Source organism: Perca fluviatilis, chromosome 6, assembly GCF_010015445.1.
Source record: "Perca fluviatilis chromosome 6, GENO_Pfluv_1.0, whole genome shotgun sequence".
In the NCBI taxonomy this organism is placed as follows: domain Eukaryota; kingdom Metazoa; phylum Chordata; class Actinopteri; order Perciformes; family Percidae; genus Perca; species Perca fluviatilis.
In genome coordinates this window covers 6,750,712-6,822,800 of record NC_053117.1, presented here as the reverse complement: position 1 = coordinate 6,822,800, position 72,089 = coordinate 6,750,712, and the positions used below count along the sequence as shown (strand labels likewise).

General features: G+C 42.6%; 1 protein-coding gene across 7 annotated transcripts; it reads right to left on the bottom strand.

Annotated features, from left to right (window-relative positions):
• Positions 1-26,103: 26,103 nt before the first annotated feature.
• tet3 (tet methylcytosine dioxygenase 3) lies at positions 26,104-70,513 on the bottom strand. 7 transcript variants are annotated; one of them, XM_039802403.1, is made up of 11 exons: positions 62,427-62,689; positions 61,688-61,747; positions 44,833-47,743; positions 40,665-40,755; positions 38,081-38,174; positions 36,703-36,911; positions 35,823-35,973; positions 35,534-35,623; positions 34,673-34,810; positions 34,209-34,563; positions 26,104-33,954 (listed from the first exon to the last, which is right to left on the bottom strand). In XM_039802403.1, the coding sequence occupies exons 3-11, from the start codon at positions 47,693-47,695 to the stop codon at positions 32,183-32,185; spliced, it is 5,763 nt and encodes a 1,920-aa protein (XP_039658337.1). In that variant the 5' UTR covers positions 47,696-47,743; positions 61,688-61,747; positions 62,427-62,689; the 3' UTR covers positions 26,104-32,182. The 7 variants fall into 7 exon arrangements, with proteins under 7 accessions (XP_039658337.1, XP_039658334.1, XP_039658340.1 ...); XM_039802400.1 differs by lacking the exons at positions 61,688-61,747; positions 62,427-62,689 and adding an exon at positions 70,131-70,513; XM_039802406.1 differs by lacking the exon at positions 61,688-61,747.
• Between the last annotated feature and the right edge of the window lie 1,576 nt (positions 70,514-72,089).

The window sequence follows — 72,089 nt, the reverse complement described above, 5'->3', positions numbered from 1 at the left end:
TCTCCTTATTTTGGTGTTTAACACTTGCACAGAAAGAAAGCAGATGATAGCATATATCTTTCCCAAGGACTTAAGTCAGAGCCTGCAGCACCTGGGGTTGTTGTGGGGATGAATCACCCCCAGTATTCTGTTTAACAGAATAATTAGGCAAACTAATGTTAACTACTGTTAAAATAAACCAAAAAGGATAGTTGAAACAGGGTTTTCTGCACATCTTCCAGCAGTATGCATCTGAATCAGGTGTTTCTCAGTTAGAAGGACAGTGAGCTTTCAAGGGACTAAAGGGATTGGAGCACAACGATTCAGTCCAGTAAATATGGAGCCAGCTATCCAATGACAGTTGTACACCTGATCTAGGTTGACTTCATTCATTTGCTTTTGTCTTTGTCCGTTTTGACTTAAGTCACAGTAGTGTTTAAACATTTGTTTGCACAATTCAAGGCAAACCTAAAAGTCCCTTTTTCCACCTCTAATGAAAAATGTATAATAGAACGCATAAAATAAACATTACATTAAATGTCAAAGTGTACATGAACAAATGTTAACTGTCTTTTTTTAGTCTTTTATCACAGAGCAATGAAAAAAAGTTTCAATGTAGCTGTAAGAAACTGAAATTACATTAGTTATGAGTCATTATGTGTCAAGCTGAGCTTACTGAACTCAGCGCCCGTTCAATGTCAAACATACTACTCGGATGAGAGGATGGTCAGATTTATTGGACTATAGCCTACTTTTTTTTTTGGGTGGAAACTACCCAAATGGTAGGCTACATAAAGTAGTGTGGTGGCAAAATTTTATTTTAACCATTATTGATTAATGATTTTAACCATTTGCTTAAAGATTGTTTTAAACCTCCACAAAATGCTGTTCCTTCCTCTTAGACTCTTAAAGACCAGAGAGGGACAGCTGCAGTCATGAACTCTAGCTTCTCATTTTGTTTAACTTTTTAGCAGACAAAGTCAAGAAGGCCACAAACCGTGTCTCCTTCTGCCTCCTGAGATAAACTATTGTTTAGGCTAATGTAGGGAACAGAGAGCAGAGAGGAAGGTGAGGATGGTTTGACTTTTTGTGATGTCCTTTTTTCAACTATGGCCAGGCTAAAAGATAAAGTTAGAGGGGTGGCTTAACAGAGGTTTTGACTATATGATGATGTGATGTTTAGATTTTTTTAGTAACGCTCATTCAGTTGTACTGCATGTACCTTTGAATCTGTATTCTCATATTTTGCAAAATATAATAAATGCTCAAAGACCAGACTTTGGTTTAATTCTCAAACAGTCTTTATTCATTTTCATTTTTATCAGTGATATTTACTAAACTCTGCTGCTGCAAGAAAAATTCCACCACAGATTGGCGTTGTCAGCAGGATTGTTGCGAACAGCGGCACGGAGAACTCCGTGGGCCTGGAGTCTTGCAAACCAGGAGATCAACAATCAGCCTGCCTCTAAACCTCGAAATAAAAACATTTTTCAGAGAGAAGGAGGCCAGGACCGCGGAGGACTCCAAGCTGTTTTTCCAGTCCGTTAAAACAAACAGGAAGAGATTTCTGGCAGCACGGGTAAGATCCAAATTAAACAATTCAATTGGATTGTAAAATCAATATCTGGTCAATTATATCAAAATGAATAATTGCAAAAATCATTAGTATTGTGTTAACAAACAAATTAAACTTATTCTGACTTTTGAGACTGAGTATTTTGATATGTGTTGTGGGTCATTTTGGGTAACAAAAACATAACTGAGGTTATGAATGACATCTTTTGGCAGACACAGACATATTTATGATTGAATTCTCATATGGTGATAAGACAATTGATTGACGGACAAGACCAGTAAGAGAACTGGCAGAACAGTAGGCAAGGCCTAAAGAATTAATCTACGAAACTGATAGCATGTTTCCTGATTTAAGAGGCAGACTGCAGAGTAAATAAAATAGTTAACTATTTAAGAGATTTTGACTGCAGGGTCGCACCGGGTTTCCCCGAGCAAAAACAAATAGTCTATACTCTAAATGAGTGCTGGACCCTTTAAGGACAACCTGCAGGACGGTCTGGGTTGTAACGAGACTCTAAACAAGTTCTGGACCCTTTAAGGACAACCTGCAGGACGGTCTGGGTTGTAACGTTACTCTAAAAAGAGCCTCTTGATTATTTAGAGACAGACTGCAACAAGGCAAAACATACTAAATAAGTGAGGTTATTTGACTATTAAGTTGATTTCGTCCGCAGGGCTGTACACGGGTTTACACGCAAGTTTCCCGAACAAATAACCTCGCAGTGTGGTGAAGATCACATCGAGCAAGACATAGTATACTATAGAGTCCAAGAATCAATTATGGGAAACAAAATTTCCCGTTCCAGTGATGTAACTGGACCCATAGTGGGTGAAATGACTCATAAATATGGACCGGATTGTTTGCGATTTCTGTCATACTGGTCAAAAAGATTTGGCTTTCCGCCAAATGGTTCCCTGAGTGTAGCGAAGCTCAGAATGTTAAAATTGGATCTAGAGCAGAAAGAGAAAAAATTGAAGGGGAAGAAAACAATTAAAACAGAGGTTTTAGAGCAAATTGAGGATAATAAGGAATGTTTTAATGTGTGGATGAAAGAAGCTGATAACAGAGAGAGAAAGCAGTTGCAGAAACAGATGACACTGCTGAGCATGACTGATACTAACAAAAAAGAGAAAAAAGAAAAAGATATGAACAATGTCACTGACACACTTTCTCCTCTCTATCCGAGTTTGAAAACCGTGGATTCAATTCTGGACATTCCACCCCCGTACCCTACCCCCGCCACACGGAAGAGGAAGAGAGCAGCCACGGTACCGACCACCCGACAGACGAGAGGCGATCGGGCACGGGAACAGCTCATCTCACTCCTCCGCCGCACTGATGCAGCCGCGACCGCTGGATTGCCAGTATTGCAAGGCCTCACAGAGGAAACTGAGGAGGACGAAGATGAAGCTGATGCATTCCCGATGATTCAAGTCCCTACACAAGCAGGGATGAATAGGCCTAGTATATAGGGCTTGGACTGAATTAGACATTAGGAAAGCCACAAGCCACCTTCCCCCGTGCAAAAACTCTGGTGCACAATTTACCATTTACCATTGGTGTTCGAACTATACCGTGGCCTTCGGGGGAGCCCCTTTTTTTCACGGGCGGGGGGGGTTGTGCGTTTGCGACTTACAATGATTATAAAGTTACATAACAGCTACAAGTGTATGCACTTTACAGGATTTACCCTATTATACTTTATCAACAGGAATAGATAGATCAAACAGCCACCCACAAATAGTCTATAAACAGGCTGTCTTTGAGATTTCACATGAACAACGGTTAAAGTTACTCAGGCTACCGAAGAATACCATAATTCCTCCGTTCAATGAAGCGACGCACCCCAAGCTTCCATCCTTAACAAACAGCCACGTATACGGGCTCTTCCAGTCTCTCCACTGCTGGCTGTTCCAATTTAATGGGAGAGAGGAGCAAGAGGGGTTAGGATGGTGACCGACCTCTGACGAGCTGTTATCACCACCATCTTCAGCCAGAGAGGACATTATTTCTTCAGCTTCTTCTTGCGTTGTCACCCCGGCGGTAGGTGTGTGTAGGTGTGCCCACTGTTCCAGAAATACGACGTCTTCTGATGATAAACCTGGGGCCTATGGAGTATGCAAAGATCCGACACCTTCTCCCCGAAGACCCGACCGATGATCCAGTCCTCCACCATCCAAATCTCGCAAACAGAGCAAATGACCACTACAATGACCTGCTGGAGGATCTCTTCACCGGCATAGAGACCGTGTTTCCAGACAGAATCGACATGTCACGTGTGGTAAACACCAAGCAGAATAAAGGCGAGACGGTGGAGGACTTCCAGCACCGGCTGTCTGAGACTTTTGATAGACACAGCGGCATATCTCGCACCACTGCCGCCGGAGCAGTGGTTGAACTTTGGGAAGCTCATTTCAAAAACGTGTTTTTGAGTGGGCTGCTCCCTGACATTTGAGCTGAAGTGGACAAGACCTGCATTGGACTGCCCGATTCAGCCCTGATGGAGATTGTTAGACATGCTAGACATGCTGAGAAAATCCTGACCAGCACAAGAGACAAGACGGAGAAGAAAAGACAACAGAGCAGTGATGCTGCACAGTTAACCCTCATAAAAACTGTGGCAGCAATGTCTCAAGAAAGAAAGGGTGCGGGCAGAGGAAAAGGCAGAGGCAGAGGAAAAGGCAGAGGAAACAAAGGCAGGGGCCGTGGCAACATTCCGGTAGTGGACAAAGACACTTGCTACAACTGTGGCGAGAAAGGGCATTGGGCCTATGAATGTCCCCACCCCAAGAAGGACTTGTCTAAGGGACAGCGCAACGACCCTCAGCAGTTTGCAGATTGACAGGCGGTGGGGGATGGAGCTGGGAGTGGAATGGACAGACAGGATGACACGAGTGCGCCTGTTAAGGAGGGTAACATGCACACACACACAGATACACATGCTTGCAATGAAGACATGCTTTCCTGCATACCACAAACACCTACACCTCCCCCAAACAATAGGCAAAACATATTAGATGCAATACAGCATATAGAACAGAAGGAATTAGCAGAGAAAATGCCTACTTATGCTATGTATTAATCAGATGTGTATAAAAACCTGCCTACAACAGTGTTGACAATACAGGGGAGGGGAATAGAATTCTTGGTTGATTCAGGGGCTACAAATTTGGTTTTGAAAAAATCATTGTTTCCTAAACAAAAACTTTCTGGTAGAGTAATTCTTTCTCGAAGTGCGAGTGGTATGGTATTGCCAGAAAAATGTACTGCTCCAATGACTTGTGTGTGGGTAGCGGTAGCTTTACATAAATATTTTTTCCTACTACTATGGGCATAGTATAGTAAACATAGAAACGATTAGAGATACATTTAAATGCCCTCTGTAAATGCTGCCCTGCTGGTAGGTTTTACAACTTGACCTACTTTCACTTAAGTACGGTGCAGTAAAGTCAATCAGATGTCCGTGATCTGCGTAACGACAGTACAGTGGGACGTTTGCCTTCAACAGAGCGACAGTAATTACCTAACATACCATCATTACTGAGTTTAAACTACATTCTCGGTTATGTTTGCACTGAATAACGCATTCAATAAACAGAAACATAACTCTTGCAGCGCACATGAACAGATGCGCAATATTAGCTCACACATAAAATAGCACCCTCGTGAATTAGCCTGTTGCTAACGTACATTCATAAATCCTGCATAACATCGTCCTGTACCTACAGGACCTCAGACTTACTTATTGATGCACGCACAGAGTAGTGTCGACAAACTTAGTCCAATGAGGGGAGAAAGGAAAGTGTGATAGCGCTCCACTTTTAATGCTTTTTTCTCTCTCACTCGAGACCGCTGTGTCCAACGTTACTAGAAGGTAGAGCGAGCTACAACTGACAGGGAGAGAGAGAGAGAATGTATCACTACAGCCAAGAGAGACACATCACGATGGTGGCTCTCCATCGTGATGTCGGGCAGCCATCACGATGGACGATGATATCGTCCATCGGCACAACCCTACAACTAGTATCTACGGTGGCCGGGAAGTGCAATGCAACATTACAAAGAATGAAACACTTTTACAAAGCTCGAGACAAATTTACATTTTGGAAAACAAATTTACATTTTGGAAAACAAATTTACATTTTGGAAAACAAATTTACATTTTGGAAAACAAAATAACATTTTAGAAAACAAATTTACATTTTGGAAAACAAAATAACATTTTAGAAAACAAATTTACATTTTGGAAAACAAAATAACATTTTCGAAAACAAATTTACGTTTTAGAAAACAAATTTACATTTTGGAAAACAAAATAACATTTTAGAAAACAAATTTACATTTTCGAAAACAAATTTACATTTTAGAAAACAAATTAACAAGATGCAAAACACTTTTACCAGTCCCGAAACAAATTTACAAATGACAGATTCTTCACGGAAGGGAATGTACCACATACCGGAAGTGATGAGGTGTTGTGGTGTAGCCCGGTCAATTTGTGTTGTTGTGAGTGAGTATATGGCGTGAATGAAGTTTATGGTGACTTTACGTGTGGTCGGTGTTTGGAGTTTTAATATGACGCACCTGCCAACGGAAACATTGGAAAAACAGGGACGTATCGACAGCGCGGGCCGGATCGAAGCTACAGCAGGGGGCAGCTGAGTCCGTCTGCAGCTGCAGGACCTGGAGCTCACTGCCCATTCCTGGGAGCCAAAACCGACACCACGCAGCTGGAGACCCAGGCCGTATTGCTGGGCACGCTGGAAGAAGGGAAGCCGGGAGAATCAGATCCAGGACTAAACGGAGCGGACTGTCACAGCCTGCTGAAGTTTAAATCACAGGTTTCCTAAAGGGAGTCTGGCGGGACTCGGACTGTGGACCGACGAAACAACGACTTAAAGTCTCGTTAAATAAATAAATACATGCAGAAATAAATGAATCATTAGTGGTGAGTGAGCCTGGACATTTCAGTCTGTTTAAACTTCACTTTGAAGCAGAACCTCTTAGTTCAGAAGGGTGAAGTTTCCGTTTGTACTCATATCTGTGAACTGATTATAATAAATATTCTTTGTATTAACACATTAATTAGTCTCTTTGTCTTTTTGTTTAAAAAAACTAGAACATCGCATGAGATTTTGACGATTTATAGTGATTTTATTTCCGTTAGACCTTTGCCTACATTGGCCGCTGATGCATTAAGGGACGGCCCATAGACAGTATATAAGGCAGTGCCTCCCCTGTTCCAAGATGGCGGCTCTATTGACGCATTCGATCCATAACTGCCGTAGTCAAGGCGACATGTATACAAAACCTCATCACTTCCGGTATGTGGTACATTCCCTTTCCGTGAAGAATCTTGATTTGTAAATTTGTTTCGGGACTGGTAAAAGTGTTTTGCATCTTGTTAATTTGTTTTCGAAAATGTAAATTTGTTTTCTAAAATGTTATTTTGTTTTCCAAAATGTAAATTTGTTTTCTAAAATGTAAATTTGTTTTCCAAAATGTTATTTTGTTTTCCAAAATGTAAATTTGTTTTCTAAAATGTTATTTTGTTTTCCAAAATGTAAATTTGTTTTCTAAAATGTTATTTTGTTTTCCAAAATGTAAATTTGTTTTCTAAAATGTAAATTTGTTTTCTAAAATGTTATTTTGTTTTCCAAAATGTAAAAGTGTTTCATTCTTTGTAATGTTGCATTGCACTTCCCGGCCACCGTAAGTATCACCTTTAGCAGTGCTAAGAACACCACAACAAATGCATTGTATCTCTCTTGTCTCCCCAACTCCAGACAAAGAATATGTTGACAAATTCCTTGACCAGTCCAAGGACGAGCTTGAGTTGTCTTACGTCTACTGGCACACGTGCGCAGTGACGGTAGCCTTGACTGATAAACAGAAAAAGTTTTTCAGAATTCCTAACTCTGTAGCTCATATTTTCCTATTTTGTCTCCCACAGACCAGGGGACAGACCCAGGACACTTTGTCATGACCTGTGAGAAACTGACTGACTGGACTGACACGGCAGATGACTGTATTTCATATTCTCCCTCAACAGGAAATTATAGAAAACTTTTATCATGGCGCGTGCCTTGTATCTTGTCCTACTACAAGCCTCTCAATATTTGGCCAATCTTTTCAAATATAACTAGTTAAGTTACTGGTTCAAGATGATATATGAAGTCAGTTACTATTTAGACAAATCTTTATGTGTTTATTGTTTGTATTTTTTAAAAGTTTAGTTAATTTATCCACAACTTTATCAAGCTAGCTTTTTTTTTAGCTAGGCTAGGCTATATCATTATAGTGCAAAGCCTTAGTGTTTTAAAAAGAAGTTTTAGCTTAGCCAAAAAATTTGAACATCAACAACTTCTCAATCCCTCCCGCCTTTCTGCTAAAGCCCGGAACAGTCTCCTAAGCCCCTCCCCCGACAACGGAGCGTGTGTGAAGAGGGGGGAAGGGGAGGAAACCTATCTGCAGCTCATGGATTTTTGCAAATCGCACTGGCACATCCATCGGTCTCCTGTAGAGGAGTGCTAGCTAGCGCTAGCTAGCACTCTCTACCTCTCTAGAAGGTAGCACGACATAATGATTACATCTCCTTGGTTGTCTAAATACATCCATTGTTTATTTTGATAAGCGTGAAGCGTATAGTGTGAAGTGTTATTATGAACATTGTCGCAAACAACAAACTCTCTCTTCTTCTCCTAATAGATGCCTCTTACAAGTAAAGTAAAAGTGGCTCGCCACAGAGCGCGGGTTAATGCGGATCCTGCTGCAAGGGCAAATTATCTTGCTAAAAGAAGGCAAAGGTAAACTACACCCCCCCCCTCCTCCACCACCCCACACACATAGACACACACACACTAGAGCTAGGCTCTGGACATAAAACTAACCGTTGTATTGATCTTCTTTACTCTTAGCTATCAAAGGACAAAGAGACAGGGAAATATCACAAACATCCCAGTCGCAGATCTGCCCAGGGAAAAACAAGTGCAGATGAGGGAAAAGTGAAAGCAGGAGGCAGTACAGAGAGAAGAAAAGGGTGCTTACTGAAGTTTTGAACCTTACTCCTCCCTCACTGAATTCAACAGCAGATTACCAGTTTAATGGCCCTCCAGAGCACATAGTGGATGTTGGTGATCATGACTATGTGCAGCAAAGGGGACCACAGGCATCCTCAACTCCTGTGAGGGCAGTGCAGAAAATTACCAGCAAACACAGAGCAGTGCTGAAGGAAAAGGAAAAGCTGAGGTTTGAGCTCATCAAAATAAGGAAGGAACTTAAGAGTGAAAGAATAAAGGCAAAAAAGCTACAAGGGAAAGTTGATAGGCTCAAAGCGAAGAAAGGAAAGGAAGTAAGTGTGAGAAACAAGAAGAGAGACAAAAAGAAAATTGCAGAGGAGAAAAAGGAGAGGGTTGTCCACTTTCTCTGTAGAGATGAAAGTAGCCGCATGCTGTCAGGTAAGAAAGACACAGTTACAAAAGATAAAATAAAACACCAAAGGAGAGTACTTCTTCATTTTCTGAAAGACCTCCACTCCAACTACAATACAACCGCCCTGAAACACCATGCAGTCTCCTATCGACAGTTCCTCAGATACTGCCCTTTTTATGTTACTCAAGCGAAAGAGTCCGACCGAAACACCTGTAGCTGCTTTGACCATGACAACTTTAAAATGATTGTTGACAGGCTCTGTCAGAAAGGTATCCTGTTGACTAACAGCATTTCGGAGCTCCTGGAAGCCATTGTTTGTGACCCGACAAACCAGAAGTGTATGTACCGCTTATGTACTAAGTGTTGCTACAATGAGGTGGAGTTTGAGGGCCCACTAGATAATAGTATCATCACATGGGAGCAGTGGGAGAGGATTGCTGTTACAGTGGAGGAGAAAACATTTGCAAACTATCACAAGATTGAAAAGAGTGGCAGGACGGCAGACCTTCTCAGTCTCCTGAAAAAGAAGCTAGACGCCTTCACACGCCATCAGTTTAACTGGCTGCACCAGACCCGGTCCCTAAGAGAATTAAAACATTCTTTGCTTAAAGATGAACTGTGTGTTCATATTGATTTCTCGGAAAATTATGGTTGCAAACTAAATCGCGAGATCCAGCCATTTCACTTTGGTCGCAGCCGGAAACAGGCCACCATCCACACCTGTGTGGTATACACAGGTAATGCCACTCACACCTATGCCACCATCTCTGGCTGTCTTCGCCATGACGAACGTACTGTGTGGGCACATTTAGAACCTGAGAGATGCCATGACAAAATGTGAAACGCCGCCTTCCTCCCTCCACATTATAAGTGATGGGCCTGTAACACAGTACAGGAACCGAAAGAACTTTTACCTCTTGAGTACTGTACCTTTTCTCTTGGGTTTCAAGAGTGTGACTTGGAACTTCAGTGAGAAAGCACACGGAAAAGGCGCACCTGATGGAGTTGGGGCAACTGTGAAGCGTCTTGCCGATACAGCAGTGCAGAGAGGAAAAGATTTGCAGACCCCTGAGGATGTTTATGACTTATGACCAAACAGAAGTCTACCGTAAACTTCTACTGGATATCTGAGGAGGATGTTGAAAAGTTTGATGAAAAAGTGCCAGAGCTTGTGCCAGCTGTAAAGGGCACCATGAAGCTGCATCAAGTCATCTCCACAGAGCCAGGCACAATTCGGTACAGAGACATCTCATGCTTCTGTTCGAGACCAGCAGCCATTTGTGAATGTTACAATCCATCGACAGTAGACTTCAGAAAAGTGTCAGAAGTCAAAGAACCACCCAGCCTGACTCAGAAAGGCAAATTCGTTGTGAGTTATGAGGGTAAGCCTTTTGTGGGGCAGATCGTTCAGGTTGTGGGCAATGAGATAGAGGTGAGCTGCATGAAACAGCTGAGTGCAAAGAATGTTTTCACCTGGCCTCACCCACCCGACTTCCTCTTCTACTATGAATCTGATGTGCTCTTCATGATCTCTGAGCCAGAGCCTATCAACTCCTGTCATTCCAAACTCACAACAGAAGACTGGAAAAAATTCCAGACTCAAAGCCAGGATGTGTAATCCTTGTGAACATTTCTCAGAGAGATGGATTGACATGTTCAAAACCTTAGAAGAAGTAATTAGAACGTAGTAATAAAAAAAAATCTCTCTCTCATGCACAATGTATACACAATTTGAATATAGAGGTAATTTTTTTCTCTCTACTAGATACTGTTGTCTTAAATTTGATTGTAAACATGGTTGTTATTAATGTAATATATTGAATAAAATGTATTGAAGAAGTGCCATTTTTTGGATTCTAAGCAGAAATTGTACTGAAATCAGAGGCCAATCCGTTTCTTCATTGTTGTATGTACAATTTGAATATAGTGGTAATTTTTCTCTCTGCTAGATATTGTTGTCTTAAATTTGATTGTAGACACGGTTGTTTTTAATGTAATAGAATGAATAAAATGTATTGTTCTTACAATTTTTTCCTTCAGAAGTGCCATTTTCTGGATTCTAAGAGGAAATTGTACTGAAATCAGAGGTCAATCCGTTTCTTCATTGTTGTTGTACACAATTTGAATATAGTGGTAATTTCTTTCTTTGCTAGATAGTGTTGTCTTAAATTTGAGTGTAGACATGGTTGTTTTTAATGTAATATGATGAATAACATGTATCAATTGGACTCTAAGCAGAAATTGTACTGAAATCAGAGGTCAATCTGGTTCTTCATTGTTAAGAGTATTGTTTTTATGTGTTTTGAAAAAATATCTATTAAAGTGTTTTCAGTTATTAAAATACCTAAATCATTTTACTCCATGACTTTTCATTCAATTTTATGTGTCAATTGCTTGTCTTTCTCTGTACAGATAGTATGGTCAGTTGGTGTAACCGATAAATGTCAATTGGCGTAACTGTTTCTCATAAAATTCTGATATTGTGCAAAAAAGTTACTATGAATATGATTTTAGCACTCTACTTCACTGTAAAAATGAAATTTAAAATGATTTTAAACCAACTGACTCAAGAATAGAGAGAAAACATGAATGTCTATGGCATACTAAGTTTAGAAATAAAATATTTGAAATATACTTTGAGATGGTAGTTCATAATAAATAACTTATTTTCATCAGTACACTTGCATAACTTCTAGGAGGGTGAATTATTTAATACTTGTCATGCTTTTATGGTTACACCATTTGACAATTTAACGGGACTGTGATTCTTTAATTGGTTAAAAATTGTAGAAATGTCATATAAAATACTATGATACCAACAGAAATGCAAACTATACATTTAAACAAACATCTAACATGTTCTTTTAACAAGTTTAAATCATATTTTTGATTTGGACATCATACCAACCCTTATTTGTCAATGACCCAAAAACAAATGATGTCATTTTTAGGAATGTGTTCCTACTGTCGTGTTTTCATCCCAAATTACGCGGAACTTGTTCAACCTTTAGGGGACGTGATACACAGTAAGGGACTGACTGCACACAATTTGGTAACCTGGACTGTTGAGGCTGAGCAGGACTTTGTAAATCTTAAAAAGGCCTTTCAAAGTCCCCCAACTTTAGGTTTGCCAAACCCAAATCTTCTTTTCACTCAGACAGTGGATGAACGCGTAGGATGCATGACATCTGTTCTCCTGCAGCCGCATGGAGACAGACTGAGGCCCGTGGCCTATTTCTCTGCAAAACTCGATCCAGTTGCAGCAGGCCTTCCGATTTGTCTCAGGGCTGTAGCAGCTGCTGAAAGGGCCCTGGCGGCATCACGTGACATAGTAGGATATGCTCCACTCACACTGTTAGTCCCACATGCTGTCTCTTTGATCCTACTTGAACAAAAGGCTTCACATTTGTCTGCAGCACGATACCTAAGTTATCATACAGTACTTCTTGACATGCCTAACGTAACAGTTAAACGTTGTACTGTACTTAACCCTGCTTCTCTTATGCCTACACCAGAGAACGGAGAACCACATGACTGTTTGGCAGAGCTGGCGCAAACATGCACACCTCGCCCCCAGATCTTTCGGATACTCCTTTGGAGAATCCAGACCTCATTTTGTATGTAGATGGGTCAGCCTCTCGCTGCCCACAAACAGGACAGGGACAGGTAGGTTTTTCTGTAATTTCTGACACTGAAACTATGATTGCTAAATCTCTCCCAAACCATTTGTCTGCACAGGCTGCTGAGCTCATTGCCCTCACGGAAGCATGTAAGTTGGCTGATGGCTCATCTGTTACCATCTTCACGGACTCAAGGTATGCTTTTGGGTGCAGCGCTGGGGGCAAAAAAAAAAAAAAGAAATCTGACGGTAAGCCCATTTTACATCATCATTTGATCAATGATCTTTTGACTGCTATTCTACTACCAACACGGGTGGCTGTATGTAAATGCGCTGCACACACAGGAGCGCAAGATGATGTCTCTAGGGGTAACAGTTGTGCTGATATAGCTGCTAAAGCAGCTGCACGCCTGCCCTTCACACTTGACACCTTAGCTCACACTGCAGAGGATCACTTCTCACTTCCAGAGTCTGCCATTGCTATGCAGACACATGCTACACCACAAGAAAGACTACAGTGGAAAACAGTAGGGTGCACCTTTAACACTGGCATCTGGATAGGGCCAGATTCTAAACCATGTCTCCCAAAACACTTTTTCCCACATTTTGCTAAGTTGACACATGGGTTAGACCATATCTCCAAAAGGGGAATGGTGGTTGCTATCACGCAGACATGGTTTACAAAGGGGTTCACTACATTTGCAGAAAAATTTTGTAAAGCTTGCATAATATGTGCACAGCACAACATTGGCAGAGTGAATGTAACACGACAGGCAGCACACCAACCACCAACACGACCATTTGAACATTTGATGATGGATTTTGTTGAGCTAACACCGTCAGAGGGGAAAAAACATTGCCTCGTTATGGTTGATATGTTCTCTAAATGGGTGGAGTTTTTTCCGGCCAAAAGACAGACAGCTTCAGTGGTGGCAAAAGCTCTAATGACAGAAATTATTCCCAGATGGGGAATACCGAGCCTTGTGTCTAGCGACAATGGAGCTCATTTTGTAAACTCAGCGATAACACAAATAAGCTTGTTTATCGGCATGAACATCACAACGCATTGCGTTTATCATCCCCAGTCCGCGGGATCAATAGAATGAGAAAATGGGACGTTAAAGACAAAACTAGCTAAATGCTGTGCAAACACAGGCCTCCCTTGGACAAAGGCGCTACCTTTGGTCCTAATGTACATGCGAATGCGTACACGATCTCGTTCCAATCTCAGTCCGTATGAGATTCTGTTTGCCAGGCCTCCTTATGTACTGTAAGGACAGAAATGCCAAAGGCGGCAATTCCCTCAACAGCTCTATGTGAACATGACATTTCTTCTGCTCTTTCTGACATAAGAAAACAGGTTTCAGCAGGTCTGCCTAAACCAGCTGAGGGACCACTGCATAAGCTCCAGCCTGGGGACTTTGTGGTGATCAAAAGCTTCAGGAGGAAGAACTGGCAGTCCAGACGGTGGGAAGGACCCTTCCAGATCCTCCTGGTCACTGACACAGCAGTCAAGGTCGCGGAACGATCCACGTGGGTGCACGCGACACACTGCAAACAGGTTCCGGACCCAGGAGAGGTGCCAGGTTCGCTAACACCTGCAACAAGTGACGAGCAGGTTCCCTGCTGAGTCACCTACGAGGGAAATCGATTCAGAGACCAGCCTGACAGATGGCGTTTCTATGCTATCTCTGAAATCAATCGGGGAAAAACTGGAGTTTTTCTCACTGATTTGCAAACAGAGGAGAGAAAGTGTGACCAACATACTGGTATTGTACCTTTTTGAACACAGCACATTCCTGAAAAAACAAAAACAAACACTCATTCTGTGGAGCTCTGATAGCTCTGACACTCACAGCACAATCCTTGTTTTTTTTACACTGAAGAACTGTTGACATTACTCTGTGACTCAGAGCAGTGTGCTCAGACACAGACAGACACACACAGGAGCGGAGTGCTGTGGTATGCGCACACATGGAGCAGCAGGACGACAAGTTGCTGAAATGGTACCCTCCGAGGAGATTCGGGGGGTCCAAATTTGTACTGAGTTTATTCTTCATTACTGCATTTGTGATTTTTGCATTCGTAATGTTAGAGAGATATGATAAACCGCTGACTGAAGTAACCATTTTTTCCAACACCACTTCTCCCAATGACACAGACACACCCAGACACACTAGGAACACTAGTGAGGAACATGGGAGGGGAAAGCGAGTGATGCGTTCCACAGTTTCTGCGTCTAGGAGTAGATGACGTTCAGAGTACAACAGGTATCACAGAGCTAATGTTACTATCATGGTCAACACTACATCCACTCTTATGCTTCAGCCCTGTGACTTTGTGTGGTGCGGGGAGCATGGAGCATCAATAGGAGAGAGAGAGGTATATGTTACATTGCAGAGGTGATGGACATTGGTTATTCCAGAGAAGGAGGACCCATATGTTCCTCATGGAAACAAGCTGTATGGTATACAGGTAATGCAGATTGGGGCTATGAGGTTCCTAACAACCACACAAACCTAACCAATAGATTATCAATAAAGAAAGTAAACTATTCCTCAACAGGCATCTTGTTAACATTGACCAATGCTCAGTATTCGGACCAAGGTTACTTTGTTGTGTGTATTATGACCTTAGGGAGGCTTCCCTGCGGATCTTTTTACCTTGAAGTAATCTCACCTCCCACATCCGACACAGAATCACCACATTTGATGCAGACTTTTGAAAGTTTATCTAACAGATGGGGATCTTCTGAGGAAAATGATGCATTCTCCACTAATGCATGGCTTGGCCTAGTTAAGAAGTTCACGTGTGATGTAGGGTATAATGACTCTTGTTATGTTTGTTCACTATTTCCCCACTCTCAGAAGCAGGCTACCCCAGTAAAACCACACACATTGAATCTCACAGAAGTTGTCTGTGCTCTGACAGCACTCAAGGATGTTAGAGAGGAGGGGGGTTAGTTCTATTCGGCTTTTATTCAACCTCCACCTTGTGGGGGTTTTGCGAATCACACTGTGCGTGCTCTGAATGGTACTATCTTTAAAACTAAAAATGGAAAAGCATCTGATAGTATAGGACAGTTTCACCATAGCCTTATGAAGAATTTGACGCATGCCCTATGCATTGAACGACCTCGTCGCATGGGTTCTCAGTATTTGGGGGTAACCACGGGTTGTCAGCGGACTTTGAATTGTACGTGCGCAACAGGGGATTTAAATATTAGTGCATGCTTACACTCCACACCGGGGTATCTTAGTGCTTCAGTACTGATACCATCTTTGAGTCACACCATGCGTTGGCCTGATGATTCTGGCGCAGGGTCTCTAGTGGATTATGTTTGGCTCTGTGGAGATCATTGGTATCAGATTTTGACTCCACGATGGGCAGGAAGATGTAGTATGATATATTTGACACCTGCCATTACAGTTATGACTTCCCTTGTGCATACAACTCACCACTATCCCATGTACGTGCCCACATCTGATGTTTCTACTAGAGAAAAGCAAGAGGTTACCAGCCCAGGAACTAAATTTGCAGCAGGCTTCTTTCCTTGGTATGGAACAGTAAACAATGCACATAATATTGATCGGGTTCAGGAAAGTCTTGAGAATTTGACTGCTATGATGATTTCAGGGTTTGGAGAATTTCCTCCTGTTATGCGAGCTATGAGAAACATGCTAATGCAACATCAGATGGGATTGGACCTATTGCTAGCAGCACAGGGGGGACTCTGTCACATCATAGGCACTCACTGCTGCACATTCATCCCAGACATTTCAGGAAACATCACTGACACCATTCACCACTTGAACCTACTTTTGACTAATCTCAAAGCACAGGACGTCCCAGAACACTATGCAGGATGGGACTGGTGGGCCTGGGTTTTTCAAGGGGGATGGAAGGCTTGGTTAGCTAGATTTGTTGCACCACTAATAACTTTGATGTTTGGTTTCCTGATCTGTGTATGCTGCATAATCCCACTAGTCAAGAAAATGGTCTCCTCCATCTTCATGCTAAATATGATACAGTATCAGGCACTTCAGAATACTGAGTCCTCTGACTTGTTTCGTCTGTCCAGGTATGATGATGAGGTCCTGGACACCGTTTCTGATACTGTGTGAGACTGATTAAAATTTTTGTTTTATTATTTTTACTTAGACGTGAACGCTTGCTATTATTAAAAAGGGTGCTAATGCTCATTCAGTTGTACTGCATGTACCTTTGAATTTGTATTCTCATATTTTGCAAAATATAATAAATGCTCAAAGACCAGACTTTGGTTTAATTCTCAAACAGTCTTCTTCTATTCGTTTTCATTTTTATCATTGATATTTACTAAACTCTGCTGCTGCAAGACAAAATTCCACCACAGTAGCCCAAATTATCACAATCTGCCCCATAACAAATTTGACCTGCCCAATCAAATAAAAAGTCGCCCAAACCGCACAATCTGGTAATAGTGTAAGGAGCCGCAGCAGTGGAAGATGGAGAGCTGATCATTTCTCACAGCTTTAAAAAGACAGAGGAAATGTCCCGTGTGAATGTAGTAGTGTAGCTCAACTTGACTGTCTGAACTGGCCCACAGGCTTTGCAACATTTGGCATTTTAGCATGCTACATAATGTGCTATCCAGTTAGTAAATAGCTAAAGGCGTTTTCAATAAAGCTGCAAAATTAGAAAAGATGGTAGTTTTTTTTTTATCCTTATCAATGTAAAGGTAAAGGTAACAACATGTGATTTGTCGTGCTAGTTTGTACTGTCCTATTCGTGATTTTATTCTGTGTTCAGTCACAATTTTTCGTATAAATGTTTGTCTGGATGCACCTGGTTTGAGTTATTTGTCTACCTTGTCAGCTGCTGTAATTTAGTCTATAAGGTATGTGAGGAGAGCTGAGTAAACAATGGCATTGGGTTTCTGTCTCTTTGTCAGCCTCTGTGCCTCTTTCCTGAAAGATGGAACTCCCACGGTGTAAATGTAAAGGTCAGCTGAAAGAAATGTAATGACATTTCTAACTAGAAAGGCATCGCAGACCTCTGCCAAAGCATGTCCTATCTCCCAATGTTGGAGATAGGACATGGAAGTGAAAACATAATTTGTGTATCTGCCCTGTGATTCAGATCCAAGGGTTCTTCCTTGCCCATGCTACACCCTTCTACCAAGTTTCATGAAAATAATAACCTCCTTGGCGGACATAATTATCTGCCTCAGGTTTGTTAAACATTCAATCAAGCTGCTGAGGAGTTTTACCGTACCAAGATTTCCCCGGAGATGGGTGTGTAAACCTGAGTCCACGTAGAGGATTAAGACCGACTGCCCCTGGGTCTCTGAAAAACTTTCTGCTTGCGGTAGTGATAGGAACAAAGCAACCGCTAATTCAAGAACTACTTTTCTTTCTCTCTCTTTTTCCTTTTTACTTGCTCTGTTAAAAACCACAACGGGAGAGTAAGGTATGACTTAGTCAATTATAATGCAATGACTGCTATGTTTAATGTCTCTCTCATAAGTCACTACAGTATGTTGAAAGCGTTTTGTTATTGGTCTTGTGAGGGATTGGACTCTAACGTTAACACATGTAGTTTATAGTACTAGTTAGCAGTAAACAAGCCGGCCGTTTTTCTTAGGAATGCCGGGCTCGTATTAGAATGAACGGTGAAGATCCTCAGAGAGTAACCGATCCGTCAAAGGACTGATAAGACGGCAGATCAGACTGTAAGATATTCAGCACTTTGTGTTGGTATTTTGTTTCAAAATTATTTGAGATTAGGTTGAGCATTCTAGCTCTGCAAGTCAAGGAGCGAAGTGTATACGTTCATAACCTGTGACTGCCTCCTACTGACTACAGTGGCCCCATAAGCCAAAAAGCGCACTGACGATTATCATAAGGTGTGGATCTGTAGAAACAATGTGCTTTTGTCATTATTTTTATTTTTTTTTCTTCTCTTTCCTATTCCGAATGCCATGTATTGTGGTGCGTTTGATTATCACAGCACTTTGCTGTTGGCATGTTGCTGTTCAGCGGTTATGTGCGATATAATAATATATATACATTTTCTTTCTTTTTGTTGAAAGGGAGCTAAGCTTTTTTTTTCACCTTAAAAAAAAGGAAAACAAATGGTTATTTGCATTGCATAGCTCTGTTAATCTTGTACTCTGAAAACCAATAAACACAGTATAAACATTTTTTTAAAAAACATTCAATCAAATATTTCTTCACAAATATAAACCAACCTACCCCGAGACCAGCAGTCATATGTTATCTTCAAGGTTGTTTCCATTGTTGGATAGAATCCAAATTGAATGAATACTGGATTATTCGGTTCACATGGCGGAAATTGAAGTTAGAATATGTTTCAATTTAGCCCATTAAGAACATTAGCTCTTTTGTAATGTGCTTGCCTCAGTGACCTATCAGTCAGCACTGTTCAATTCTTCAGTATTAAGCTTTTTATCTAACTATAAAGAAAGAAATCTCTCTGTGTGAGTGTAGTCACTTTATGTCTCACTAACCACATAGAATCAATAGGCATCCTAGGAAAACACGGTTTCAGGAAGGGGAGAGCAACAACAGACAACCTTCTCCAACTATCAGAAGAGATCTACAGAAACTTTAATAAAAATAAATAAATAACTAAAAACTACTGGACACCAACCTCAAACTCCCAAAACTCACCCAATCCATAATTTCAAGCTTTCTGGATAACAAATCAAAGTTAAAGTTGCTTCCAACATCTCAACACCTTTTTGCCCCCAAGCAGAAGTTCCACAGGGTGCATTTCTGAGCCCATTTCTCTTCCTTATATACATCTCTGACATCTACTACCCCCCAGCCATCATAGTCAAAGTTTCACAGTTCACAGACAACCTCTGCTACTGGTCCAGCTCCAAAAATCCAAACCTAGCAGCAAAGAAACTTCATACATGCATTAAAGGAAATAGAAACCTGGACAAACGTGGAGAATGAAACTGAACCCTGCCAAGACACAATGGGTCCTCTTCACTAAGAACCAACACCTGCAACCCAACAACATCAACCTATCACTAAACAATCAGAAAATGAATATTAGCAAAGAAGCAACATTTCTCGGTGTAACATTTCAGAACAACATCACCTGGACAAAAGACAATAATAACCTGGAACAAAGAGCAAACAACAGATTGAACTACCCGCGTGTATGTCTACGCCGAAGAACGGGACGTTGCATTTGGAGCTATCCGCGTGTATATCTACGGCAGAACGGGACGTTGCATTTGGAGCTATCCGCGTGTGCAGCGGACGGGTTGGGTTTAGGAAAAGAACAACAGGATGGTTGGATTTAGGAAAACAATAACGGGATGCAGGACAACAACGGCACGGTTGGGTTTAGGAAAAGAAGAAAGCAACGGTTGGGTTTAGGAAAAGTAACACGTGGGACATGATCCCCTGTCTCCTGGGTGAAAGTCCTGTGTTGTTCTATTTTTTGATAGTGGTCTTACTGACATAAAAATGCAAACAAGACAGTATGGGTAATACAAATACCCACCCATCCCTACTGAGAGGTTCCATTATCCATAGATGTTAGAGTTGGGTATTTATCTTCTCATCTAACGTGCAGGGAAGAAGCAAAAAAAGAGTATTTACCAAAGCCTCAAACTATTCCTTTAAGTCTACTGTCGAGACAGCTTTTCAACACCTATGAAATAATCAGAATCTGATTATTTCTCTCTATCAGATATTGACATTTTACAGTAATCCATGCACTTATTTCTTCAGGACTTTGTCGACCACATTGTTCAGAACACTCCTGCTAGGATCCAAACCAGAAAATGTGCTCACAACACAGCGATCGCTGTCAATACATGTGAGAGCAGGATGCCCCTACTGTGAATAAAAAATGACCTTTAGTGTATGGTGGCCCTGAGAGCTCGACACACTGAAAATTAAGAAAACATGCAAATACACGCAACACAAGAAAATGTAGGACGACACACAAAAAAATCAATTTCCACACACATGCAGCATTTACGAGACGTTGACAAAGCATCTTCACCAACTGGACGACACACGGAGAATTAATTCTATTACACAAAAAAGTGATGGACACAGATGAATGAAAACGTATCTCGGCCTCTCTGACTGACATTTCTTCTTGGATGTCCCAACACCATCTGAAACTCAACCTTGACAAGACTGATCTCCTTTTCCTTCCAGGGAAGGGCTCTCCTACCCAGGACCTGACTATAATAACTGACAACTCTGTGGTACTCCCCACCCAGACTGCTAGAAACCTGGGTGTGACACTTGACGACCAACTCTCCTTTACTGCCAACATTGCTGCAACTACCTGATCTGTAGATACATGCTGCATAACATCAGAAGGATACGTCCCCTTCTAACGCAGAAGGTGGCTCAGTTTCTGGTTCAGGCTCTAGTCATCTCACGTCTAGACTACTGTAGATTATATATCCTTGACGTTCCACTTCCGGGATTGCTCCGTTGCCGCCAGAAAATCCGCAGGATTTCGATTATTTAGGCCGGATATCCGTTGCCTTGGGCTTCCTTTGTGTTGGCATTTTAAACTCCGGTGGATTTCTGAGGACTATGGTTAACTGCTCCTCAGATCTCTGCAGGGTAAATCCAGACAGCTAGCTAGACTATCTGTCCAATCTGAGTTTTGTGTTTCCACCAAAACAAGTTCCTTCCGAGCCTATTTTGCAGCGGCACCTCAGCTTTGCTCCGGTGCTCAGCACCGCCAAAGACGATTCCGGATGCTATGTGGAGTAGCCAGACTCTCCTCCAGCGCGCTTTGGAGGAGGGTCTGGCAAAGCGAGACTAAGACTACTGCAACTCCCTCCTGGTTGGCCTGCCTGAATGTAATGTGCCAGCCGGCCCCTGCAGCTCATTCAGAACGCGGCAGCCCAACTGGTCTTCAACCTCCCCATGTTCTCTCACACTACACCGCTCCTCCGCTCTGTTCACTGGTTACAAATTGCTGCACGCATCCGGTTTAAGACTCTAGTACTTGCATACAGCTTACCAGGACATGGTTAAACCCTACACCCCAGCCTGCCCACTTTGCTATGCATCAGCCAACCTGCTTGCTGTCCCCTCACAGCGAGCGACATCTAATCACTCAATGAAATCGCGACTGTTTGCTGTCCTGGCTCCTAAATGGTGGAACAAGCTCCCTATTATCATCAAGGACGGCCAAAAGCCTACACATCTTCCCCTGCAGGCTAAAAACACATTTCTTCCGACTGCACCGCGGATAAAAAAAACCAAAAAACATTTAAATACATTTTTACAGCTGCACTTTCATATGGCTCTTTGTAGCTTTGCTTATTTAAAGCTAATGTACTTGCACTTACTACTTGTCTGGAGTTTGTACCTTCAGGGTTGAAAGCACTTAATTGGAAGTCGCTTTGGATAAAAGCGTCAGCTAAATGACATGTAATATAATGTAATGTAACATGCAGCCGTTTGTGGATTATGAAGTTATCAAAGTTGGCTATCCATCAGTGGTGTTGGAAAATGACCCAAAGTTTAAGTTTTTTTATTATTATTTTTTATTTCTTATTTTAACATTGTTGGCATGATTCCGATATCTGCTCTTAACCTCCTGTAGCCTTTTTATTATTATTATAATATCTGAATCATGAGATTACAATGACAGATAGCAGACTTCAGTAACTTAATAAGAAACAAACCATGGCAACAACTAGCATGTCCCAGCGGTGTGCATCACTTTTTAGTGTCCCCTGGAAACTGTTTCCATTGTGTTGGGAGATCTCTATATGCAACGCATATTCTAAATGCTGCGCGTGTGTCGTCAAATTGATGTTTTTGTGCGACGTGAAGTTGGTTAAAATGTTTTCTAAAGGCTACGTGTGTCGTCAAGTTGGTGAAGATGTTTCTTCATTTGCATGGGCTTTGTATTTCTGCATGTTTTCTTCATGTGCAGTGATTTGAGCTCTCAGGGCCACCATAAAGAAAGTAAAGAAAATGAGATGCAGTGCCACGTAGGCCAGTGTTTCTCAAACATTTTCAGACCAAGGACCCAATAAAAGAAAAAAACTCACGGACCACCTAAGTGACAAAATATCCCCCAAAACAATAGGCCTCCTACTTTAACAGTATGTTACAAATGGCAGGCAAATCAAATGCTATATATCACTCATTGTCTCTGTTGCCGTCTTAATGAGGAAGAATGGTGCTGCTTATGGTGAGACACCAGGGAAGCAATCGATCCATCTTGTCAGTTGGCAGTAAGCGTAAACTTCATTCCTCCATATATCCTTCACGTCACGCTGATCATTTGAGACGTAAACTGAAGGCATTGTCACAAAATGGTCGGCTTCATTGCTGTCTGACAACACAGAAAAACAGCCAATTCAAATAATAATGTTTAAATGTATACACACGTTTATTGAAAACAACAAATCTATGTTCCTCACTGTCTTATAGAGTCGCCTGCAGACACTGTTTGTATTTTACAGTACAGGCCAAAAGTTTGGACACACCTTCTCATTCAAAGCGTTTTCTTTATTTTCATGACTATTTACATTGTAGATTCTCACTGAAGGCATCAAAACTATGAATGAACACATATGGAATTATGTACTTAACAAAAAAGTGTGAAATAACTGAAAACATGTCTTATATTTTAGATTCCTCAAAGTAGCCACCCTTTGCTTTTTGATAGTGCTGCAAACCCTCTTGGTTCGCTCAATGAGCTTAGATGGTAGTCACCTGAAATGTGTTTTCACTTCACAGGTGTGCCTTGTCCGGCGGGTTAATTAGTGGAATTTTTCCCTGTGGTATTAATGGGGTTGGGATCATCAGTTGTGTTGTGCAGAAGTCAGGTTAATACACAGCCGATAGCTATCCTTGGACAACTGTTAGAATTCATATTATGGCAAGAACCAATCAGCTAAGAAAATAGAAACGAGTGGCCATCATTACTTTAACAAATGAAGGTCAGTCAGTCTGGAAAATGGCAAAAACTTTGAATGTGTCCCCAAGTCGCAGTGCGCAAAAACACAAGCCGCTACAACAAAACTGCGCTCACATGAGGGACCCCGGAAAGGAAGACCAAGGGTAACCTCTGCTGCTGAGGATAGGTTCATCCGAGTCACCAGCCTCAGAAATTGCAAGTTAACAGCAGCTCAGATTAGAGACCAGATGAATGCCACACAGAGTTCTAGCAGCAGACACATCTCTAGAACAACTGTTAAGAGGAGACTGCGCGAATCAGGCCTTCATGGTCAAGTAGCTGCTAAGAAACCACTGCTAAGGAGAGGCAACAAGCAGAAGAGATTTGTTTGGGCCAAGAAACACAAGGAATGGACATTAGACCAGTGGAAATCTGTGCTTTGGTCTGATGAGTCCAAATTTGAGATCTTTTGTTCCAACCGCCGTGTCTTTGTGCGATGCAGAAAAGGTGAACGGATGGATTCTACATGCCTGGTTCCCACCGTGAAGCATGGAGGAGGAGGTGTGATGGTGTGGGGGTGCTTTGCTGGTGACACTGTTGGGGATTTATTCAAAATTGAAGGCATACTGAACCAGCATGGCTACCACAGCATCCTGCACTTTGTTAAGTACATAATTCCATATGTGTTCATTCATAGTTTTGATGCCTTCAGTGAGAATCTACAATGTAAATAGTCATGAAAATAAAGGAAACGCATTGAATGAGAAGGTGTGTCCAAACTTTTGGCCTGTACTGTACATTAAAAACATATTTTACCAAATGACCACTCTTTGAGAAAAACTGATAGGCTACATACAATACATGCTAAAAAGCATGGTGCACTTTTTTATTTTTTTACTAGCAGGTGTGTGGTGTAACAAAAGAACAGAGGACAACAAAAAAGATAGATCCCTAGCTGAAGCTTTCTTTTAAGATTATTTATTTGGGCATTTTTAGGCCTTTAATTCCACAGGACAGATGAAGACACGAAAGGGGAGAGAAAAGGGGAATGACAAAGTAAACATCTGTATATGTGCGCCGCTTTTTTACAATCACTTTGGCACTAATTTCAGAACCTTGACGTCATTTTTCATAACTCTAGACACAAAACTCACAACCAATAATCAAAATGCAAATTTTTTCAAAACTAACACTTTTTTCAGTTGCTTGGATACAATACACATAAACATTTGTTTTGTTCATTTAACAAAGATCACCTGTTCAATATGACACAACTTAACATCACAGTACTACTATTTCAAAAAGCAATTCACACATTACATTTCAGATGATTGTCTATTCATTTCATTACAATCATCTAACTATCAACTGATACAACTACTCGAAATGATAAGTAACTGTTACATTACTCTTATTGAATAGTTGTATAGAAACAAACAATATTCCATGTTTATATCATGAAAGTTTCAAGATAACGAGATTCATTGTCACCAGTTAGCGTGGAGCCTGAACCAATTAGACTACATGATCTATGGATGTAATATTTCATCATCATTCTTTACTGTAATGTACTACTGTTTATCAGACACTGTTTCTATGGTCCCATGTACCATCTTTGAGACTATTTACAGTATTGACAGAACTGCACTGTCAATTGCTTGGAATTGCTTTTCCAATTCTGTCAACTTGTTACTGATGATATATATATACATATATATATATATATATATATATATATATATATATATATATATATATATATATATATATATATATATATATATATATATATATATATAGTATATACTGCTTAGTAGCCAGCAGATCAGACTGGGGTTGTACCGGGCAGCTTCCAGGTATGAATGTGACAGGTCATCATTGCAAATGAGAATTTGTTCTCAATCGACTTACCTGGATACTGTAAATAAAGGGTAAATACAGTAAATATATATATATATATATACTCGTACCACATTGGTCTGTAGTATTCTCTCTACTACTGCAGTACTTTTACAGGGATATATTTATATGTAGTACCATAATGAAACATGTATCACCTCTTTTGTACTACAATATTTAATGATTGTACGAACGATGACACAGTGAAACTATGGGTAGCTTGTGTGTGGGTGATCTAAAGTAACGTTTCAATGGTATTTCACAATCAATTTGTCTTTTGAACCAATGATTGTGCAAGTGCAATATTTCTTTAAAGATATGAATGCACAATGCAATGTTTTGAACACTGGACAGCCTGTGTTACAAGCAATGACTGTTTTGAGTTTTGTGTCTAGAGTTTTGAAAAATGACATCAAGGTTCTGAAATTAGTAGCAAAGTGATTGTAAAAAAACTGTAACTGAGCTAACCCGGCCACCCTAGCTGAAGCTTTCTATTCCTTGTTGTGAGACCACTCTGAGGCTACTCATCAAATTGGAGCCACAAATCTGTGAAATGGTGCCATTGACTTTGCTGTTTGAACACATTTTCACACCAAAGCTGTAGGTTGACCATCACTGCACCACAATAATAATGATCATAACTGGTTACATCTTGAGCAGAAAATAAAGTCACATAACCAAACAATTTGTTTTCACTTCAATGTTTTTATTTATCGCGCAACATAAAACAATATTGTGGGGTTTTTACCACATACACTATGTATTCACATGATACACCATACAGCTACAAAGAGAGAGAGACTGAACAAAAACACTTTTTTTTTTTTTTACATACTGCATCCTTGACATGAAAATAAAGAACCAAGAGCAATCCTAAAACTCAAATGTAGCTGCCAGTTGTGTAGGTTCATTTTTCTTTTTTGTACGAGCCAGGGTCCAAGTCTCTATCTCAAATTTGGAGAGTGTTCATTAAAGTAGGTGTTCAATCAACTTCTAAAAGTGGGCCACACACAGTGAGATGCATATCTATATCTGTATGTGTGTGTGTGTGTGTGTGTGTGTGTGTGTGAGAAAGACAGAATATACAAGAATAAGAGAGGGGTGGAGTAAAAGAAGTGCATGACCAGGGAGAAGGGAGGAAGTACACAATTACTCTTCTTGTATTGTTCAAATATCTTAGCATTCAGTTAACATGAACATGTACAACATACTCAAAAGATCATTTCAATAGCCTTCGGTACTTGCTGTACCAAATGTGAAACCCCAAAAACAGTCCTCATATATGATTCTATATCTCATCCTAGTTTTAATGAGTTCAAGTACAATATGGAATGAATATTAATAGAGAATGTGATCAACTCTTTGAGTGCCACCCCTGCCCTCAAAAAGAGATGGGAATTTGTAGCATCGTAACAAAAGACTTTTCAGTCAGCACCTGGGCAGCTTCCCATCCCGTTGAAACTGCTTGAATCAAAAGTATACTTCTCTTGACATTCGAAGAGCTCAGAAAAATATCTGTGGTAATCATTTATCCCTCGCACTTTTTTTTTTTTTTACACAGTGAATTTTAAGGTGCAGCATCATAGCACCAGCTGACTGACGCCCTCATCTCGGTTCGTGTTTGGGAAGAGGCCTCTCATGAGAACCATCCACCAAACTTGCGAGACATTTAGAAATTTACAGTCATTAAGATATCATGTACACTGTATCCTCAGCACCCATTGTTAGGCAAGTGTGTGTGTGTGTGTGTGTGTATATAATGTTATGGTTAAAGAGTAAAATGGGCTGTCACTGTACCAGTCCCAGCCCCTGCACCAGTCAAACTACTGTCGGCCGTGACGTGTGTATCATATGATGAATTATTACAAACGAGCATGGTATGTAATCTTCCACAGGGGCATCATGATTTTTACGCCAATTTCATACTTAATATAATGAGAACTAGAATAGATAATGATAGATACATCTAAACAAGCAGGGAGGCGGTCTCTTACCTGATAGTCTAACACAACTGACAAAGATTGCTGGGCTATTACTCGCTAAAACATCTCTCTCTGATTCACCTCAGACTGGCTCTGCAACTACCCCCCCCTTCCCCCCCCCTTTGGATGCGTCCCTGCACATGAATGGGTGGTACATTTATAGGGCAACTCTACTGATATTAAGGGAAAAAATTTCAACATTTTGGGAAATATTAGACTTTGATGAGAAGATCAATACCGCTCTCATTTCTGTACGCTAAATATAAAAGCTACAGCCAGCGGCCGTCAGTTAGCTTAGCATAAAGACTGGAAACAGGGGCAAACGCCTAGCTTGGCTCTGACCAAAGGTCACGAAATCTGCCTACTAGCACTTCTAAAGCCCTATTGCTTCATCCATACAAAAACAGTCAATCTTACAGGAGTTTATGTGCCAGACGATGTCTTGGCACGTAACCACCATAAACCACAACTTGAGCAACAGTATGTAACTTTTCCTCCCCCTGTAGGGGGACCGAAGAGGGAAAAGTTACATAGTGTTGCTTTAACTGGTTTAAACCAGTTAAATTTTAGATCATGTGTGCTGGGAGGTGGATTTTGTTACCTGTTCACAGAGCCAGGCTAGCTGTTTCCCCCTGTTTTCCATCTTGGTGCTAAGCTAACCAGCTGCTGGCTCCAAATACTTAGTAGTATCAATCGTCTCATCTAACTCTCGGCGAGGAAGTGAATAAGCACATTTCCACACATTGTCGGGTTCACGGCTACCTTTCTAGATTTGTCCTTAGCTTACTGCCAATAGATCATTGTCGTCGAGGTTTTTTTAAGCTTAAATTGAAATTTGATTGGGGATCCTCCAGTTATAGTGGCCGTCGTCAGTGAGTCAGTCAAGTGGGGTTACGCGTTACATAATTGGGCTGATGAATTTGTGACAAGTCTCTGTCAGTTACATGCTGACAAGGGGTACAGTACTTACGAAAGCAAAACCACAGTGTTACTAAGCACACATTTACACACAACACATTGGGACCAAGTGTTGTTTACTGTTGTGGAGGGCTGTCAGAGACTTCAAAATACCCCCTTGTCATTCATGGTTCAGGTACTATCCTCACCAGTTAAATAATCTTACCTAAATATTTTAATATTTACATTTGTATCTCTCTCTTGAGAAAAAACCAAAAAAAACAAAACTAAGCTTCAAGTTGTCAATAATCGGCTCTTTCTTTTTGTCATTAAAATCAAGATTAAAAGTGCTTTTATAAATCTTTTCTTCTCTATGTACAATTTGTATTAGCTATATAAAAAAAGATGGAAAAAAAACCAATAACATCAAAGACAATCATTATCATCATCATCATCACCATGTAGTAATAAATAAGAGTAAAAAAAGGAGGTTAAAATGAGTGTGGAGATCTAGAACACACAAAGGGACATATGCATGATTCTCTGCCCTCAGTAGCAAGTTGTGATTGTGACCAGTGTCTCTACAGCGTGAGGTAGAGAGCTGGAGACCCTCGGGAGAGGTAACAGGGTCTTTCACAGATGACCAGGGCCTTGACTCAAACAACCCCCCCAGCAGCCAGGAGTCAGCCTGTATCCAATTCTATTAGCCGCTCATTTTCATTTTCGACACATGTTGCAAGCAAACCATGTCACTGCTTGAATTCAATTAATCAAATAGTAACATGGTCGATGCCTGAAAACGAAAAAAAAGAGCCATCCAGGCTCTCAAATAGTCTCTCTCTTTGGCTTTTCTCTTTCACGCACCCATGCGTGCGAGTCATTTTAAGACCCACGCATGCAAAGTGAGAGATTCAATGCACTTGAATTTGGCGCCAACTCCCAGAAGCTCCAGTCATTTTCCAAGGTCTCCCTTAAGCTCTTAGTACTATTGTTTGCTCTGTGAATGGGTTACGAACAATGCACCGAATGACTGTGCTTTCTCTGCCCTGTACAGTGTACTTAGTTTGAGACCAAACCGCTTTGCACCAATAAACTGCAAAAAAGCACCTCAAAATGAACCAGTTGTCGAGCCCAATGACAGAGCTGCAACCACAGGGCGGCCACTTTGACTGGCTGGCTCTGTGGTGACAAGGTGCCTGCAGAAGGAAGCGCCTCCCTCTGCTCTATAGATGACAGCACCATGCAGAGGAAGGAGTGGGCCTTTCACAGTAAATCAAGTGTAATAATAGGAGAGCACCAGAGTGTGTGTGTAGGAGCACCAAAAGCACTGCTGTCCCAACACTGTTTCCTTCTGCTTAAACCTAGGATTGGGCTTCCCTAAAAGCTTGTCCAGACTTCATTCACATTTGCGCCACAAGGGGACAAAGATCAACTTTCCCTTGAGCTGCTTTGGTGAGTCCCATCCATGGTCAGCAAACAGGCTGTGAGATCCTCCTCTACTGGCCATGGATGGTTAAAGTAGCAAGGCAAGGCTCTACTGGCTTCTGAATGGATCTCAAGTGCTTGCAGGTTTGTTTGTACAAACCACTTTGAAACAGCAGTCACTGCTGCCCTCTAGAGTTTAAACTCAGAGGTGCTCACCCCTACTTGAATGTTATAGTAAGATAAAGTATGCCACCTGTGGCAGATCTGGGTCAAATGGCATTTGCAAATAGTAGCGCTTATTTTAGCCTCTGTGAAGTACAGTTAAACATTAACATCCACTGAAGCAATACATCCCATCATTCTGCTACTCCACCTCGGGCAAAACAAATTGACATTTGCAAATACTAGTTGAGCCAGATTAGAGTTAGAGCACCTAAGTACAGCATCAAGTGCCATGAAGAGTAGTGGAATGAAAATCTATCAGAGCTGGAAATTGAGCACCAGTCAAAAGCTGGAGGGGTGCAGAAGAGGAGGAGCACGCCATCTGACGACAAGAGAAGCAGCAACGTTTTCTCCAAATGTGATTTAAACGGCAATCGCAATTATTTTTAATCTGGGCATTCTTTTCCTACGTTTTGCATCACGACACTTTTGTTTATAACTTTAAAATTTCAGTGTTAGCCTTCTAGGGGCTCTGTCATAAAACAAACTGTTAAAACCAAGCACTGCTCTTCAGCTGTATTCATGTAATATCAAAGAAACAGCCTCCAATTGAAAGAGTCCTTTTATGTGTTCTACTTCTTGCAGTGGTCACATCAAAATAGGTACAGTACAATTGTTTGTATCAGTGCAAATACAACTGATGAGATTCTGATATACACTGCTTAGTGCGTTGACAGCTGACTTTGGTGGAGCCCTGTCTTTCCTTCCTTCTTTCTTCTGTTCTCACCAGTTGTGTAGATAATAATAGAATATATTGTATTTGTACATAATGCTGGGAGACTGAATTGCACAGATTTTCCCAACTAAAACCGAAATGACGCAAATACTAAGATCCAGGCAATAGAAAATAAAAAAAGGATTTTGGCAGTACAGTGTTACTGTCCTTTGTGTTTTGTGCTGCATTTCCACTGCATGGTACGGCACGGCTCTACTGTTTTTTGGGGTTTTCCATTAACAAAAGTTGTGGATAGTACTTGGTACCACCTTGGCCGAGGTTCAAAGCGAGTTTAAACACTGCAGACCACTGATTGGTCAGAGAGAATCGTCACTAGTGCGACAGGGGACATCCTGCACAAACCTGCCATTTAAAATAGACAAGTTACCGTGACTGCAATTTAGTTATTCACTCGCCCCAGATTTTAAAAGATGGCAGCCCGCGAAAACTACGACGTACACTACGCTGTCCACTACACCACGGTGCAGGAATGTTGCAGATGAAAAGATCCAGCGAGTATCGCTTGAAGATGCAGATCACAGCAGTTTCACGCAATGTCGTTATGGCGACCAGCTGAGAATCCAGCCTACACTAACAGGGTACTATCCGCAGTGAAAAGCGAAATAGCACCTGGTACCAAAAAGAAAAAATGTAGTTGAGTCAAGTCGAGCCGAACCATGCAGTGGAAATGAGGCATTAGACAGCTGCTGCTGCATAAGCAACGTACATCTGAACACAAAACTAGGAAATAGAGCCCAGGTTAATAATAATATTATTGATCTTTTATGGAGGGCTAAACTGCCTTAAAATCAAAGATACATATCTGTCTATGTCAAAATAGAGATAGATATCTAAGGCAAGCCTACTGGAAAGGCTTCTTTTCTTCTTTTTTATATACGTACATATGATTAGTGTAACATTGATTTGCTGTCTTGCCAGGCAGATAATGGCTCCTCCTCCAAGTACAGCTGGAAGATTGACAAGAACAAAGAAAATCCAAAACAGAAAAAGGGGTACACGTTTTCCAAACATGGAAAAAGCAATTGTCTGAGTCTGACCGACTCAGACTGATTGATTTAAAAAAATATATAACCAAAAACAATCACATCATTAATAATAACATTAATGAAAACAGCAATAATAAAAAACAAACAAGTCTTCATTATCATAATACCTGTAATAACAACATTGACAGTAACAATAGCAATCATAATAATATTGATAATAATAGCAATAATTAGAATCATTAAAATTCTATGAACAAGAAAAAGCAATGGAGTTCCTCTCCAGGGAAGAGAGAGGAAGAGCACCACAGGCAGTGGGTCTGAAGCCCAAACCACTGCCTGACATGAGGTAAAAAACAATAAAAATGTCCCCTCCTCCTCCAAGTGGACTGCGGAGGGGGCAGGATGGAGAGATGCCAGACTGCGGGACGGCTGAGAGACATTCATCCTGCTCATCGCTCTCTCCAGCCCTCCACTGCACCACTCTGTAGTTATCAGTCTGTTTGTGTCTGTCTGACCTCAGACAAAGTGGCTGTAGGGCCCAGTGAGGCGGGTGAAGGCATAGGGAGACACAGTAACAATAGAGGAGGTGTGGAACGTGGGGGCTAACCGCGTCACTGGCCCCTCCCTCTTGTCTTTACATTGTCCAGGTCCAGGACTGGCACCTGCCACCGTAGCCCCCCACTTGCGTTTCTTCCCAAGGGCCTTGATGTCATCCTGGGAGAGGCCAAGGAGAGCTGCTTCCTGCTGCCTCTGCAGCGCTCGCTCTGCCAGCAGCTTCATTTTGGCCTCCCATATAGCCAGGCCGTGCATGGGCTGGTTGAGGTTCTTGTGCTGGTAGAAGACCAGGGAGATGCGGGTAGGGTGAGAGCGATCGGGCTTTTTGAGAGGAGTGGTAGCATGTAGTTCCCGACGGGCACATTCAATCAGGATCGAGCCATGAGCGGGTGCTACCGCTACGCCACCAATGTTGGGATCCAAGAAGTTGTGCTCACTGTCAGACCACACCTCATCATCATCCTCCTCGCGGCCCTGGGTGCTCTCAACATCACTCTCAGCCCGGCCAGGATTCCAGCAGGCCTGATCTGACTGCTGCAGGGCATCAGGGAAGAGGCGACCCTCAGGGGCAGGGGACGGGGTACTGCCTGCCAATGAACCTCCACAAGACTTCCAGGCCTTCTCTTGGAGCCCAAGGGGAGTGGAACACCGACTCTCCCCAGTCTTGGACCAGATCTTGTCAGGGTAAGCTCCTGCAGGATTGCTGTGCTTCAAACCAGGGCTATGTGCCATAGGCCCCATGGCCCAAGCATTCGGCTGAGGACTAGGACAAGGGCTGGCCCAGTACCTGGGGGTTCCTGAGCCTGGGGTGCCTGGCTGTGGTGTAACTAAGCCTGAGTGAGAGCTGCCAGGCTGTGGTGTACCTGGGCGAGGGGTGCTCGGGTGTGGGGTGGCAGGGCGTGTGGACCCTTGGTGTATGTTACCTGGGAACGCTGTGAGTAGGTGAGGGGACGGAGATGGAGAGGGAGGTACCTTGAGTGACGGCGATGGGCCAGGGGAAACCATCAGGGCATTTGAGCCAGGGTATGTCCACTGCTGGGGGTAAGGAGAGGGCTGTCGCTGCTGGGGATGCTGGTGAAACTGCTGCTTGTCTGGGTTCAACAATGAGGCTTCAGGACTTAGTTTAGTTATGATACTTCCATTAAGCTTGTGCCCAGGCCAGGCTGCAGGCTTGGGGGTGGTGCTAGGTGTGTTGACACCAGCTTGGCTCTGCATTGTGCCTTCATAGACTGGCACATCCATAGGCTCCTGTTTGATGACTGGAGTGCCTCTGTTGGAGGATTCAGAGCAGACAGAGGAAGGACGGGACTGGTTGTAGTCTGCAGGCTGGGTGTAAGCGCTGTGGTTGGCTTGCTCTGGGTGGCTGGGGTACGACTGGGCCAGTCTGGCCTGAAGGCTCTGAATATCAGGCTTGGTGTCAACCTGGACAGCCTTGCTGCCTGCTTTGGGCAAAGAGCCATTTCGACCCTCGTAGGTCCTCAGCTTAGGGGGGAAAAGTGCATTGGGTGGATAGTTGTAGTAGCCATAGTGCATTGCGGGCAGATTGTGGTGGTAACCGTTTACTGCGTCTGGTGCAGAGGGCTGGCCAGTTGGGGGGAGGCCTCCCCTTGCATAGTAGGCAGGGTGTGGATAGATGTTGCTGAACGGGTCTGTTGCCTGCACAGGGTATCTCTCTATTGATCCGTTGAAGGGCTCCTTCTTGATGTTAGGCTTCACTTCCTGTTTTATAATTGCTGAATATTTAAAACAAAGGAAAGGTAAATTACATACTAAACTTTAAATGCATTTTAGTTTTTAATTGTTTATGTCTTCTGTTTTATTTGAGTTCTGTTACACTCTGCTTGCAGATTAGGGTTAGAGTAAATGCATTTTAAAATACCTAACAAGGCCCCAAGTCAAGCAATTTAAAATAATGTGCCTTACAGTCTGGACATCTGTTGAACACAATCAAAGTACATTATGAGTGACACAAAAACAAACAACTAACCTTTATTGCCTTGGGGTTGAGGGGAACCGGTGATGCAGACCTCTTCCTTGACCACTGTTTTCTCTGGTGTCTCCCCTGCCTGCTGCATGAGTTTATTTTTCTTCTTCTCCGAGTTGGCCTTTTTGGCCTCCAGTCGGCGCTGTCGGCAGGACTTGGCAGGTTCGGGCAACTTGCGTACCTCACGGCGGAAAGCCTGAAGCACATGGATGGCTCCCGTCTGCATCTTCAAACGTTGGCCCTCTTCACTGCCGAACTCATCAGTCTGGGAGATCCTGTAAAGAGGCAACACATGGAGCTGCTCATCCTCAGGGATCTCCTTCACTGAACGGTTGTCCTCCTTAGTTAAAGTACACACCTAACAGAGAGAGAGTGGAAGAGCAAGATTAAATGTAAACTGTGTCAAGGTACAAAAACATCAACACTTTTTATTTTACTTATTAAAAGAGTATGGTGAGTGAACTTACCACTGTGCAACCATTGTAGAGGTTGTGCTGGTCCTTGTGAGCGTGGGCACAGAAGTCCATGCAAGCAGTGACTCCAGAGAACGGGCGGCCTTCCTTCAAGCCCAGCCTGCAGTCTGGAGCCTTCGACTCTGTCTGGCACTGAGGAAGAGGACATTCAACGTTCAAGATAGACACACATACAGCAGTTACATTTCTCCAAGGCAGCACTTCACAGGTGTTATTTGTCATTTTGAAAAAAATAACTTTTATAAGTTAAGTCAATCCCTGTCAGTAGATTCTTTTCTGTTTCTCAGTCTTTGTGCAAAGAAGCAAGGAGTGAATGGTCTGGTGTACAGTACAGTACTGTGTTGTATGTGAGGAAGATGACAAATATAGTTCATACCTGCAAACTCAGAAGGGCTGAAAAAGGTGACACATCACCCATCACCCCCAAAAAAAAGCAAAAGGCTGGCGAGACGAATTTCAGCAACATAGACTGTTGTTGGAATCCTCTCCAGTGAAATACAGACACACTTTTACACTGTTTAGCTGTCAGCGTGTTTCAGTTCCCTCTAACGTCCATTTTCGGAGCATCAGAGAGAAGCGCAGGCATTTAAGTGGCAACTAAATAAGGCACCGAAATACGCATTGCTATTCGGTCCGGTAGATAACGGTCGTTAAGGCACTGGTGCCGTATTAGCACCGGGTCCCCCCCCCCCAAAATAAAAACTCTTCGGATCTACACGATTCACGTGGATGACATTTTCCCATTCAAAACGGCGATTTTCGACGAAAAGCGGGTTTGCAGGTATGATAGTTAGTGGCAGCATGAGGTTGTTATTGTGTAAAGACTGTGATGGGCATTTGCTTTTTACAACAAACCTGGTTACTGAAGGCCTGTGGGGCCAGCTGCTTGTACAAAGGAGCCACCTCAGTTGCCAGATGCTGGAATTTATCCCTGAGTTTGTCCTCCTGATGAGCACACACATAGATCACAGGTCAAAACAAAACAAAACACAAAGCCATAGAGCTATAAAACGGAGGCTTAAAATTACAAAAAAAAATTATTTTATTTTTAAAACCTCACTAATTCAATATTAGCATATTCTTATATTCTTATTATTCTCTTCGTATAGTTCTAAACAACAAGTGGTTTTTATGTGATGCGTACCTCTTCAGGGCGATCTCCTTGTAGCCTGAACTTGCGCGGTATTTTGCTTCGGGCGTACTTACAGCCATTAAAGTACATACTCCAGGAGCAGCCAAAGGAGAAGGAAGCACCACAAGTTTCACTGTCCTTGCCTTGACATGCACAGGTACGACTGCAGGGGGAGACATTGAGCACGTTCTCAGCTTCATGTGTAAATGATGTGTAAATGATGTGCATCATGTGTACACTATATTTTAACTGGGTTGAGTGGGATATAACAATGTGGCAGAGAGAAATCTCATTTGCGCAATATTTCACTTGAAGCTTGGTCTTAAAACAAATATCTTTTTACTTTATCTTACATTTATATATGTGTAGCACAGACAGATAAAATTTGACCTACTCACATGCGATTAGTTAATAGGCTAATACAGTTTAAAGTATCTAACTAGTGTAATAACTCAGAGGCTGCTAGGAGAGAAGACTTGTTTTCTAAATCCAGATAGTGAATGCTGGCTATGTCTAAACCAGGTTAAACAAGGGTGTGTCAACATCCATTCATAGCTAATTGTGGGAGTGGGATGTATGACATTGACAATGTGTACGCAATATTTGTTTTTCTGCATACAACAATATTTGCCTTAAATTTAGCTCTACGTCTGACTTTTCCATGTCACAGATGCCCATATGAGCATAGATTATTGGTGTCATAGGTCTGCCTGAAAGTTCTGATAAAGATGACTTCAGATACTGTAAAACAGTTTAGCACGTGACTAAAAAGATAACTCATACAGGTGCAGTGAAGGTATGGGAATGCAATATAATGCGGACAAACTGTCTCTGTACATCCACAAACTTGTATGTTAGAAAACCAGTGTCAAAGATCCCATCAGCTACTCACTCATCATTGAGGCCACAGCGTCGGCTGGTGGGGTTGCCATATTTGGTGAGGGTGACACTTAGATCGCTGTACAGCTTGTCAGCCAGGGCCCTTGGGACACCTTCCCAGGCCATAATGAGGATGATGATGACAGCGTTGGCACAGTGGTGGCCTGCACGCTGACGCACCAGACACAGCAGCTTTTCTGTCTCGCCGCTGCGACGGATCACCTGACAGGAAACAGAGCTTATCGTTATTTTATCCAGTGGAGGTGAACACCCTGGCTCGTTACCAGCAACGCCTTCATTTATGCTCACTAAGTTCCACTACTCTAATTTTGATTCACAATACTTACAACTAAAATGACATGCTGCCAAATCTTCTATTGTCTAATTCTGTAGTAACTGAATTTGTTAGTAATAAACATTTGCGCCTTCAAGCAGGCACCTTTAGATGTCCAATGCTTTTTTTTTTTTTTTTTTTACTGAACAAGACACAATGAGAAACAGCTGATGTTTCTGCATTTTGGAAGGATATTTGATACCTGTACTGAAATCTGACCTGCTGTGGTGACTGGATACCAATCCTAAATCTGCTTATGATGCTAAAGGTTAAATACCTATAGCTGGAGAGTCTCATACTATACAATATACTAGTGGACAAAGACTTTAAATATTCAACATTTTGCTTCTCATAACCTTAATAATTCGTTCCTTGCAACAGTTTTTTCTATCAGTAAAGATAAATGGCTATTGATATGTGCAAGCCTGCTCTCTTTCACTTTTATTATCTCTAAACTCTCCCTCTCTCTGTCTCCAACACACCCACACTCACTCTCCCTCAGTAGGATGGCTGTTTTGAATCCATAAAGTCATTAGCAGGATGTGTCAGGGGTGACACTGGAAGGAAGGCTGGGCAGTTGTCACAGAGGGAGACCTTATATTTATTTACTCACTGTGGGTGACAAACTTGGCTAGGTGTCTCTCCAGGACCTCTCATTATACACACACACACACACACACACACACACACACACACACACACACACACACACACACACACACACAGGCATAAATCTGTTTTTGATCGGCTGCCATTGTCAGGTGGGACGCAAGTCTAAAAACATGTTTTTTTTCTGCCACTGCCTTTCTCACTTAAACACAATCAGGCTTTGACTGAGTTATTGAAAGCCTGTCAAAATGTTATTTTTTTAGAGTTATGGGCTGTTATTTTAAAATGTAAACTCAATCAAAGAAAAAAAAGAAGAGACTGTGACAATACCAAGTCTCAAAAGACTATTGCTTCTTATCCCACAGCAGTCACCTACACTAAAAGTTGTCTAATGTAAGGCTCTTTCAAAACTTCAAACACATGGCAGATATGATGCGATGCTACTTACCCACTTAGCAATAGGACATCCTTGTGAGCTTTTCCCCTCTCTGCCTGTGTACACCACCTTCTCAACCCGGATGGCATCCCCCTTCTCTCCATACCTACACAGGAGGAGAAAGAATTTAGTTCTTTTAAAGTTCTTCCACTTGAACACTTGGTGTTTGGAGTCAGAATGGCTTCTCTTCAGATCAGATAGCCCTGATGCCTATCTGTAGGGCCCTGACACACCAAGCTGACACTCAAGTGGCCTACATCTAAAAACACCCTCCAGTCATTCCTGTGTAGGGCCCCAAGGGCCACCAAGCCGACCTCCAAGAATTTGGTGACTGACTGATTCCTTGTGTTGAAAGTTGCACTCGAACACACAACAAACACTACACCTGACAGCCAGTTGACCAGCAATATGGATGTGTGCCTTGTGCCTGTATTCACAATCCAAAAAACATTATAATACAGCCTACATTTCTGTGTAACGAATCTGTCTAATGCTTAACATGAAAAAACAATGTAAGGTGTTGAACTGAGTTGAACAATCTGACAGCTCAGATTAGATTTGCTCAGTTGGCCAAACGGTTGCTGATAAATGTCAACTAGTGCCACTCAACAACAGTAATAGCTGTAATAGGAGACATAATGCAGTTTTTTTTAGAGGTTAATCAATGAGTTAAACATTTACCTCATCGAGTGTGTTTGTTATGTTTTATGCCACTTATTGCTTTTGCTTATGTAGCTCTAAATCTGTTATTTTGTAGACCGTGGGAGTAGTAGTTTATGTCAAAACTGACATAGACGGGCCAACCTCAGCAGCACTAGCTGGTGAGGAGTGTTCACAAGGCTCTGCTGAGATTCACACAAGCATGGCAGAGCAAACCAGAACCCACTAGCCTCCACACAATGCCAGTCAGAGTGTCTTCTCTTGGAGATTTTCTGTGCAGGTGTTTGTGACCACATGTGCATAAATGAGCTTATTTTGTGTACTCAAAAAATCTGCTTCTATTTGTTTTGTGTGTTTGTTTGTGAACACCTGCTTGGGCAAATAATAGTGTTGAGAGATTACCTAATAGTAGTCCTAATCATGCATTTTTGTGGTTCCGCAGGTCTGTGTGTGTGTGTGTGTGTGTGTGTGTGTGTGTGTGTGTGTGTGTGTGTGTGTGTGTGTGTGTGTGTGTGTGTGTGTGTGTGTGTGTGTGTGTGTGTGTGTGTGTGTGTGTGTGTGTGTGTGTGCGTGCGTGCGTGGAGAATGTCAGAGGTTGCATTTGGGTGGGGATTGGTCATCCGAACTTGTCAGCTCAGATCAGGTCTCCTGCCTGCTTGATACCTGCCATTGTGAAAACTTCAGGCCGGAGTAGATTTGGTGTGGCAGTGAATACAAGGGGCTCCTCCTGAATAGGAACCAGCCCGAGGTGGCTCAGAGAGTGGGAGGGGAGTGGGCTCTGTCACCACAGGGGTGGCCTGCTGGAGTCAGGGGTGGGTCAAAGGTCAGCTATAGGGACATTGGGGCCTTAACGTCTTATGTCATCTCTCAAACAAAAAAAAGTGGTCTCTGGTCAAACAACCCCCCTCCATCACCCTGTGCTCTCCAGGGACTAATGACTCATAGGTCCTATTGAAATCCAGCCTCTCTGTGAATAACAGCCAAATGTGTGCCCCAGTACAATGTTCTGAACTGTTACCTTAAAAGCATAACACAATGTGTCATCCGGTTATAGAAGGTTACACCGAGTACACGTTTTTTTTTCTACATTCTGAGGTTACAAATAACAGACACCACAAGCCATTGTCAGAATGTGTTAACCAAGCTATGAAAAATATAGCAACTCTTCATTCCTTAAAAACAGTTGATTGATTATGATGATTTAAAGAGGCTGTAGCTGCACTTTGGTTATTAAAATTACCAGCTGAGGAGCTGTTCCTTGCTAAATTGAATAAATATTAATCCTATGAAGATCAAAAGACCAAACTCAATCTGTCTTTTTATTATCAAGTTTGCTGATGCATAGCAGACAAAGTAACAACAGCTTATTGGATTGGTTTGGTGAGGCTGTCTAGATAGTACTATGTACTGTATGTGACATGGGTTACATTAGAGTCCCGATGGTTAATGCTAAATGGCATCTGTTGCCTCATTTATAAAAACATAGCACATAGATTTTTACCTTCAATTTGACTGTGAGATTATTTGTTTACTGTAATTTCACCTTAATTAATACAGAAGACTGTTACTAGTAACAATAACTGAACTTGATATTAGTGCACAAAAAAGGCACTATTTCTGTGATACTTTCCACTAAACCTTATATCTCTCCTCTTTCCCCCCTTCCGTCTGTCTTCCTCTCTCTTACAGTAATTTTTCTCTGTCTCTGTCTGTGATTTGATTTATATCCTCCCTTATTCCGCTCATTCTAAGCTATCATCCGCTGCTACCCTTGTGCTTTTGCCTCTGATATGCTGACGATGCTGATATGTCCTGTTTCTCCTACTGGATTCTGGGTCACAGATTCCCTAAGGACAAAATGTGAGGAGGAGGGAAGGGGGAGAGAGGAGAGGAGAGGAGAGGAGAGGAGAGGAGAGGAGAGGAGAAAAAGACCCACCTGGTCTCCATCAGGGTTCGTATAGAGGCTACAGTAGGTCCAGATCCCAGGTGGTTGTAGTAGGGCCCTTCATCTTTCTCCACGATTTGCTCTAGAAAAAGAGACAGCAGGTGAGAAAACAGCACATAACTGGACCTGAAAAAGCACTATGGCAAGTTCCACACTCCACACTCCACAAATGTTCACAATTATTCACAATATACAATGGATCACAATTGGTGATGAAAATGCATCATTACTCTTACTTAAGTTGTATTGTGTATTAGAACCACCTGTTATGCACAATTATATCTAAATATAGAAGTTAGTCTGGTTGTTCTATAATGAGATAATATAAGCATTAGTACTACATTTATACTACTTTATGATTCATTTTCAATTTCCTTATAGTACACTCAGAGAAGTAAAAGCAAAATCTGACTCACTTTCAGTACAAATACTTTGTTATTGTACTTAAGTAGAATTTCCCCGTATCTGTACTTTACTTTGTTATTTATATTTCTGGAAACTTAAAATTTTACTCCACTGCATTTCCTAAAAAAAAATCTATACCCCCCCTAAGCATCTTCCTTACTCGTTACTACAAAATAAAATCAGAAAAAATGTAGACTTAAGTTAGACTTCAAAGATCAGGTTTGGCAAATCATTGCTCCTAGATTGCAAGTTAATGGTAAACGGTCTGCATTTATATAGTGCCTTTTTACCTTACCGGACAAAGCACTTTACAATTGGCCTCTCATTCATCCATTCACACACACATTCATACACCGATAGTTTTGGTGCATGCTCCATTCCAGTTGGTGACATAATGCCTGTTTCTTGCCCAGCGCCAAGCACCAAAATCATTAACCAAAACAAAAGAAGAAGACGAGGAAGCATAATAACTGATGGCGTCATGGAAGCACCGGCTGCAGGCTCTGCTGCCAACTTAACAGGCGATGACCACCCGGAGACAGTGGTGAATGGGGTTGGGAACGTTACACGCCTGTGGCAATAATTTTTTTCATACGTTGGAGTGGATTCACAAAAAAAATGAAAATTCTGTTTCTGTTTTTCTCTTTGTTGTCAGACTTTGAATTTGATGTTTAAGAAAGTGTGGAAGCCATGAATATTATGCTTTACGGGATTGCCCAGTTCACGCCCAAAATTCCACTGAATGTCCTGATTTCAGTTACCTAAAGCTTCCTTTGTGTTGGAATTCTTAACTCCGGTGGATTTCTGAGGACTACGGTTAACTGCTCCTCAGATCTCTGCAGGGTAAATCCAGACAGCTAGCTAGACTATCTGTTCAATCTGAGTTTTCGGGTTGCACGAGTAAAACAACTTTTGAACGTACGAATGTTCCACCAAAACAAGTTCCTTCCTGAGGCTATTTTGCAGAGGCACTGGGGTTCCGTGCAGCACTTATGACGATTGTGATTGGTCTGAAGAAATGCCAATAAACCAGAGCACGTTTTTCTCCCATCCTGGAATGCTGTGTGGACTAGCCAGACCCTCCTCCGCAGCGCTGTGTGCAGGAAGGTCTGGCAAAGCGAGATGACTATAAGATAGCCACAGCAAAGCATTTACAATATCTTTTACTTCTAATAATTAATCATATTTAATATCAGAAAATGACTTATCAGATATTTTAAGACTTTTACTCAAGTAATATTCTTAAAGGTGACTTTAACTTCTACCAAAGTGTTTTTCTGGTAATATACTTGTACTTTTACTCAAGTATTGCATTCAATTACTTTATACAAGACTGCTCACTACTAGCATGTGTTTAGTTACTTGATTTAAACAAAATAACGAGGGCAAAATCTCTTATTAATTTGTAGTACGACACCAAAGAGATGATTTGAAACTAGGCTTCTGCATTACATATTGTACTATTTACTAACATAGACATCCTTTTTACACCAATATTATCAGTAGCTTTACCTGATTCTTCTGCGGTGATACTACTCAGGCTTTTTGAATGTTTTTGCACATCACACTGATAAAAAAATAACATCTCTGCCTCAAATCCTAATTTCCTAATTAAACTAATGGGGTTTCGCCTCATCAACTAAGTAAATGTTTCACTCAAGTTAAAAATATTTCACAGTAAAAGTCCTTTAACTTCAGTAAAGAAAAATGAGTGGCTTTGTATATAAACACATCTCAGTTGTTGTAGAGTTTTGTAAAAAGAAAAATTGTGATGTATTTTTGAACAAACTCAAAGACATCCTCTTTGTAGCTGAGGTTAAATCATCTATGAGAAGCGTGAGAATGTGCAACTGATTGCAACATCCACTTCACACAAACACACATGAACACACAGACAGTGGACTGTGACTGCAGGGTGTGGTGTGTGCGTGGAGACACTTTGGAAAGCAGAAGCTTTTTGAGGTAGTGATGAATGACTCAGTTTGTGTGAGTGTTATGAGGGAGTAAGGGTGTGTCTATGTGAGCACTGTGCACATCTGTGTTTATGTTGTGTATGAGTGAGTGAGTGTGTGTGTGTGTGTGTGTGTGTGTGTGTGTGTGTGTGTGTGTGTGACTGCATTTGACCATTGTCCTCCTGTGGTTGTGAAGCACATCATATGACTTCAATGCTAATCTGTGTGATACTGTGCAGCTGAATGTATCCTACATTAAATGCCTCTAATGGACTTTGCATTACCGAGCTCTGTAACAGCTCACTTGTATGGCAACTAATACAGTTTTGCTCTTGCTTCTGTTCACAACACTTCTTTATCCTAGTGTAGCACACACTCTGGATAACAACATTAGCTAAATGCTCTAAATGCAAATGCCTTACAATATCAGCTGAATATGTAAAGTGTGGACATACAGTCAGTGTTGTGTGTGTCTCTGGTTCAGAGGCATATGAGGTCACATTCCCCTGTTGGTGCTGGGAGGCACCAGGGCGTGGCTCAGGGCAGGAAGTGGAGGAGTCGCACTAAATTCTTGCATGGAAATTGGTTGTGTGTTTACTGTCCACATCATGACTTTATACTGTATCTGTGTGCGTTGGAGGCAGTCTCATTCCAGTGCAGTGTTATGCTACAGGGAGTTGACAGGGCAGCGTGTAACCAGGGTTTACTATAAAGACTTATTGTCTGCTTAGTAACAACACAGCTAGCAAGTGTTTCACTGCAGCTGCTCTCCCCATGCTGTGCACCCTCTTCAATGTTTAGGGACAGCAATGGTCTATTTACCAGGCCTTAACCCTTCATAGCCCCTACAGTTACAACTCAGTAACTGAAAGAAAATGGTGGTGATTTCTTTATAGCTTCTCCGAGAACAATTTATTTTATTATTCAGTTATTACCCCATTAGCTATCGTAATAATATTCAGATTTTACACTATCATAATGTGGGTGTATTGAAGGGCGTATCTGCTCAATTTGTCTACCTATTATTGTCTTAATTATTTTAAGTATGTGGTATATAGTATGATCTATACATTACCATAGATTTCTAGTGTAGGACCACCTACTGTTGTAACCAAATAACATGAGCAGGGTAATACCCAAACTATGGGACTAAACCTCTTTCTGTCTAACAAAGGCTCTGTTCTGCTTGCCTACCAGACCCAAACCCACACAGAAGGCTCCTTCTGCCACCACTGCTATTGTTCCTGCCCGCTGCCTTTAGTGCCCCACAATGTCGCAGTCTGGATGGTTGCAGCCACACACCCTGGCAACACACACATTCTTAGATACACTCAACAAGCATCCAGACAGAGAAGCTGAAGCAGAGGGGGACTGAAAAGCATAGTAGTGAGCCTGGGTAGTTAAATGAGTAGAGTAAAGCACTAACAGAATTATAGGTTCATTAATGTTTAGCTCAAGTGGTAAAACAAAACTTGATAATTTTTAGATTTAGAAAATGTTTCCCAAAAGAGTCCTCCTTGCAGAATACGCATGCTCCCTTGTTGCTTTAAGGCACTTCAGAGAAAAGCCTTTACTATCTAACATTGGTCAAATTGACTTTACTTACAGACTTACTTTAATTTATCTCCACTAAGAGATGAATGTAAAATGTTTGGTGTGGTATGATATTTGTTTGATTATTAATACTATTATTTATACTTGTGTAAAGTGCTATACAGTATCCAAATACAGTAAGTTGATGGTCAGCAACCTCACCCCCTGGATACACACAACCATAGACAGACACCAACACACTGACTTACCCACACAGGTGCAGGTGGGGAACTCTGACTGTAGATCCTTGGAAGGAGTACTCAGTATGGTCTTGGTAGGGGTGTCCAGGTAGCGCAGAGGAGACTCTAGGAAGCCTCTGAGAGATGGAGAAGAAGGCAGACTGTCCTTAGTGGGCGTGTCCTCTTCAGAATAGCATGTAGTGGAAAGTACTGCTATATCACCCGAGGCTTCGATCTTCATGCGTTTGGGCAGCGGAGAACACGGCACGCTGAACGTATCCTCTAACACACTTGGCTGCTGCTGCTTGTCCAGAATGGCTTGATGATGCGGAGCGACATCCCCCATAGGGATTTCTGTGGATGCCTGGTTCAAGGATGCTTCACTTTGGGGCCCTAACTTATCCTTGCTGACTACCATCTCCTGATCATCTGGATGAGGTATGGAGCTGGCTTGAGTGGAGACAATTAAGGGAGCCGACTTGGAGGTGGAAGATGATGTGGGACTGAGGTCCTGAGGACCGTTCTGGGACTGATTCTTCAGCTGAGGGGCTGTAGCAGTCTCCTCCATGGGCTGACTGGCAGGTGCATCTGGGGCTGAGTCCCCAAATTCAGCCTCAAACTGACGGATAAGTTCTTCGTACTTCGGGTCTATGTTGATGACACTCTGTAATTGTGAGGTGCTGGATGAAGATGTGGAGGTCATAGGTGTGGTGGTGCTGGTGTTACTGGAGGCAAGGCTGCCAACTCCCTCTGACTTAGCATTGGCTACAGGGGCCACTGGTGGGGGCAGAGGGCCCATGAGGGCTGGAGTGTTTTCTGACAAAGCAGAAGCAGTGGAAGAGGAAGTAATTGAGTAATTGGAAATGGATACCTGAGATTGGACTGGGGCAGGGAGGCCTGCAGCAGCAGCCTGAGTGGGGTTACTGTGGAGGGGCAGAGAGGGGAGAGAACCTGGCTGCAGGCTGGTCAGGGCCAGGGCTCTGTCCATCATGAGGACTGATGGTTTTTGTACGGTGATCTGATTCTGAGGCAGGAAGGTTGGCATGGAGGCTTTCTGCTTGGTCTTCTTGATGATTATCTGTTTGGGTTTGGGCAGGGGAGGGACTCCAAGCATCCCACTCATAGCTTTTATGACAGGAGATCCTTGGCTGCTTTTTCTCTTTTTGGGTTCCTTGGGTTCCTGTTTGATGGCCAGATGTGGAAAACCTTCTGCCTCCATCTGTGGCCACCATTTTTTTAGAGGTGCATGAGGGCCTGGTGCTCCAAAGCCAGGGGAGTGGTTAGAGAAAAGGTTCCTCTTGTAGTGAAGGTGCTGTTGCAGAGCTGCCTGAGTGGAGTGGCTAATAGCTGCTTGGCCAGGAGACAGGGGAGTGCCCGCATAGTGCTGACCATGCTGCTGACCATTAGCCATGCCGTAATGTGCCATGGAGGCAGTGTGATGGAGGTGCTCACCAGCGTCTGGTTCTTGCTTTATTCTAACCAATGCAGGGTTGTCCTGGCCCTGGATACCTCCGTTCTGGTTCAAGCTAATCTGCTGTGTGACTGGAAGCTTGAAATGGGCATTGCTGAACTTACCACTGGTGTCACCAAGCAGCTGTTTGAGCTCTGACATGGGGTCCGAGCTACTGTGAGGTGCAGCAGCGTAGTGAGACTGGGGCTCAGACTTTATACACATCCATGGGTTCCTCTGTTCAGAGCCTCTGCCTGAGCCCTGCTGCCACTGCTGGGGATTAGGGCTGAAGCCTGGATGTATTCCCTGACTTGGGAAGGGAGAGGTAGAGGATTGGAGAGGGGAAGCATGGGGTGGCTGGCCCTGGGATTGGGGCCTATGGTGCTCACAGGACACTTGGGCCTGCTGAATGGTGTGCAGTCCCGGAGGGACGGATTGTGAGCGTGAGGAAGATGAGTGGTTGCTGGGAGAGGAAGGGATCAAGCTAGTGCCATTGGGGGGCTGAGATGGGAAATTCTGGGTATGTTGGTGGTGATGGAGGTTACTGTGGTAGGGAGCTTGACCTGGAGAACCGGCAGCTAGCGGACCAGTACCAGATAACTGTGTAAGAGCTTCTATGGCAATGGCTGTCTGAAGACTGACGTTCTTTTCCTTGGCTATGAAGAGCACCTGGGGAGAGCAGGGAATTGGGGGTTTGGAGCAGGGCACTTGGTCTAGGCGAGGGCCCTGAGTTCCCTGTTGCTGCTGGGGGTATGAAGCAGACAGATGGTGGCCACCATTCATCTGGGGGTAGGGCTGAGGGTGATGCTGCAAATGGGGTTGCTGTAGGTGAGGCTGTAAGTGTGGGGGAACATCAGTCATCTTGCAGGCACCTTGATCCTCATTGGTTGCCAACTTAATCTTCTTCTCCAGCCACTCAAGATAGTCTGGACAGTCAGGCCCATCACAGTTGCAGTTAGGGGGCTTGTGTCCATGTTTGGCTTGGCTCAGTGCTGTCTGTAGAGTGTTCAGGTCTTCTGGAGTTTGGCAGCTTCCCTCAGGAGCTCCTGCAGAGAGTTTGATCTGAGCCCCCTCAGTGCCCATCTCCTTGGTGAACTTCTCATACAGCTGGGCTGTGTTAGGCTGCACGAGGCAGGAAGAGGAGGAAGAACGAGGCAAGGAGCCAGCAATAGCAGAAAAAGCCACCAGATTGTGGGCATCCTCCATATCTGCGTGGTGGACAGGTTCACCAGGGGTACCGCTGCTGCTGTTCCAACATGGTTGCTGGGTGTCACTGACCTTGCCATGTCCTGACACCCAGCACTGCCTTGGCGGCACGCTTCCTGCCCTCTGCTGCTCTTTTTCCATAGATGTTGTATCATCATTAGGGTAGCGATTCACCCCATTGGCCAGTTCCAGGCTCAGCGCGCCTTCCTGGAGGCGGTCATGTGACCCAATTTCCATCTGGCCTCCACTTCTGGGGCCATCCACTAAAGTGACTTCGTGGACAGTCTGAAAAACATAGAGATGGACATGGAGCGAGGTCAGTAAAATTATAAGAATACAATAAATCCAGGACCAATATAATAATAATAATAATAATAATAATAAGCTTTATTTGTATAGCACCTTTCATACACAGAATGCAGCTCAAAGTGCTTTACATTTGGAATATTTAACACAATAATAGAGAATAAAATAATAATAATAATAATACAATTTGAGGCTAGCGCAGCAAGTTCTTGCAAGGAAAAAATAAATAAATAATACATATATATATATATAAAAACTTATCAAAATATGTAAAACAACATTATACACTGTACATTAGGCATGATTTTGAATAATCACCTTATGTGTGTGTTGACTAATCGCTTAATTGAATAAAATAAATTGATATTTTCTATCTGTATTCCAAGAATAACTTGACGGAATGATAAATAACAATCATCAAAGTAATATCAGTCTCCATTCCCTTCTCCCCAGCTCTTATCAAGGGTTTCCCTCCCACCTTTCACACATACAGAACATACAGTGCTGCAGGGTCAGGTCAGTAGGGCTATGGAAAACTGCATTACCTATTGCTTCAGTGGCGTGTTTCATAACAGGCAAGTGTTTTGTCAGGAAAGTCACAGGTCATGTGTGACATAGTTTCACTGTTGTTTATAAATGGACACTGTGCTCCAGATCAGTTGGGCTATGCAAAGCAGGCAGTTAGAGTTTAAACATATCACCCTTTTGTGGGTGGAATGTGGGTGGTTTCATAATTTATTAAAAACTACAAAGTAGAGAAGAATCAAGAGAGTAAAATGTACAATTGCACAGTTCATATTTTCTTTCAAGAACACAATTAGTAAGTGAAACAAATCAAGAAATGTTATCTGTTAATCTGATACAATTAGGTTATTTTGGTCTTTGTGGAGAATTGTTTCAATTGCTACTATTTTAACTTTGAAAGACAACTTCTATGTAGCAGTGTATGCAGACAGAATGGTCTGTCTAGTGTTAGACAAGTCATGGACCTATATGTTCGAATGGTTAAAGCAGGAGTGTGGAACTTCTGTCTCCCCCTCTGACAGTGAGAGTAATTACACAAACACTACCAACGTGATTATGAAAAGCAGTGGGATTCATACAAATAGATTTCCCCTTGCGATATTAATAAAGTATACCTACTTTAATAATGCTGCATCACTGTGGTCTTTCCCCCCTTCCTGCCTGTCAAGGTATTGGGTAATACAGGTAGACTTACATACCGTGTAACCAATCAGAGAGCCAGAACAAGAATAAGAACTAAAAGTGAGTGTGCAAGGTTGGTTGACAGCACTTTCTGTACTGCTCATGAAACAACGTTGTGGAGTTAAACTGCTTGTTCTGAGTACAAATCAGATGTATTGGCATCCATCCGATACTCCAGCGCGGGAATGTCACCACAGACACCAAACACCACAACGCTATACTGGGAAATACAGAGAGCCACCCCTGGTGGTGATAGGCTTAATCAGCATTGTGTGAACCTATTTGGCAAGGGCTTGAATGTAACGGACGTGTATTTATATGTAAAAGTTTCACACTCTAGCTTTAGTGGAACATGTGACTATAAAGTACTGTAAAGTTTCTGTTGAGAGATCGCCACATGAAAACTTGATGCAGTGAGGAAAGTGAAGAAAATATTCAGTGACTTGACTTGCACATCTTTCCTCACTAGTCAAAAGACCCAAACATTTTTCTGGGAATATTTGAGAAAGGAAACTCCCAAGACATCCTTTGGAATGTTCCTGGGAATAATGTAAACTCAACTTTTGCACTATTTTGTAGAACTGATTCCAGAAACCGTGCAAGCTAGGCAGAAGTACAGATAAACTACTGACAAGAATTTTAGCTTTAGCACCTTGCACAGGTGGGATGTAAAGAGTGTAAGGAGCTGCTTTGTAGGCTTGACTATAATTCCTTATTTTAATTTACTATAAAAAAGAAAAATGTGTAATCTTGAGAAATACAATTTGTCAAACAAACGGATGTATGTACATACATGTATTTTTGATAGTCAAACAGGAGGCACCTGGCTGGTGTAATTTACTGCAATGGTTTCAAGTCAAGACCCTAAACTGACAAACATTAGACCACGATTATGGACTGAATTATAGTGAATAGAGATAAACTATTCCCCTTTTGCTGGGGACCCCCTGGAAACCCCTCAAGACCCCCTGTGTGTCCCGGTCCCCACTTTGGGAACCACTGCTTTACTGCACTGTATAAAGGCTTCTTTCAAAGTGTTTTGGCCTGACAAACACTTACAAATCTGTTTTTCCTATAAGTGATTTACTGTATATAGCATAACATAAGCAACAACTGACTGCTCCTGATATTACCACCTGCCCTATAACTGAATCAACCTTTGGCTGGAAAAACTGTATCTGTATTTTAGATGGCACAAATGCTAATATTCTTTTGAACTGCTATTATTGCTATTCCTTGCAGTCACTGCAACCCAGTATACAGCGTAAGAAACTGTGATATGTAGAAATATTTAATAAACATGCTGGCTAAGAGTTACAAATAGTAAGTTTAAAGACCTTCTCAGACAGTTGGTAACACTTATCAGGAGCTGATCAGTGCAGTCACATATCTCACTTCCTCTCAGAGTCAGAATTGGGACAGGTACCACTAGTTACACTGAAAACTGCAAACCCATCACCTGGACTTGTGTCAAATTACATTTTTAAAGCATTCAGTTCATTTTAGTCAGCTTGAAGCACCAGAGGGTGAGTTTCACTACAGTAGTGGAAAAAAAAGAAAAAGGTGTAGACAATTAAAAAGTAATTGCCACAGTCTATTCTAATTCTAGTCTAAATGACTACTAATCTGAATTATTTATTTTGAATTATATGTTGAAGCCAATTTTCGTGCTCAAATTCACTTGAATCCTAAGATAGTACTTGCAAACAGTATTCAACCCAGGTTAGCCCCCCCGTAGATTATTATCAAATGAGTCTAGAGAGGAACAACAAACAAAGATAATCCAAGGGCAGGCTCAGAAATCATTGACAGAGTTCATGTTGTGGCTGAACAGTGTATTCCAACATATCTAATAGCACGTGAGAAGAAAACGAAGGCAGACTTACTATGTAAATAATTGTGTTTGCCCCATAGATAGAAGCCAACAACACTGTATTAACAACCTTTTTTTTGGGTCAAAGTCTTCAACCTATGTGTGTACTTTAGACTGCATGCTTCACATTGTACTGTAGCCTTAACTGTAACCGACACTTCCATGCATCAAAATCCTGTTTGCAAGTGCAATCCTTCCCTGACAGATGACATAACAAAAAGTGAACAAAGACAGAGTGAGATATAAATAATTCCTTACACATACACACAAACTAACCTCAGGCTAGCTGACGGTCTCACACCCCAACATAAATGTGAACTAGTTCCTGATTCACGAGATTCAAAAAAGAAAGAAAATGGCTTCTGTTTGTAGATCCATCATTGTATGACAGGAGAAGTGAGCCTGACGTCCAGCTTCCCCATCATTTGAGTATTATTAAAATGAGCCTTTGAAGTGGCTAATTACTGGACAGGCAGTATGCTCTGGTCTTTTGAATCCACCTTCTGCGCCGCATGTCTGTTGGGGGTCCCAGGGGGTGGCGGTGGTATTGGTGAGAGATGATGTGGGGTTGCAGGGGGAGGTGGGGGTGGCAGTGAACAGCCGGCATGTAATACGTGAGAGGCCCCATGTCTGCACTATCAGTGAATCAGACGGGAAAGAGGAAGGGGGGGGAGGCTGTGCACGGCAGTTATGAGAACTGCAGTGTGTTGAAACACAACAGTGACTGCAACACTGCACAACGTAACATATTACAATCACGCATATCACTCACACTGACACTCTCTTTTCCTCTTTTTCTCACAGTTAGATACACAAAACGCTGCCACACACACACACACACACACACACACACACACATGTCACATGGGTTTAAAGCACCTCAAGTTGCACACTTAGAACACATGGACTTTACTCTTTGCTTTGCCAGTTCTGATAACAAATACTGCACTGCACACAAATAACAGCTCTTTGAATCCTTGTACGATCGGGGGGTTTGATTAACCTTGATTGACTTTTTTTTGGGAGTCCACATGCCGGTCCAGGATGGAAATGCTACGCTACATCTAACAGTGTTTACACCTATGCACGCGCCTCCCACAATAAAAAAAACACCCTTTACCAAAAAATTAAAAAAAAAAAAACACAACTCTTTCCCAAAAATTTTTCTCTCTTTTATTACCTTTTTTTTTTTTACACACAAAAAAAACAAAAAAAAAAAAAAAAAAACATTAAACAAAAAAAAAAAAAAAAAAAAAAAAAATTTGTACACGCCAAGAAGTGTATACGAAAACACACCTAACCGGCTCAGACCTTGCAAAACCTGGTAGACCGGACCACTTGGGTCTAAGAACCCTTTAAACAAGATAAGCGTTTACATCTCCGTGCGAGAGCAAAGCAACGGCTGTTTAACACTGACACTGCAGTAACTGGAGGGAGGAAACAAAGCCTGTGAAGATACTAGTGGTGGTGAGGGGGTTAAGATCAGCTTGCGAGTAGACAGCTGAACCTAAGTCCCAGATACACAACATCCCCCCCCCCCCATGTCCTCGCTCTTGTCCTCCTCCTCCTTCCCCCACCCCTTCCTTTGCTGCCGTGCAGAGCAGGAACATGAAGCAGAGACCCTGACAATATGAAGCCGGCTGAGAGCCCGAGGACCAGCGACGCATACTTACGTGATCCTAGACGTCCAGACGGAGCTGCGGGTCGGAGAGCAGAAAGCCGAAGAGAAGACAGAGAGGAGCATGAGACTTGCTTGCCGGCAGAGCTGCCCACAAGCAATTCGTTCTTGTTGGGTTGTATTCCCTTTTTATTCCTTCAAGTCTGTGCAGCGCACAGACAGAGCGAGCGACGAAATACACATGCATGTATTCACACACACAGCCAACCACACACACGCAACACACCTCCCCCCAGCACAGCACACACGTTTCTCATTTCTCTCTTGCTTCTTCTTATGGTCGACGCTTTCTGTTCTCTTCTTTTTCCTTTCTCATTATCTCTGTCTGCTCCTCCCTTCCCTTTTTCAATATCCTCTTTCTTTCTCTCGGCTACACATGCAGTCGGCTTCTCTTCGCAGCCCCCACCTTCCCCTCTCTCTCCCTCCCTCCCTCCCTCCATTCCCCTCCCTCTCACGCAGCCTCTCCCTCCATCTCCACTCCTCTCTCTCTTCAGTGTGTGCAGAGCGAGAGGCCATTATCTGAGCCACAGCGGGCACGTACGATGGAATGGAGGAGTGTGCAGTGAGCAGAAACGGAGAGAGCTGTGGGGGAGAGTCGCTAGTAGCGGCAGCCTAGGAAACAGCACAGTGCAGCAGAGCTCTTACCAATGAGAAAACCTCTCTGTCTCTATCCACGCCCTTTAGCACTACTTGCCCTACTGCATTAGATGATGCTACATATAAGGCTATGTTGTGTTTTGTTTATCCTCAAAAGTCCAGTTTTGGCAATTTCGGCTATGACAGAGTTTCTCCGCTTTCGAGTGCAGAGGCGAACCAGCGGCTGCCAAGCGAATACACGATCTCAACTCACAACGGCATCATCAGGAAAAAGGAAGCAAAGGAAAGCAACGTTATGTTTATGCTTGTTTATGCCTTCTGCAAACGTTATCTGGTTTTCCTTACGGAGATTTCGTTCCATGTTTGAGCGTCTAGATTCGGCTCAGCCCTGGGCCAAAGGAGAAGCTACCGATAATGGTTCTTCGATCTCCATTTTCGTCCCCATCCACATTCACATTGGTGAAAAACAAACAAAAAGCTTCAATCTTACACCTGTGGCTGATAATAGATCCTCTAGCAAGGACGCATGTACAGGAAAGAGAAAGGTTGGTAGATGAAGAGGGAGACGGCTTGCTGGCGGTGTTGCTGGAACTTTCTCCAAGATCCGAAGGATACAGACGAGGTGGAAGGTTTCTGACTGATGGAAGCTGAAGTTCACCTGATATACAATTGTTCATCATTCACTCACCTACAAGGTGGAAAAAAAATGCAAGAACGACGGCGACATGATTACAACAGAGGTTAAAGAGCGAGACAACTGCGCCGGGCGATGGAGAGGGAACAGCGGATGACACTTCGACATCAGCAAGAAAGAGTAGCAGGATTAAGAGAACGAAACGGATGAAGACACGGAGGAGAGGAGACAGAGAAGACAAAAAGAGAACGAAACTCGAGTCGCTCAGTTATTATGCAACTGATTCTATAAAGAGAGCAAAACAGAAAAAGGGCACAAACAGGATCAGCAGGATGTTGCCAAAACGAAGACAGCAACCACGAGTAAGCAACCCATTACAGTTTGCTGAGGACGCGATACTTCTGTCCTCTCCTGTCCACCAGATAACGTCCTCTTGTTATTTTTCTCCTCACCATTGTTCTGCCTTGGCGTCATTGCCATTATCATTATCAACGTGGTCATGATCGCTGGATGTTTCCTCTCGCCCTGTTGCTGGCTGACCGGCCTTGTGGCGTCTCCTCTCTTCTCTCGAACATTGCTGGAGTTTTGGAGCAGATTTAACCAGGAGGACGAGAGGGGGGGAGGGGGGGAAGGGTAGAGAACCTGGCCGTCTTCCCCATGCAGATCGTTGTCAGCTCCTGCGTAATAATTTTCTCTTATATTGCCGAGTATGTGCCGGCTACCCTGTGCTATGGCTGGATCAACTTCAGTAGCCCTTTCCCTGTTTCTCTTACTTTGCCTTTCCCCGCTTCTCCTGATCCCTCATTTTCTCTGGCTTTCTCAAAGTGCCTCTGCCTCCCTCTCTCGATTTGCCTCTCTGTTTTGTTTCCTGAGCCTTTTCTCTATCTAGCATAGCTTATTGCATTACGTTCCAACACTTTCTGACGCACCCGCTCTCTGGCCCTGTAAATGTGTCTGTCTCTCTGTTGCCACACATATTCGTATATATGTATATATATATATATATGTATATATATATACACACACACACACACACACACACTCACACACACACAGATGAGCGTCAATCCCAAGGAGAAACGCAGCGCTGCTTAAGCTGTCTAAGGGAAGGAGAGGAGAAGTACAGCATTAGGTCACGTGACCAGGGAGTGCCAATGAGCGAGAGGGAGAGCAATGAGCAAGAGAGGTAGAAAACACATGTGGCGATGACGTAGCTGCATCGTCATCTTCCTCATCATTGTGTCTCCCACCACGACGCTTGCCTCCACCACTGGGTGGGCACATGTGTCATCTGACACATGCCCACTCTCTTCTATCACCAACAACACACACCAACGGGCGGACACTCGAAAACATGCTCTTTCATTCACCCGACTCACTTGTGCTCTACACTCACTCCCCCCCCCCGGCTGCAATGACACAGCATTTCGAGCACAAGATTAGACTCAACCCCCGAATCACATGCTCTCCGCGCACAGTTCCTCATTTTAAAGAACCACTAAACCCAACAGACTGTCCTTTAACGCTGCACTCTTATCAAAAAATGATACCGGCTATTCAACTACAATAAATCATTTTTCAAAGCTAACAGTCGTTAGGCTAAAAGAGACTTCGACAGACCAGCAGTCATCACAACTAGATCTAATATAAACTGTTCTATGAATGAATGATACCACAAGGTTATGACGCTGTCACCATTTTTAAATGAACATAAAAAAAACAGAAACAGAAACACAGGCTGAACTTGTGACCGAGAGAAGAAGTCCGTCTTCAAACACAAGACCTCACATTGTAAAAACACGAGCTCTGAGTGAGTTCGTCACCGTCCACAAACACAGATGAGTAAAACAAAGAAGTACGATTTGACCTACACATCCACATAGAAGGAACCTCCTCGAACGCAAATTTGGCTGTTCCAAAAATGTGATGCAGATGCAGATGCTAGGTAAAACTAAACTAAAGGAAGACTAGTCTTGATTTAAACACGTGCTTGTTTATAACAATGATAGACAAGGCCATAAAATATGCTATTGGCTTTAAGATGTTATTGTGGGATTAAAGCCATATACAGAAACAACACCAACATGCTGCCATTCAGGTTTGCCCAAGAGAGCTGTCCTGAAATCACTTCCGGAGCCCAATGGGTTACTTCTACTCTAGATAAGAGAACAACGTGACAGATTACATCATAACTAGAAGGCATACAGTCTGTAGCCATGTTCACTTTTAATGTAACTGTGTTCACTTCACATGACAATAAGAGCTCAAGAGAAATTGGAAAAAAAACAGTTGAAGTATCTCAACTTTTTTTGGGGGGTGAAAATGAAATGGAAAACATGAACAAGTATGTTACTCACGGTAAACCTGCTGTAACCTGGCATTATCTTCTTGAGAGAAGATAAAAGAGACACTCCAATTCTCACATCGATCACTTCATCTCACAATCTAGTCAAATTATCGTCCAAAAGAGTTGTTTCACGCCTTCGTCTCTCTCTCTCTCTCGCTCCCTCTCTCTCTCCATCGCTCTCACTTCTTTGTCTTACGCTCACTGTTTCTCAGCAGCACAGAGGAAAGGTCTTGGTTGTAGGAGGGATGACTGACAACAAAAGTCCATCCGCAGCAGTGTGTGTTGGGTTGGCTTGCATATGACTAAGCCTGAGTCATCTTTCTTTTTCTTTTCTCAACTAACTCCTGACATAAAACCCTCACACACCGAAACGATTCAACATTTAAATATTACCAGCGCATCGGTAGTGGGAGGTCTGTGTGTATGAAACACACAGAAGCCAATAGAGAACCGTTTGAAGGGTACCATGGGTGAATAATCTTTACGAGAACTGATTCCACTATTTCTGCACCTTCATCACCTCTCTACAGTGGGAGGAAGCTTTTATCTAAGAGCCATTAAGCAACTCACATGAGCATCACTGTCTTAACATGAGGGTCCTTTCCCCTCCTCCTATCTCTTCCTGTCAGCTGACTCCACCTCCTGCTCCCATCTACCTCCATACACCCCCACCCTCAACGCATACTGCCCCACAGTCCAATGGCATCAAGGTCATCTGATCTGACACACTCTGTAACTCTCAGTCTTTCTCCTTCCCCCTCTTTTTGCTCTCTGTCGGTTTATCTTTCACTTTCTTTTTTTCTCTTCCTGTCGTCCCCCCCCCCCCAACAACACACACTTCCCTGTTTCTCATCACATATGCACAGAGGCAAAGACACTGAACAAATGCACACACTGGCAACAAATGCAGAAGCACACTTTCATTGATTTTCCCTCTGCACACATACATGCTAGTATGCATACAGTATTGGATTGTTCACTGAGGGTCACTGGGTTTATTGGTGGGCAGGACAAGAGGCTGCAAAGCTGCACTGAGCAGCTCCCATTAAACAGAGCAGAAGCAACACAGAGGTTTTCAGCCTGGTTAAACAAATAAGACTAATGTATTACTGGAATCTCCTATTATGGTTAGTTTATTATTATTATTTTTGCCTAGTTTTGTGTTGTTTTTTTTATCAACAAACCAGGCACACAATTGTTTTGGATATCACTAATTTCATGAAATATGATATGATATATATATATATATATATATATATATATAGTAAAATAATTGACAGTGCCTTTTTTGTATTTGATATGATAAAAGAAAATGGTTGCACATCCTCTATAAGAGTGTGTAACTATATGTAGGATGTATATGTATCTATTAATGTACTTCATATTTCCATCTGTCTGTCTATAATGAGTAACAGACTGTTAACACATTGTTCATATTATAGGCATCACCTTGTTCTTTCAACCTTGCATCTGTCTGTTTGGCTGTTTCTTTCTCTTTGTCTTTGCTTCCACCCTCCACCCTCCATCCTCCACCCTCCGTCCTCCACCAACCAACACGCACCCAGGCAGGATGGTGTTAGGTTCAGGGTGTGTTTGGGTGTAGATCGTAGTGCTGAGTGTAGGGTATCCAGTCTGAGTCATACCTCCTGACTTTCGGCACGTGCAAGTTGGCACGAATAGCCCAGCTGGGGAAGGCCTACCTACCCCCCCCCCCCACACACTCCTCTTCAGCACTCCGCACAAAGAGAAAGGGAGGAGTGATTTTTAGAGGGAGGAGAGAAAAAATGGAAAGGTGGTGATGAGTGGGGGGCTGTTGGGCAGGGTGGAGTCGCTAAAAAATAACGAGGCGGAGGAGGAAGAGGAAGAGGAGGGGGCGCTGTTTTTAAGAGGCAGCTCTTTGTGCCTGAGGTTTGGGTCATGGAGAGAAGGAGAAGAATGTAATCAATATATAGAATATGGTCTGAGTCTGAGACAAAGACAACAGACAGTAGGGAAGTGGATGGAAAACAAGTGAGTAAAAAAGGGTTCAAAAACAATATAAGAACACTGTGTTCTACTACCTGCCAGGCTAATGTGTGCCAAGTCATGAAAAACCGCTGAGCAGTCAAATCTAAATGGACAATGATGTAATCATTAACAGAACACAGTTTCAAATGCTAGAGCAGTTTTCTTCAGGTGAAACACATCAAGGCCCGAATGATTATGTGATGACTTTTGGAGAAAATACTAGGGGTTTAAATCAGAAATTGCTCAGACTTGAGAGAGAAAAACATAGAGAAACCTTCCTCAGCTCCGCACAGTGGCTGGTTGCCAGCCTTGTCTCTCTCAGGACTTGGGCTAAGATTAGCTTCCCATATGTTCAAGTCAGGAGTAGCCGGGCTTAAAGGGCCAGTACTCAACTGTGCACTATGAAGCCATGTCGTGCTTTACATACACTAAATCATCCTGATTTACAACCAAGGTCAAAATGGATTTTTTGACCCCTCTAATATAGGGCTAGATGATTCTTTTGTCCTTTTAATGTGACATTTTTGAGAACTTATTACATGCCATGCATTTCTGAGCTACTACCAGTTGTATGCCCTGTCTTGCATTATAATCAGTCTAATCCACCTCTTTTGGATACCTCCACGAAATTCACGTGAATATACTTCCGTTGTTTCAGAAATCAATATTTTTATATGCGTGTTCCAATAGTGTGTGATGAAAACTCCAACAGCTGTGGCGCTGCATTACATAAAACCTGGCAGCGTCAGGCAGCAGTGGGATTCAGGATTGTATAAAGTGTGTGCCCAGTGGGAACAGCAGAGCAGCCACCAGAGAGGTGAGAGTTAAAGAGCTCGAGCAACAGCTGAGGGCTCCTCCCCCTTCTCTTTCCATTCATTTTTTATTAACTGCGGCACCAGGCGGCCGACAACCTCCCTCCGATATTAAACACCGATACTACCAACGATGCCAACGAGCCACCAACCACAACTCGTCGTGCCATGCAGGGTATTGATCCAGCCCAAGACTCAGCCATGTTCACTGCATTTAAGCAGGTATAAGAAGTGCAGCAGGACAGACAGTGCTGAGACAAACATCTGCTAATTACCATTAATTAAAGATGAAACCTGACAACAGGGCAGAGCTTAGCAAGCCTCTATAAATCAATGATTCCATGCAAGTGAGGCAATTGTTGGTGACTACAAACATAAAATAAAATAAAATGAAATCCCATGAGGGTTTACAGGATGTGATGTTTTCAAATCCTTGGAAGGTCTTTGATGAAATTGTTATTTTATGAGCATTAAGTGACAACCACTTGCACTTCTACACATTTCACTGTAGATACAAGAGTTGTTCAGTGCCTGGTAGCAGCCTACTCTTCCTGAGTTTGCATACAAGGTTGTAGTCGACAACATGACTTTTAGATCGAAAGGAATATCTGTGCATCTCGAGAATCGAAACCCTGACAACTGGTATAATTGTTGACTTTCACATTTTAATCAGCGATTAGATCACTAGTTGGGCATCAAGGCACACTGGAAAAAGAGCTGCAGTTCTTTACTGACTGAGTGGAAACCTTATAGAGCAGTAAATACATCGAAAGCCAGCGCTGAATGGAATCGGTGATGTCACTTCCTGAGTCTGTACTACATACCAAACCACTTTCTACACAAATACACACATGTGGTGCTGGCTAGTTGGTCATGTGACCAACCTTGGATGCCGGACTTGAGCTAAAATTAAAGCAATGATGTCATCAGACATTCAGTGTTGCCACGGAAACTAGGTCAGTGTTAACCCTTTGCGAACAAGGCTGGGGATTCCACACGAGGCTAAACATATGATTAACAAACGTTCCATCTGCTGTCACGCACTTGGTGGTTTGAGTGTTTCTACTCTGCTTTTGACTCTTTCCCACCAGACGACTGTGTGAAGTTCATCTCATGCAGAAAGAGGAAATCCTGTGTATGGGCGTGGAAGAAAAAAAAAAAAAAAAAAATCAAGCGAGTGCAGTCTGTCTGTCTTGTAACCTGTTGTGGTAAACTCTTCCGGAACAGCAAAACTGAAAATAAATCATTGAAAGTGCTGTCTGACTTGCTTTAACCATGTCTACTGTCACACTGTTTTTATGTTCCAACACGTTGGAGCTCTGGTGTGGGTCCTGAAAATACTGAAAAGTTATACTGTATAACTACATGATTTAAATTGTCAAAAATACCCTCAGCTTGTTGGGTGTAGACCGGGTTTGTTTTTGTGTAACCAGGGAAATGTGCGACAAAGATACAGATCCTCACGAGACACTCCACCATGGACACAATCCCTCTACAAACAGGAGCTCAGGAAAGCCATACAGAGGCAGAGAACACAAACTTCTTCCCTTCCTTTCCCCCCCCCGTGAGAACCAGATGGCCGTATATACCTTGTAGATGAAGAGACTATCTACACATAGACAGTGATTAGAGCAGCCTTAGAGGTAAATTACATTATGTCACTGAGCTAAACCCATTCATTATATTTGAAACGGATTGACTAACCTATATACCATCACTGTAATGAAGCTAGTGTATCAGCCAGCATAAATGTCCCTGAGTCATATGTTGTTCCATGCACGTGTCTAGGTTTACAACACTGAAATGTTTCACTATGCATGTGACGGCAAGTCAAATCAAAGCTTTCTTCCTTCTAATGGAGCGGAAAGCACAAAATTCAAACAGCTTGTTTGGTGCTTAATAAATGCTTTCTCTATGAAGCCTCGCCACTCAAACTTCCTTTCCACATAAACACACAAGCGTGGCCCGACTCGGCAAGCTGTAGAACAGCAGCTCTCAGCGGCCACACGCCACAGGTTACTACGCCCGACAATCAAACACGTACGCATGCGTGACCCACTAACTTTTACTCCCTTTACCTCATTTGACTCCAGAACCTAGGAGAAGAAGGACGGCCCCCCTGGCTCCTGAGCCAGCGCGTAGGGTTCCTCCTCCTCCTCCCTCCTCCTCTCCCTGGTCTCTTGTATCTACACATGCCTGGCTCTGGCACCAATCAGCGGGCAGCGTGGGATGCTTTAAACTGAGAACGCCGCCACTTCATCACTGAGGCGCTCAGCTCACCGCGGCTTGGAGATAAAGCTAAAGTTTAATATAGCCAGCTTCCGAGCAGGGCAATTTGGATGGGAAGGCAGCTGCCTAAAGATGTACGCTGCACATTTATTCCATCCCGTGATGTATCAGGGCTAATACAATGAGCACGTGTTCGCCGGAGAGAGCAGCAAATAGACAAATGACAACCCAGCGCTGCTTTTTCTGCGTAATAGGCATTGATGCTTAAACCCATACACACAAATACATACACGTATACATACATAACAAAACTAACAGAGCGTAGTCATACGTGTGGAAATGCACGTGCAAATACACACAGAAAGAGTAGAGGAACTGGTCGCTGCATTGACTAACCACCACATTTACACCTCACAAGAGTCTCACAGCACTGATGAACCAACAGCTGAGAATCAAAGCAACACGGACAGAGATTACCCACAGATGACAGAGATGACACACAGAACAGCACGGAGACACAAAACCAATGCCCTCTCCTACCTCAGCTGCCAGGTCAGGGTTTCCCAAGCAGCCTCGTCGGTCGTCTTCAAAATATTCCACCTGCACAGCCATTCAACAGAACAAGAGAGGGGGGAGTGAGAAGGAGACAGAGAGAGATGGGAGGGGGTGAGAATAACAATCAATAGAATAATGCGACAAGGGCCTGTTCAAAAAGACTCGTCATTATGGACAGTAGGACCACCAGGTACAACATGTATACCTTTTCACACACACACTCTCCTCATCGTTCCTGTCATCCTCAGCAACCATCAAAAAGCAGCCATGCACACAAATGTATTTTCTTTGATTTGGGTTCAAACAGTGAGCCAGCACTTCCCTCTACTGCTGGGATATAATATAAGAGACAGCAAAGCAAGACTCAATTTCAATTATAGAATTATGTAATGTCTGTATCCTGACCTGGCGCAGCCTTCCTAATTTATGCATTAGACGAGTCTGCATAACCCAGTTTTTTAAAGGGTAAATTGGCAAAACGTGCACAAGTGTCAGTAAATAGGTTAGCTGATAGTCAGAAGCAATAGATAGAAATGGTTCATCAAAGCAGGGCTAATTATTGTAAAACAATAGCATCTTCTTATTTGGCACAGCATGTCCCCCTTTTCTACATGGCCCTGACTGTCTCAATGTTAAATGATGTGTTGTGTCTTGAGCTGTCCCGCCAACCTCATCTCCCCCCTTCCACCCAATCCTAAAATAGTCTGGAGCAATGAATATTTACCCTCCAAGCCTCTGAGCTGCCTTGGTTTGTACTCCTCCGTCCGCTGGACGAATCCCCATCAGAAGACTCGGGCTCCCTCTTGTCTTCACCTCTATCCCTCTATCTCTTTCTTCTTTCTCTCTCTTTCTCTCTCTCTCTACCTCTCCACTCTTCTTTCTCGGTCTCTCTCTCTCGTCTGTGTTCCAGCAGCCCATTCAGGAAGCCATCTTGTGTTTTTAATCTGGCTTTACATGAGCCCTCGTACGCACGTTCTCTCTCTCTCTCTCTCTCTCTCTCTCTCTCTCTCTCTCTCTTTCTCTCTGTGTGTGTGTGTGTGTGTGTGTGTGTCGCTTGCTCTCCTGCTCTACCCCCTCCCTCGCCCTCTCTCTCTCCTGCTAGTATGCCAATAGGTCTACCGCACACAAGCTCATACACACACACACACACAAGGGATTTTTTTCTGTGATCGCTATCACTCTTTCCTCCCACTTGTTCAGTTCTTTTTCTCTTTTCCTTCTACATACATGATGTAAATGCCCCTTCTACCACCCCCTCCCCCTATGTCTCTCTTCAAACATATACACTCATGAACAAATGTACACACACACACACACACACACAGAGCTCGCCGGAGAGACGTCACGCTAGAGATAGCACACAAAGGCAGTCCGTCCACCAATCAGAGGCCGGGCTGGGCTCTGCTGCTAGGGTGAAATAGAAGGAGAGCAAGTGAGGGCGGCGAGAGAGAGAGAGAGAGAGAGAGAGAGAGAGAGAGAGAGAGAGAGAGAGTGTGTGTGCGTGTGTACAGCACCATAAAAGAGAGACTGACATAAAGAGACAGAGTAAAGGTGGACGGGAGGTGTGTGTATGTGTATGTGTGTGTGTGTGTGTGTGTGTGTGTATGTGTATGTGTGTGTGTGTGTGTGTGTGCGTGTGTACAGCACCATAAAAGAGAGGCTGACATAAAGAGTCAGAGTAAAGGTGGACGGGACTGTGTGTGTGTGTGTGTGTGTGTGTGTGTGTGTGTGTGTGTGTGTGTGTGTGTTGGGGCGGTGGGGGGAGGGGATGGGTCCTCTCTATGCCTGTCAATTATCTCCTCAAACTCGCCTTCCCTAAACAATGCCTCTGGTATGTGGTATCGCTGAGCACCATCTGGGTGTCAGGGCTGCCTGCAATAACTGGACTGGACTGCACAGCACGCGTGCGCGCGCACACACACACAAACAAACACACACACACACACACACACACACATTTATTTCCACAAAGACCCTCTGAAACAGCCTCACAACCCCCCTCTGACAGGCAAAATGCTCAATTACACAGCAAAGCCCAACATGCTGACTCAAAGAAAGTGAAGACACAGAAAATAAGCACATTGCCACTGTTACTCTGCAATATTATAAGAGAAGTACACATTAAAGCTACATAAGTGCCATAAGCAAAAAGCCATGGTGTCACAAAATATCACAAATCAGTGCTCTCCAAGGATACACGTGCAAACACTATGTAAGCTGCCAGGGGCTCGCATTTCCTTTACACACAGTCTGTGCGAGAATGACATACCAGGCATATTTTGAAAGCCTGCGTTCATAATGTTTACATTCTGAGTGTGAAAGATCATCTTCAGCTTGTACCGTTTTAAACCAGACATCAGCGCACGTTCTTGCCAGCGTGCTGAACACAACCACAAAAGCCGAGGGGAAATGGTTTTGTCCAAATCAGTAAACGGGTATTGCTGCCTAGATGCATTTCTCTTTTTTTTTTTTTTAACAAAGCCCTTTTAAAAACTGTAAATGATCAGCTTTTGTGAAACGGGAAGTTTAACAAAAACAAATTGTGTGCCAAAGTGGTGCCAGAGAGAAAAGGGCTGCTGGATTAGTAACCGCCGCATGACAAGACAAAGTCAGCGAAAGTTCATGCAGGCTGGCGAAGACACGGCGGATCAAGGCGAAAAGGACAGAAAGCGAGAGGCAGACAGAGACACAGAAACAGAGAGAGAATCGGAAAGAGAGAGGGAGCTGAAGTGTGGCGTCGTGATGCAAGGCAGCCACACAGTGACACAGCATTCTGTCTGACGCTCTCATATGGCATGGGAAACCCCCTCTGCTGACGTCAGACCGGGCCACGTGTGGGTATGAATGTGTGTAAGCGTGTGTGTTTATGTGTAAGCAGAGGGCGTGTTTGTGGAAAGCTGGACAGCGAGAGCGGCTGCTTTCGTTACAGGTGGCCGGGGTAGTTGTAGCACACAACGGTGTAGCCGCAGTGCAAGCGTTTTAGTAAAGGCAGCAGTAACAGGAAGAGTGACTGTAGTTGTGAATTAATAATAATAGTTTACGTGATGAATCGAAGCACCACCTGTCAAGCGAGGCTTGTTAGAAATATTTGTCTTTGCAGGAATAACGACTGCAGAATCAAGAGGAAGAAACATAATCTAGCACATCTCTCCTCGATCAAACTGTCCCTCCTCCTTCAGGCTTTCGCAGCCTTTGATGGACACCTCGCAATCACTGACGGAGCACACAGCACTCACTCACAGACGCATATCCTATCTACTCCTAGACAGCGCCATAATCCTGACATACACATGCCTTCGTTTAACCTAATTTCACTCATAAATGCCCTGTAGGTTGCTGTTGTCTACTCACGTTTTAGACCTGCAAACTAACTCACCCCACACACAAACACACTCACTAGGTACGGACACGGTGGAGGGAGGCTCATTATAGCCGTTCTGATTGCGTATTGTATTTTATTATTTACTAAGTAGGCTATTAAGTAAGAAAAGCTTATGTGAATGTAAAGAGCCGTGAGTAAAACACATTTTGTCACATTCAGTCTGTTGAACTGTACAGGTTGTATGAAGTTAGATCTGCTGCCCATATTCACATGGTACAACAGTGAGAAGCTGTCATGGTAGAAGATGGAGGCTGTTGTTGCCAGGCAATAAGGGACTCAGCTGCTAACATCCATTGAGAGGTCAGAGGGCAGGGATGGAGGGATTGTGGGGGAGGAGGGATATTGTTATATAAAGTAGATCTTTGCCACCAGATCTCACTAGTAAAACAGGGTAAATCACATTTGGTTGGGGTTAGATCAAACCCTAGGTATGACTGATGGGGACCTACAGTATATCTCTGTGCAACTTATATACAGCCCAGTAGATTCTCCTTAATTTGAAGAACACTAATCATGCAGAAATCACTAAATAATACCCATAATATAATAATATCTTAAATCAATTCAGATCAATATATTATAAAAGAAAAACTCCAAACATTAGAAGAAACAATTCAAGATTACAGCTGCAAGCAGCGATGAACGGGCCCCTGGTTGACATTTCCGCGACCATTGGACAGTTGCAGTAGGGCTGTCTATATTATATATGAATATTCTGAAAATTCTAAATTATAATATATATTCAAATTGTAAAATTTGAATATGAATATGCCCCCAAATTTTTAAATGAATATTCAAACTGCATTTTTTTTTTTTTTATAGATTATTTTTTGGGGGCATTTTTAGGCCTTTATTGACAGGACAGCTAAAGAAGTGAAAGGGGAGAGAGAGAGCGGAATAACATGCAGCAAAGGGCTGCAGGTCGGAGTCGAACCAGGGCCCGCTGCGTCGAGGAGTAAACCTCCTCTATGTGTGGGTGCCCGCTCTACCGACTGAGAATTGCATTTTTGGCCAATTTTGACAGTCCTATCACCAACCAACCAAAACCCCCTTGATTTCCCGATTACTTGGGAATTATTGACCGCATAGACAAAATCTCTCCAGCTGAGTAAAGCTTGTGGTCAAGACAGAATGAAAAACAAAATGCTCAAATGTAGCACCCCAGAGATAAAGGATGCAGTGTTAACGTTGTTCAATATTGTATTACAGTCGGGATGTTTTCCCAAAATCTGGTGGAAAGGGCTCATTTCCCCATCATAAGAGTGGGAACAAATCAGACCCTAATAACTACCAAGGTATTTATGTCAGCAGCTGTCTGGGTAAATTATTCTGTAGTATTGTAAATAAAAGAATACTAGATTTCCTTGAGGAACACTCCATCTTGAGTTAAAGTCAAATTGGCTTTTCTCCCGAACCACTGCACCACCGAACATGTATACTCTTCACACTTTAATTAAAAAACAGGTACACCTAACAACAAATGGTAAGATATTCACTTTTTGATTTCAAGAAGGCTCCATCACAGACTTCTACACTGTGGTATACGGGGCAAAATGTATCATCTGGTTAAATCAATGTAGTTGAAAAATATGTGTGCTGTTAAAATTGGAAACAAACAAACTGAATTCTTCACCCAGAGAAGTGGTGTTCGGCAGGGTTACAATTTAAGTCTGCCTTTTTTAATGTGTATATAAATGAGCTTGCTGTTGAGTTGGATCAATGTGCTGCTCCTGCTGCCTCTCCCTCAATCAGCCCATTGCGCTGTAGGGTAATGTATGGGGTCTACTCAGTCATCAGAGCCATACCCACTGGGACAAACATCCAACAGAATCTGTACATGCAGAATTCTGCAGATACATTCTACACGTACACAGAAACACACCAACAAATGCATGTAGAGCTGAATTAGGCAGAGAATCCAGCCCCCGAGACACCTTACATTCCAAACTCAAGAGCTGAGCTGAGAAGTTGGGCTGGGATCAGCCTCACAACAACAGTGCTCTCCAAACAGCAATCAGAGTAAAGAAAGTTAAAACACAATGTAAAGAAACCTATCCGGAACATTGAAAAGAAGAAACGAAAAGCCAAAGTAGATTGTTACTCTTATTTTATTACATCCTGTGTGTGTATATATACACACATATATTTATATATTTATACTTATATTGTCTGTTCTGTTAACCTGTTTGTTTAACTTATTTTAGATAATGTGTGACATGCACCTATGACACCAAAACAAATTCCTTGTATGTGTAAAAAATTTACTTGGCAATAAAGCTTTTCTGATTCTGATTCTGATTTGCATTGGCAAGTCAGGCAGTCACTATCCTTTTAATATAAACATGAATATCACCCAGGAGATGCAACAGTCCAAACACTAATGGACAAGATGCAGTTCAATATTCTGACCCTTGCATTTACTTAATCAATACTATTTTTATATGAGAGGCCCTTAATCTAAATTGATTCTCGTAAAATACATTTTGAATGTATTCCCACAAATATGCAAACTTTTTCATCATAAAGCAACATTTAAGTGTGCTGTTGTGAAGCCCTATATGCTATTTCCAAAGCTTTAAAAATGTCTAAATTATTTGAGAGACGGTGCATAATAATGAAATCTGAATATTTTTTGGAAATGGTTATAAATGTTCTGACATATACTGTATATTTCATTTCAGAAATACTGGTAATAGTATTTGCCCTCAAAAAACCTGGTACAACCTTATTATTATATTATATACCAGCTCCTGCCCTTTTTGGTTCTTACCATTACAAAAAAACCAGCTAACACTGTTTAGTCATCATGTTGTGTATGAAAGTTGGTATGGGAATGTTGGTAACAGAATCAGTGGCCACATGCTTGCTTTGCTGGCTACCAGCCCTAGGAAAAGCCGTAAATAAGTGTCCATGCTTTCATGCTTGGTCATGCTCTCAAGCCCAGTCTGGTTTTTCCTGCTTCTCCTCCTCCAATACTGCTGACCATTTACTGCATCTTCCCGTCCTCCTCCTTAACTTTACAGACCATCCCCCCAGTTTAAGCGCGGGGGCACATACAAACACACAAAGCCACACACAAAGCCCCCTACACACACACACACACACACACACACACACGTGCACTTCCATTAACACATATAAGTGCACACTTTAAAAACATGCAGTCTTTCTCTTTCTTCGCACACCCACGCACACAAACAGAAACTGGCCTAAGGTTAACCCCCCACTCTCTTTCAAAGCCTCAGAGGTCAAAGGACAAAGCCCAGGCAACTGCAGGAATTCTCCACTGCTGCCGTTTGGAAGCCCTCACAGTCTCTCAGCCATGCAAACACACACACACACACACACACACACACACACGCACACACACACACTGTCCACTCACAGTCTGTTCAAATAGAATGCTTAATCTTAAGGACAATATTTAAGTAGGATCTATAACAACAAAGGTAACCCATCTGTATCCTCAGCACTCAGCACACCATGCAAATACCTGTACTCTCTATATTTATTAACTAGATTCACTTCCAATTTCCACTTTAAATACATTAGTGTGTGTGGGCACAACCTCACTGGGTGCTGTATGATCACAGCTACAGCTCTGTTTGGGACATCCTCATAGCCTAGAGCATGTGCAGACTCCGACATCTTCTGAAAATGCGTATAGATCAGTGGCAGCACTCAAACATGGACAAGATAAACCTAGATAAAGATGAGGTAACTGACTATTTACTTGATTCACCTATTTATCGTGATCTATTACATTTCAGAAAATAGAGAAAAATAGCCATTATTTGTACTATTACAATGTGCAATGTCTTGTTTTGTCCAACCAACAGTCCTAAACCCAAAGGTACTCAGTTTACTATGTATTTAAAACAGGTCAAAGTGGTAAATCATCACATTGGGCAAGCTGTAATGAGAACATTCTTTGCTTGAAAAAGTATTCAGGGATTGTCAAAGTAGTTGGTGACTCAATTTCTGACATTTAACTAATTGTTTCAGCTCATAAAGAAACCGTAAAGATGCTTGTTTTAGTAGTTGTAGTATAACCAGTAATTGTTTAATCACGTTTTTAAAGCACACAGAGTTGTGTCACTGTATGAAGTGTGCTCTATAAATATATTTGAGTTGGCAGAACAATCTCTTCCATCCGTTCTGACTCTGATAAACACAAGTTGTTTATCAGTTGTATGTATGTTATGTAGATAAGATCATTTATAAATTTGAGTTTTGGAATTTACTGTCACAACTAGCATTATAGAATGTGTCATCTGGATAAGTGCTATAACATATACACACTTTGCATATATGGCACGTGCAACTAACTAGCCCTCTAAACCCAGCCTGAGGACAAACAGGTCTAGGCTTGACAGATAAGGAATGCAATTAGTGGCACCAGCAGCTACAAAGCCCAATGCTGTCTATCTGAATGGACATCCCAAACAAGATGTTTGTGACATCTGTACTGGTTAAGGGTGTCACGATTTTGATTTTTAATTCGAAATCGACCGAAATGAAGTCACAATCTCGAACTTCGAATAAAAAAATGGAACCGCAGATGCTGCCACGCCCCCATGTCACAAAAAAAACCACGTGTTGAAGTGCTACGAGTCAACCCCCTCAAACATAGCTACAGCCTGTCAAAAGATAGAATGGCAACTGCACGGACAGAACTCGAACCCCCTACTCTTTCACTGAAGAGTTCCAGTGAGTTATGTTGACAACGTTCCTGTTGTGTGTGTGTGTGTGTGTGTGTGTGTGTGTGTGTGTGTGTGTGTGTGTGTGTGTGTGTGTGTGCGCGCGCGCCCTTTCTCTCTCTACAGAGGACACTAGACATGGCATGTTTCAGCTATGGTGAAATAGTTTTTTAAGACACTTAATTGTTCAGAGAAGACTATGGACTGAAGATTTAAGTTATTGTTACATTATGTTGTTAAATGGCATAGCAACCTGTGCTTTAAAAAAAACTGACACTAATATAGTATTCCCATAAACAATCACTGTAATATTATTATACAATAAACATATCTGTACCTCGCTCACCTCCCACTCATTCCGTCTCTTCTTCAGCTGTTCACATTTGCGCAGCTTGCAGATCTGCTTGCCCGTCTTGCGGTTCAGACAGTTTGCGCAGGAACGGCAGTTCTCTTTGCGGAGGCAGGGAGTGCAGTCGCCACATTTCTTCCTCTTTTTCTTCTGGAGATCCACAGTGGGGTCCACGGAGGCATAGAAGGGAGACAGAGAGAAGAGCCCCGCTTGCTGGTGTTCAGTCTCAATATATTTGCTCAGAGGAGACGTCTTCTCTAAAGACTTTCTGTGCAAGTGGAGAGACTGAGCCTCCTCCTCGTCCATTGAGAATTCATAAATGTCCTCAGATGGCGGGCCAGGCCCTGCTGTTGGCCTGAGCATGGTGACCGTCCTCACTTATGCCTACGTTGTCTTTTAAATAACGAGATTGTAAAAACACGGATCAACACGGTGAAGTTTAAAAAGTGGAGTTTAAAATCGACACCATTCAAACGAACCATAAATATTTGGCTGCAAGTTTGTCTGGTCTTAAAATCAAAGTTTGGCAGGAAGACAACTTGTCTCGGATCAGTCTGTGCTGTTGACTTTGTCTATCTCGATATTAAACCATCTGGAGAAAGCCTAAATCCCCTTGACTCTGTGAGCTGTGGCCAAAAAAAGTTAGCTGAGTCCTCCAGGCACAGCTTAATTATTATACTGGGGTATTGGTCACCCGTTGGAGGCCCTGGAGAATCCTGGTTGTAACTTGCAGTATGGAGTCCATCTTTCCCAGCTACCCTTCGGGATGGTGGGCGGACCACCACCGTGGCCGCGTAGCTGGACCCTGGGGAGTCATGGCGGTGTCTGCACAGCCTGGCCACAGTCTGGAAAGTCAAATGGATAAAACAAAAATGATTTAATCCATGCTAGAATGCCAAAAAAAAGTATACATACACATCCCTTTTCTAGGTTTTCAGTTGGGACCTTGAATGTTTGTCTTATGGTCAGTGTGTACAGTATCTCTCTCCATCAACTGTTATGAGCAACTGAATTTTTAAGGACACTTGTTCTGTGTCCATTTAAGGTAATATGTTTTTGATATCACCCACATAAAAGATCTGAACATACATGTGTCATAAATCTAACAATGTATGTAGCCAACTTTTTTTCTTTCTTTTTTTAACACAAACGTATGTCTACGACTGTGATCATATTCCCTTATTAAAACACATTGTGTTGTGTTACACTGTAAAAAAAAATAGTGAAAGTGTAAGAAATGAATAATAACTTGATTTATTGAAGGCAGCGTCAAACAGAAAAGTGTTCAGGCTTGATTTAAAAGAACTGAGAGTTGCAGCGGACCACTTCCTGGTGTGAACGGGCACCACGGCTTTTATGTATGTCTGTGGAAAGTGGATGCATATCTGTCAGTGGACTTCTACATTATCTGCTAATTTAGATTATACCCATCAAATACATATGGATGGTTGGTAACATATTTTGTTCCTGGTCCACTGCAAGCCTCAGGGTAAGCATGGTCAATGGCAATTTGTAAGAGTCAGATGTCACTTTACAAGCCTGTGCATGTACTTAAATAGTTGGTATAACTGGTTGCGTAGCATTTGATAATACTAGATGCTTTGCCCTGTATTAGAGTTCAGTCTGACATCCCTGATAGCTGTCTGGATGTTGTCTGGTTTCCAAACACAGCTTGGCTGTGCATGCAGTTGGCTCATAGCCAGGCCTACGTGAGCAGTTTGCGAAGATATGTGTTTTAATGGCAGACCCCACAGGGATGGGGGCTTATGTCTCCCTGAATGAAAGTCAGGGGGTGATAAGTTGATGCCAGGGACAGTTCTCTTTGTCTTGTGGTCGCACGCACCAGTCATCCGTAAATAAAGGGAATTGTGCTGAGAAAACCCAATGTTTCTGTGCTAGTGGTTTCACAGCCTGCAATGAACAGGTTTTTTTTTATGTTAACAGGAATGCAGCAGA

Excerpts from the sequence above, each read along its gene's own strand:
- tet3 (XM_039802400.1), bottom strand. The coding sequence starts at position 70,496 with ATGCTCAGGCCAACAGCAGGGCCTGGCCCGCCATCTGAGGACATTTAT. Across the intron at positions 35,974-36,702 it reads CGCTGTGGCCTCAATGATGA|TCGTACCTGTGCATGTCAAG; the intron begins GTGAGTAGCTGA and ends CTCCCCCTGCAG. Across the intron at positions 34,811-35,533 it reads CACAGGCCTTCAGTAACCAG|TGCCAGACAGAGTCGAAGGC; the intron begins GTTTGTTGTAAA and ends CCTCTTCCTCAG.